The sequence below is a fragment of the Coregonus lavaretus genome (assembly GCF_964263955.1).
Source record: "Coregonus lavaretus genome assembly, contig: HAP1_SCAFFOLD_1830, whole genome shotgun sequence".
NCBI classification, from domain to species: Eukaryota; Metazoa; Chordata; class Actinopteri; order Salmoniformes; family Salmonidae; genus Coregonus; species Coregonus lavaretus.
In genome coordinates this window covers 2,633-74,721 of record NW_028160864.1, presented here as the reverse complement: position 1 = coordinate 74,721, position 72,089 = coordinate 2,633, and the positions used below count along the sequence as shown (strand labels likewise).

At 45.3% G+C, this 72,089-nt stretch overlaps 2 protein-coding genes across 4 annotated transcripts; both read right to left on the bottom strand.

Moving 5' to 3' along the window:
• Window positions 1–36,503: 36,503 nt before the first annotated feature.
• On the bottom strand, window positions 36,504–39,267 carry LOC311121367 (uncharacterized protein; the record flags this gene model as incomplete). The annotated part of the gene is made up of 4 exons (XM_084195867.1): window positions 36,504–37,994; window positions 38,076–38,292; window positions 38,665–38,847; window positions 39,046–39,267. 4 exons carry the CDS (start codon window positions 39,265–39,267, stop codon window positions 36,982–36,984), a joined length of 1,635 nt encoding a protein of 544 aa, XP_084051993.1. The 3' UTR covers window positions 36,504–36,981.
• A 1,153-nt stretch (window positions 39,268–40,420) lies between these two features.
• Window positions 40,421–62,763, bottom strand: LOC311121368 (single-stranded DNA-binding protein 3-like). Of its 3 annotated transcripts, none has more exons than XM_084195870.1 (18): window positions 62,514–62,763; window positions 55,822–55,894; window positions 55,096–55,157; window positions 54,225–54,309; window positions 51,369–51,458; window positions 50,160–50,225; window positions 49,586–49,645; window positions 49,411–49,477; window positions 47,209–47,276; window positions 45,558–45,619; window positions 45,263–45,308; window positions 45,067–45,102; window positions 44,891–44,945; window positions 44,712–44,782; window positions 44,435–44,513; window positions 44,292–44,320; window positions 43,921–44,022; window positions 40,421–43,588 (listed from the first exon to the last, which is right to left on the bottom strand). In XM_084195870.1, exons 1-18 carry the CDS (start codon window positions 62,567–62,569, stop codon window positions 43,433–43,435), a joined length of 1,263 nt encoding a protein of 420 aa, XP_084051996.1. In that variant the 5' UTR covers window positions 62,570–62,763; the 3' UTR covers window positions 40,421–43,432. The 3 variants fall into 3 exon arrangements, with proteins under 3 accessions (XP_084051996.1, XP_084051994.1, XP_084051995.1); XM_084195868.1 differs by lacking the exon at window positions 40,421–43,588 and adding an exon at window positions 43,659–43,778; XM_084195869.1 differs by lacking the exon at window positions 40,421–43,588 and adding an exon at window positions 43,659–43,778 and having other exon boundaries at window positions 44,894–44,945.
• Between the last annotated feature and the right edge of the window lie 9,326 nt (window positions 62,764–72,089).

Sequence of the window (72,089 nt, the reverse complement as noted above, 5' to 3'; positions counted from 1 at the left end):
CGAATACCCATATTAGAGTACTAAATAGTATATAAAAACATTTAGTTTTTTAGTATGTGAAATTTAGAAATTATGCCGCGTTCACATGCTAGTCGGACCTAGGAAACTCTGAAATGTCCGACTTGTTGATTCGTTGAATGCAGCACGTGTATAACTACAACCAGTAAGCAAGTCTGAAAAGTTCCGACTAGCACGAGAACGCTGCAATAGCACTAAGAATGCGTCATCTTATGCGCGATTGCATTGACTCCCGTCATTCGTTCATTTCGGTACAGCGCGTCAATTTATCTGACTATCAGCTGTTGCCAAACAAGTGAGTCAGAAAATAAGAGTGAATTAGACTAGATCAAAGGCGACATTAATATGCAGTTTAAGTAAGTATTACGCTAGAATGGATATTCAGACACAGTCAGTAAGAGGTCTGTCTTGGAAAATACATGTATGTTCTTGAAGTACGCAGTCAAATTAACATTAGCTTTAAAGCCCTCATGAAGAATACTGACAGACTTCTTGTAAAGGTAGAGGCATGTGACTATCATAAAGCAAGACAGACTAAAGTTCAGTGTCAGTGACAACTTTCAGTGTGGGTGTAGGGAAAAAGCTAAAACACAAGTGAATAAAGGATGGGTTTTATTATCCATACAGTATAAATAGGAAATGTCTAATAAACAAATTATTCCAACTAATTTTTTGGATTGGAGATGACTGCTTTAGACTGTTGATGCACACATTGAGGTCAGCAAGCACCAAATAAGTGTCCAGCTTGCTCTAGTGGTTATTACAAGTAACTACACATATCACACCACAACAGCTAACATAGTGTCTCACTCCCTCTCCTCCTCTCCTCCTCTCCCTCTTGTCTCCTCTGTTCTTCCTCTATTCCTCCTCCTCTCCTCCTCGCCCTCTCAGCGGCTCCAGCTGGATAGAGTGACGGCGAGGTGACCTCCTGCCTCTCTCACTGGAGGGCGGGAGAGGGGGAACAAAGAGGATGAGGAGGAGATGGAGAGAAAGAGAGTAGGAATGGAAGAGGAGGTGGAGAGGGGTAGAGGAGGCAGAAAGCCTGGTCTAAGTATTGCTTTACAGGGAAGAGAGGGGGAGGAGGAGAGAGCACGAGAGATGGGGGGAGTGGGAGAAAGAGGGGAGGAGGGGGAGGAGGGGGAGGGCAGCTGTGTCCGACACACCATCCTTACACCTGCAACAGGTAGGCCAGGGGGCGGGACCTGTAGGTGAGACTCATAACATGATAAGGGGGGCAGGTGAAGAAGGGGTGGAGCTGGAGTCAAGGAGACGAGGGTGTTCCTACGAGCCCCCTGCCAGCTAGACGGGGAGCAGGGAGAAAGTCTGTCCACAGAGCATTTCTGGGTCATTGGGTCGCCTCCAATGAGATTAGATCCCCCTCTACAATGTAAAGCAGTTTGAGTACTGGGCGGTTCTCTGTATAAATCCAAGGTGAAACCTCCAGGGGCTAGCCTTCTCTCAGGGGAGAGTCTGCTCTGGGCTGCCTGCGAAAGGTGCTCCTCTGTGGGAAAGAGGAGAGAACAAGAGCCCCCAGAAGAGATCTCCTTATGGTAGTGATGGACAGATCAACTCTCCTTGTCATCTTCCACCTCTTCCTCTTCCTCTTGCTCGGCCTTCTCCCTCCTTTCCTTCTTACAGTCGTGATGGAGAGAACCCTTTTCTCCTTTTCCTCCTTCCTCTCCTCCCTCTTTCTCTTCCTCTACCTTCCTCTCCCTCCTTCCCTCTTGGTAGACCTTGTTTAGTCAAGCCAGACTGTGGATAGCTAGCCATGGTTCAGACCACTGTCGCTGTCTGGGAGGGGGGATACAGGACTGGTCCACTGGACTCAGCTCACATGGGGAGAACCTGCTGCTGCTGCCACTCCCCCTCTTACCTGGGATGAGATCACGTTTGGAGGAAACCTGGCACCATCCCTACGGTGAAGCATGGTGGTGGCAGCATCATGCTGTGGGGAGGATTTTCAGGGACAGGGACTGGGAACACGCCCCATTCACATCGACGGGGCTGTAGTGGAGCGGGTCGAGAGTTTCAAGTTCCTTGGTGTCCACATCACCAACAAACTATCATGGTCCAAACACACCAAGACAGTCGTGAAGAGGGCACCACAACGCCTTTTCCACCTCAGGAGACTGAAAAGATTTGACATTGGTCCCAAGATCCTCAAAAAGTTCTACAGCTGCACCATCGAGAGCATCCTGACCGGTTGCATCACCGCCTGGTATGGCAACTGCTCGGCATCCGACCGTAAGGCGCTACAGAGGGTAGTGCGTACGGCCCAGTACATCACTGGGGCCAAGCTTCCTGCCATCCAGGACCTATATACTAGGCAGTGTCAGAGGGAGGCCCAAAAAATTGTCAAAGACTCCAGTCACCCAAGTCATAGACTGTTCTCTCTGCTACCGCACAGCAAGGTCTACACCTGTTGTATTCGGCACATGACAAATACAATTTGATTTGATTTGATTTGGAGACTAGTCAGGATCAATTGAAAGATGAACAGAGCAATTTACAGAGAAATCCTTGATGAAAACCTGCTCCAGAGCGCTCAGGACCTCAGACTGGGGCTAAGGTTCACCTTCCAACAGGACAACGACCCTAAGCACACAGCCAAGACAACGCAGGAGTGGCTTCGGGACAAGTCTCTGAATGTCCTTGAGTGGCCCAGCCAGAAACCGGACTTGAACCCGATCTAACATCTCTGGAGAGACCTGAAAATAGCTGTGCAGCGACACGCCCTATCCAACCTGACAGAGCTTGAGAGGATCTGCAGAGAAGAATGGGAGAAACTCCTCAAATACAGGTGTGCCAAGCTTGTAGCGTCATACCCAAGAAGACTCGAGGCTGTAATCGCTGCCAAAGGTGCTTCAACAAAGTACTGAGTAAAGGGTCTGAATACTTATGTAAATGTAATATTTCCATTTGTTATTTTTAATACATTTATAAAAAAGTCTAAAAACCTGTTCTCACTTTGTCATTATGGGGTATTGTGTGTAGATTGATGAGGAAAAAAACAATTTAATCAATTTTAGAATAAGACAAAGTGTGGAAAAAGTCAAGGGGTCTGAATACTTTACAAATGCACTCAATTAGATTTTGTTCAAAATAGTTTATAGGGCAGCCAATAATTGTGACACGCATGTTTTTGAATAACATAATGATTTCTTGATGACGATTATTTTTCTATTTGAACAATTTTTACTCAATTAAAGGGTAGATTCATATGATCTTTTGAGTGTAAGATCAAGCTGATAGACCACAATGACATGTTTTCACAGCCTTTTTTGTTCACATTTCCTTCTGGTGCCAATAATTCAGGAAGGCACTGTACACTTCCACTCATCACTTAGAAACTGTGACGGAAGAAGTCTTCATTGTTACCCTTATCTCTCTCCCTTTGATTACCCTCATGTCAGTCATACATTAAATTACAAAATATTAAGCTTCAAAGGCAAAAAAATATGATTAGACAAATAATAATATTTATTTGAATGATACAGTATGTTACTAAATGTAAATTTTAATGAAATGTTTTTGTAATTATTACATTTTACGAAATGTAAAAAACAAAACATTAAAAAAATAAGAAAATAACAAAAGCAAGGTAAAAAGAAAAGGACACAAAAACAGATCCAGATTCCTATTGCCTTTACAAGTCGTCTTTGACCATATCCAGTTAATCACATATAGCGGTTGGTCTTTCAGTACATTTTATGAAAAATGTTTTTTTGTGTGTTTTTTTTAATCATTTCCTTGACAGTCGGCCATTCGAGTGCATTATGTAATTCTATGGAGAACATCTCATAACCACATTGCAGAACCTTTCTTGGTGCCTTATTTTGTGCTATTTGCAGTCTCTTTAGGTCACCAACACCTGCATTGCTCCAGACAACAGTAGTTCATTTGACTATGGATGAGAGCTTGTGAGATTTGTTTTAGAATTTTCTCTACCTATCCCATAGGTATTAACACTGGTAATGGCTCTACCTTTCCCTCTGATAGGCTTTGTTTGCATTATTACACCTAATTTATATGTACACCTATCCAATCCTTTCAACATGTAGGAGTGCTTAGTGTCGATTTAGGATTCAACATTTAAACTCCCCAAATTTGCGAAAAGTAAACATTTTGTGTTTTAATGTTTTGTACGGTATGCCTTGACAAAAAAACAAACAGAGTAAACATTTATTTTTTTATTCTTTGTTTTTCATTGCATCTTTTCTCTCTTTCTTTTACCCAGTCTACTCATCCATCTTCAAGCTTTCATCCCTTCCCTGCTCTTCTATCACCCTCTCAGTTCCACCTCCAGCTGGCTCCCTCTTTTTCCTCTTCTCCAGTCTCTTCCTCTCCTCTTTCCTCCTCTTTTCTCTCTTCTTCTCCTCCTTTTTTTGAATCTTTCGCTCCATCTCCAGGAGCTCAGCTTGCGCTTTCTCTCTCTTTTTCAGCTCCTCAGACCACTTCTTCTCTTTCTTAATCCTGTCTTTCATCATGGCATTGTGTATCTTAATCAGCCCCTCTAACCTCTTTTTCTCTGCCTTTTCCTTCTCTTTTCTTTCCTTCTCTCTCTTTTTCTGTTCCAACTTGTCCCTCTTTTTCTCAGCCTTCATGGCTTTCTTTTGCTCTTTCTCTCTCGCCTTCATCTCCTTTCTCTCTTTCTCGTCACCGTTCATCTTCTTATTCAGTTTCTTATTTTTCTCTTTTTCCTCCGTCTTTAAAAACGTGACTTTCTGCTTGAGGTTCATGGCCAGAAAGCCCACTCTTCCCAGGATGGTCTCTGCTCTCTCTGATGAAACCGTCCCATTGGAGCTCTTGGAATGGGCACGGTCCGCCTCACGCTTCAAACCCTCCCTCGGGCTCACCTCCTCCTTGACGCTCCTCTCTTCACTCTCAATGTCAATGCCTGTCCAATAATCCTAACAGGAAGACATTGACTCTAGATGTAATATTGTTCCAATGTGGCACATTCAATACACATTTGAGGGCTCAACATACATTTATGGCCTCATGGGGCACACAATTATGAGGACAGTAATTGAGGTAAATTGTTTATTTGTATCCCAAATCAATTTTATAATAGCCATAGATGTTCTTCCTGGGTTCACACTAAACGTAATACAAATGTTAACCCTAGTAAGGGGTGATGTTTTATACTATGAGCATAGAGTAGCAGGGTTGGGGTCAATTCCATTTCAGTTCCAGTCAATTCAGGAAGTACTTTAAAATTCAAATTCTCTTCAATGCTTTGAATTGAAATGGAACAGACCCCCAACGCTGTAGAGTAGTAGTGTAAAATAGGACACCTACCTTTGCCTCTTCCAGGGTCCAGGGCCTGGGTTCCTCATCCTCTGACCTGCATATGGATGCTCTCACTCTAACAGGCGTCTTAGTGGCCATGCAGAGCAGAGGGGTTGGCGGCTCATCATTGCAGGTTGCCAGAGTTAAGTTAGCATCTGGGACCAGCTGGTGAGCATGAGGAAAGCGATCCACCTCTTCACTAGTGCCCTTCCCTTTCTGCTCTGGCTGCTTGTGGTCCTTGTCATGGATGCATGCCAGGCTTGGAGGAAGTGCTAGGACAGGGCTTTTATCACTCATCAGTTCCTCTCTCTTGACAGTGGATGCAACTGCACTTGCCTCTGTGTTAACTGAGCACTCTGTGGTGTCCTCAACTGTCTCCTCTGGCTGCTTGTGGTCATTGTTGTTGTGAATGCATTGCAGACCTGGAGGACTTTTATCATCCCAGGTGTAAATGGCAACAGTTGCCTCTGTGTCGACTGAGCACTTTGTAGTGCACTCAACTGTCTTCCATAGCTGTTTGTGGTCATTGTTGTGGGTGCAGGTCAGGATTAGAGGCAGTGTTGCAGGTGCAGGAGGACTTTTATCAGCCAAAAACTCCTCTGTGTGGACAGTGGACACGGAAACGGCTGCTTCCCTGGCAACTGGACACTTGTTGGTGTCCTCTACTGCCTCCCCTGGCAGATTTTGGACAGTGGACACGGAAACAGCCGCTTCCCTGGACACTTGAGTCTTGGTGGTGCTCTCTACTGCCTCCTCTGGCTGCTTGTGGTCATTGTCTAGAATGTGTGGCAACTTTGAAGGCAGCATTGGAGCCGGGCTTTTATCACCCAACAGGTCCTCTCCCTGGACAATGGATGTGCCTGCAGTGATCGCTGTGGCAATGGAGGACTCGGTGGCATCCTCTTTCATCTCCTTGGTCAGTTTGTGGTCAGAGTCGCGGATACATGGCGAGCTTGGAGGCAGTGCTGCAGGGTCAGGAGGGCTTTGATCAGCTGCCATGTCCTCTTTGAGGTGAGTGGACACATCATTGTTTGTTTCACTGGTAACTGGACACTTGGCGGTGCCCTCTACTGCCTCCCCTGGCAGTTTGTAGTCAATGTCAAAGACAAGTGGCAGACTTGGAGGCAGCATTGGAACAGGGCATTTAGCTGCTGATCTGTACACTCCAAAATCAACAGTAACTGTGCCTGCAGTGGTCTCTGTAGCAACTGAGACCTCAGAGGTATCCTCTACTGTCTGCTCTGGTGGCATGAAGTCATCGTCAAAGACTGTTGGCAGGCATGGAGGCAGCACTGAAAGAAGACTTCTAGCTGCCCATCGATTCTCTCCCTTGACAGTGGCTGTGGTAGCAGTGGCCTCTGTGGCAACTGGGCACTCTGTGGCTGAAACAGCAGGCTGGGAGGTTTCGAGGAAATTGAATGAATTGCCAATGAACTGCTGAGCCAGGGGTGTGAGGGAGTAAGGATAGAATCTGTCCTCTTCCTCGACATTAGATATTGCCACTGGAGCAACTGAGACCTCAGTGGTGCCCTCTACTGCCTGATGTGGCTGCATGGAGTCTTCGTCAAAGAAGTGTGGCAGGTATCGATGCAGCATTGAGGAAAGATGTGTATCTGTCCATAGGTCCTCTCGTTTACCTGTAGATACATCTGCAGTGGCCTCTGTGGCAACTGGGCATTCAGCAGACTGGCAGGTTTCAGGGACAAAGTATGAAAATACAATGAACCGCTGTGCATCCTGAGCGCGTATGGCCAATGGAGAGGGGGGATGCAACATGGTTGGTATAGGCCTCTGATTGGTGAAAGCCAGTGGTGGGAGGGAGTCAATACAGGGAGCCATAAACTCAGTGAGAGGACAGTTGCTCACATCTCTCATATTCTGCGTGAGAAAAGAAACAGACATGATGAAAGTGATCACATTCAGTACATACATATATACTGTATGAGTCAGCACTATTTTCTTATACATCACATATACAGTGGGGGAAAAAAGTATTTAGTCAGCAACCAATTGTGCAAGTTCTCCCACTTTAAAAGATGAGAGAGGCCTGTAATTTTCATCATAGGTACACGTCAACTATGACAGATAAATTGAGAAAAAAATATCCAGAAAATCACATTGTAGGATTTTTAATGAATTTATTTGCAAATTATGGTGGAAAATAACTATTTGGTCACCTACAAACAAACAAGATTTCTGGCTCTCACAGACCTGTAACTTATTATTTAAGAGGCTCCTCTGTCCTCCACTCGTTACCTGTATTAATGGCACCTGTTTGAACTTGTTATCAGTATAAAAGACACCTGTCCACAACCTCAAATAGTCATACTCCAAACTCCACTATGGCCAAGACCAAAGAGCTGTCAAAGGACACCAGAAACAAAATTGTAGACCTGCACCAGGCTGGGAAGACTGAATCTGCAATAGGTAAGCAGCTTGGTTTGAAGAAATCAACTGTGGGAGCAATTATTAGGAAATGGAAGACATACAAGACCACTGATAATCTCCCTCGATCTGGGGCTCCACGCAAGATCTCACCCCGTGGGGTCAAAATGATCACAAGAACGGTGAGCAAAAATCCCAGAACCACACGGGGGGACCTAGTGAATGACCTGCAGAGAGCTGGGACCAAAGTAACAAAGCCTACCATCAGTAACACACTACGCCGCCAGGGACTCAAATCCTGCAGTGCCAGACGTGTCCCCCTGCTTAAGCCAGTACATGTCCAGGCCCGTTTGAAGTTTGCTAGAGTGCATTTGGATGATCCAGAAGAGGATTGGGAGAATGTCATATGGTCAGATGAAACCAAAATAGAACTTTTTGGTAAAAACTCAACTCTTCGTGTTTGGAGGACAAATAATGCTGAGTTGCATCCAAAGAACACCATACCTACTGTGAAGCATGGGGGTGGAAACATCATGCTTTGGGGCTGTTTTTAAGCAAAGGGACCAGGACGACTGATCCGTGTAAAGGAAAGAATGAATGGGGCCATGTATCGTGAGATTTTGAGTGAAAACCTCCTTCCATCAGCAAGGGCATTGAAGATGAAACTTGGCTGGGTCTTTCAGCATGACAATTATCCCAAACACACCGCCCGGGCAACGAAGGAGTGGCTTCGTAAGAAGCATTTCAAGGTCCTGGAGTGGCCTAGCCAGTCTCCAGATCTCAACCCCATAGAAAAGCTTTGGAGGGAGTTGAAAGCCCCAAAACATCACTGCTCTAGAGGAGATCTGCATGGAGGAATGGGCCAAAATACCAGCAACAGTGTGTGAAAACCTTGTGAAGAATTACAGAAAACGTTTGACCTGTGTCATTGCCAACAAAGGGTATATAACAAAGTATTGAGAAACTTTTGTTATTGACCAAATACTTATTTTCCACCATAATTTGCATGCAAATAAATTCATTAAAAATCCTACAATGTGATTTTCTGGAATTGTTTTTCTCATTTTGTCTGTCATAGTTGACGTGTACCTATGATGAAAATTACAGGCCTCTCTCATATTTTTAAGTGGGAGAACGTGCACAATTGGTGGCTGACTAAATACTTTTTTCCCCCACTGTATATATATATCTAGTGTCCTCTCAGATGCTCTGTACCAGTCTGTCCCAACCCTGGGTCCCCTAGCCAATGGGCCAGCTAAGTGTAAAAATACATGCCCCACACCCAGCATAACATTTGACATTTTATCCATTTATCAGACGCTTTTATCCAGAACGACTTATAGTTAGTTAGTGCATTCAACTTAAGGTAGCTAGGTGAGACAACCACATAATCCTGATATGAACGTCTATGATAGAACAGTTGTTTATTTTTTATGACAAGACAACCATAAGAACTGAGGACATAAATACACTGAAACAGACAGACACGATACAACACATTTAGACAAGAACAGTTATAAGCATTGCCATGGTGCAGCCTAATACAAAAAGAAATAAGGACAAAACATTGTTAGCTACATGGGGCACACAATTTGGAGGACAGTAATTGAGGTAACTTGTTTATTTGTATCCCAAATCAATTTTATAATAGCCATAGATGTTCTTCCTGGGTTCACACTAAACGTAATACAAATGTTAACCCTAGTAAGGGGTGATGTTTTATACTATGAGCATAGAGTAGCAGGGTTGGGGTCAATTCCATTTAAATTCCAGTCAATTCAGGAAGTACTTTAAAATTCAAATTCTCTTCAATGCTTTGAATTGAAATGGAACAGACCCCCAACCCTGTAGAGTAGTAGTGTAAAATAGGACACCTACCTTTGCCTCTTCCAGGGTCCAGGGCCTGGGTTCCTCATCCTCTGACCTGCATATGGATGCTCTCACTCTAACAGGCGTCTTAGTGGCCATGCAGAGCAGAGGGGTTGGCGGCTCATCATTGCAGGTTGCCAGAGTTAAGTTAGCATCTGGGACCAGCTGGTGAGCATGAGGGCAGCGATCCACCTCTTCACTAGTGCCCTTCCCTTTCTGCTCTGGCTGCTTGTGGTCCTTGTCATGGATGCATGCCAGGCTTGGAGGAAGTGCTAGGACAGGGCTTTTATCACTCATCAGTTCCTCTCTCTTGACAGTGGATGCAACTGCACTTGCCTCTGTGTTAACTGAGCACTCTGTGGTGTCCTCAACTGTCTCCTCTGGCTGCTTGTGGTCATTGTTGTTGTGAATGCATTGCAGACCTGGAGGACTTTTATCATCCCAGATGTAAATGGCAACAGTTGCCTCTGTGTTGACTGAGCACTTTGTAGTGCACTCAACTGTCTTCCATAGCTGTTTGTGGTCATTGTTGTGGGTGCAGGTCAGGATTAGAGGCAGTGTTGCAGGTGCAGGAGGACTTTTATCAGCCAAAAACTCCTCTGTGTGGACAGTGGACACGGAAACGGCTGCTTCCCTGGCAACTGGACACTTGTTGGTGTCCTCTACTGCCTCCCCTGGCAGATTTTGGACAGTGGACACGGAAACAGCCGCTTCCCTGGACACTTGAGTCTTGGTGGTGCTCTCTACTGCCTCCTCTGGCTGCTTGTGGTCATTGTCTAGAATGTGTGGCAACTTTGAAGGCAGCATTGGAGCCGGGCTTTTATCACCCAACAGGTCCTCTCCCTGGACAATGGATGTGCCTGCAGTGATCGCTGTGGCAACGGAGGACTCGGTGGCATCCTCTTTCGTCTCCTTGGTCAGTTTGCGGTCAGAGTCTTGGATACATGGCGAGCTTGGAGGCAGTGCTGCAGGGTCAGGAGGGCTTTGATCAGCTGCCATGTCCTCTTTGAGGTGAGTGGACACATCATTGTTTGTTTCACTGGTAACTGGACACTTGGTGGTGCCCTCTACTGCCTCCCCTGACAGTTTGTAGTCAATGTCAAAGACAAGTGGCAGACTTGGAGGCAGCATTGGAACAGGGCATTTAGCTGCTGATCTGTACACTCCAAAATCAACAGTAACTGTGCCTGCAGTGGTCTCTGTAGCAACTGAGACCTCATAGGTATCCTCTACTGTCTGCTCTGGTGGCATGAAGTCATCGTCAAAGACTGTTGGCAGGCATGGAGGCAGCACTGAAAGAAGACTTCTAGCTGCCCATCGATTCTCTCCCTTGACAGTGGCTGTGGTAGCAGTGGCCTCTGTGGCAACTGGGCACTCTGTGGCTGAAACAGCAGGCTGGGAGGTTTCGAGGAAATTGAATGATTTGCCAATGAACCGCTGAGCCAGGGGTGGGAGGGAGTAAGGATAGAATCTGTCCTCTTCCTCGACATTAGATATTGCCACTGGAGCAACTGAGACCTCAGTGGTGCCCTCTACTGCCTGATGTGGCTGCATGGAGTCTTTATCAAAGAAGTGTGGCAGGTATCGATGCAGCATTGAGGAAAGATGTGTATCTGTCCATAGGTCCTCTCGTTTACCTGTAGATACATCTGCAGTGGCCTCTGTGGCAACTGGGCATTCAGCAGACTGGCAGGTTTCAGGGACAAAGTATGAAAATACAATGAACCGCTGTGCATCCTGAGCGCGTATGGCCAATGGAGAGGGGGGATGCAACATGGTTGGTATAGGCCTCTGATTGGTGAAAGCCAGTGGTGGGAGGGAGTCAATACAGGGAGCCATAAACTCAGTGAGAGGACAGTTGCTCACATCTCTCACATTCTGCGTGAGAAAAGAAACAGACATGATGAAAGTGATCACATTCAGTACATACATACATACTGTATGAGTCAGCACTATTTTCTTATACATCACATATACAGTGGGGGAAAAAAGTATTTAGTCAGCCACCAATTGTGCAAGTTCTCCCACTTAAAAAGATGAGAGAGGCCTGTAATTTTCATCATAGGTACACGTCAACTATGACAGATAAATTGAGAAAAAAATATCCAGAAAATCACATTGTAGGATTTTTAATGAATTTATTTGCAAATTATGGTGGAAAATAACTATTTGGTCACCTACAAACAAACAAGATTTCTGGCTCTCACAGACCTGTAACGTATTATTTAAGAGGCTCCTCTGTCCTCCACTCGTTACCTGTATTTATGGCACCTGTTTGAACTTGTTATCAGTATAAAAGACACCTGTCCACAACCTCAAATAGTCATACTCCAAACTCCACTATGGCCAAGACCAAGAGCTGTCAAAGGACACCAGAAACAAAATTGTAGACCTGCACCAGGCTGGGAAGACTGAATTTTTATTTTTATTTTATTTCACCTTTATTTAACCAGGTAAGCCAGTTGAGAACAGGTGTCAGAGTGGTGTGTGTAGATGTGTGGAAGGAATCAAGCGCAGGAACCAGGATGACTTCAACCGTCTTTAGTAATGTTCAAAAACACGTGAACAATGAGTCGCCAACCCAACCGGGTGGCGCAAACAATTACGCACAAAAACACAGTGCGTCTAAACAAGAAAAGCGCACGCAGTGCGAGCTCTCGGGTAACAACAACGAGAGATACAATAAACTTCTCAGAGGCAGGCTGACAAGAAACAATCACGCATAACACCTGACCCAAACACACGAAACTAAATAGGGAAACAATTAAGACACAAATAAGGGACAGGTGTTATGAACAGACAAAACCAAATGAACATGAAACATAGAACGGTGGCAGCTAGTACTCCGGAGACGACGACCGCCGAAGCCTGCCCGAACAAGGAAGAGGAGCAGCCTCGGCCGAAACCGTGACAACAGGTTCTCATTTACAACTGCGACCTGGCCAAGACAAAGCAAAGTAGTGCAACAAAAACAACACAGAGTTACATATGGGGTAAAAAAAAACATAAAGTCAGAAATACAACAGAAAATATATATACAGTGTGTGCAAATGTAGCAAGTTATGGAGGTAAGGCAATAAATAGGCTATAGTGCAGAATAATTACAATAGTATTAACACTGGAATGCTAGATGTGCAAGAGATTATGTGCAAATAGAGATACTGGGGTGCAAAAGAGCAAATTAAATAACAATATAGGGATGAGGTAGTTGGGTGGGCTAATTTCAGATGGGCTGTGTACAGGTGCAGTGATCGGTAAGGTGCTCTGACAACTGATGCTTAAAGTTATTGAGGGAGATAAGAGTCTCCAGCTTCAGAGATTTTTGCAATTCGTTCCAGTCATTGGCAGCAGAGAACTGGAAGGAATGGCGGCCAAAGGAGGTGTTGGCTTTGGGAATGACCAGTGAGATATACCTGCTGGAGCGCAGACTACGGGTGGGTGCTGCTATGGTGACCAATGAGCTAAGATAAGGCGGGGATTTGCCTAGCAGTGATCTATAGATGGCCTGGAGCCAGTGGGTTTGACGACGAACATGTAGTGAGGACCAGCCAACAAGAGCGTACAGGTCACAGTGGTGGGTAGTGTATGGGGCTTTGGAGACAAAACGGATGGCACTGTGATAGACTACATCCAATTTGCTGAGTAGAGTGTTGGAGGCTATTTTATAAATGACATCGCCGAAGTCAAGGATCGGTAGGATAGTCAGTTTTACGAGGGCATGTTTGGCAGCATGAGTGAAGGAGGCTTTGTTGCGAAATAGGAAGCCGATTCTAGATTTAACTTTGGATTGGAGATTCTTTATGTGAGTCTGGAAGTTGAGTTTACAGTCTAACCAGACACCTAGATATTTGTAGTTGTCCACATACTCTAGGTCAGACCCGTCGAGAGTGGTGATTCTAGTCGGGTGGGCGGGTGCTAGCAGCGTTCGATTGAAAAGCATGCATTTAGTTTTACTAGTGTTTAAGAGCAGTTGAAGGCTACTGAAGGATTGTTGCATGGCATTGAAGCTCGTTTGGAGGTTTGTTAACACAGTGTCCAATGAAGGGCCAGATGTATACAAAATGGTGTCGTCTGCGTAGAGGTGGATCTGAGAGTCACCAGCAGCAAGAGCGACATCATTGATATACACGGAGAAAAGTGTCGGCCCAAGAATTGAACCCTGTGGCACCCCCATAGAGACTGCCATAGGTCCAGACAACAGGCCCTCCGATTTGACACACTGAACTCTATCTGAGAAGTAGTTGGTGAACCAGGCGAGGCAGTCATTTGAGAAACCAAGGCTATTTAGTCTGCCAATAAGAATGCGGTGGTTGACAGAGTCGAAAGCCTTGGCCAGGTCGATGAAGACGGCTGCACAGTACTGTCTATTATCAATCGCGGTTATAATATCGTTTAGGACCTTGAGCGTGGCTGAAGTGCACCCGTGACCAGCTCGGAAACCGGATTGCATAGCGGAGAAGGTACGGTGGTATTCGAAATGGTCGATGATCTGTTTATTAACTTGGCTTTCGAATACTTTCGAAAGGCAGGGCAGGATGGATATAGGTCTGTAGCAGTTTGGATCTAGAGTGTCACCCCCTTTGAAGAGGGGGATGACCGCGGCAGCTTTCCAATCTCTGGGGATCTCAGACGTTATGAAAGAGAGGTTGAACAGACTAGTAATAGGGGTTGCGACAATTTCGGCGGCTAGTTTTAGGAAGAAAGGGTCCAGATTGTCTAGCCCAGCTGATTTGTAGGGGTCCAGATTTTGCAGCGCTTTCAAAACATCAGCTGTCTGAATTTGTGTGAAGGAGAAGCGGGGGGGGCATGGGCAAGTTGCAGCAGAGGGTGCAGAGTTGGTGGCCGGGTTAGTGGTAGCCAGATGGAAAGCATGGCCCGCTGTAGCAAAATGCTTGTTGAAATTCTCGATTATTGTAGATTTATCGGTGGTGATAGTGTTTCCTAGCCTCAGTGCAGTGGGCAGCTGGGAGGAAGTGCTCTTATTCTCCATGGACTTTACAGTGTCCCAAAACTTTTTGGGGTTAGTGCTACAGGATGCAAATTTCTGTTTGAAAAAGTTAGCCTTTGCTTTCCTGACTGCTTGTGTATATTGGTTCCTAACTTCCCTGAAAAGTTGCATATCGCGGGGGCTATTTGATGCTAATGCTGTACGCCACAGGGTGTTTTTGTGCTGGTCAAGGGCAGTCAAGTCTGAGGAGAACCAGGGGCTATATCGGTTCTTAGTTCTGTATTTTTTGAATGGGGCATGTTTATTTAAGATTGAGAGGAAATTACTTTTAAGGAACAACCAGGCATCCTCTACTGACGGAATGAGATCTATATCCATCCAGGATACCTGGGCCAGGTCAATTAGGAAGGCCTCCTCGCTAAAGTGTTTTAGGGAGCGTTTGACAGTGATGAGGGGTGGTTGTTTGACCGCGGACCCGTTACGGACGCAGGCAATAAGGCAGTGATCGCTGAGATCCTGGTTGAAGACAGCTGAGGTGTATTTAGAGGGTATGTTAGTCAGGATGATATCTATGAGGGTACCCATGTTTAAGGATTTAGGGTTGTACCTGGTAGGTTCGTTGATAATTTGCGTGAGGTTGAGGGCATCTAGCTTGGATTGTAGGATGGCTGGGGTATTAAGCATATCCCAATTTAGGTCACCAAGCAGTACAAACTCAGAGGATAAATGGGGGGCAATCAATTCACATATGGTGTCCAGGGCACAGCTGGGGGCTGAGGGGGGTCTGTAGCAAGCGGCAACAGTGAGAGACTTATTTCTGGAAAGGTGGATTTTTAGAAGTAGAAGCTCAAACTGTTTGGGTACAGACCTGGATAGTATGATAGAGCTCTGCAGGCTATCTCTACAGTAGATTGCAACTCCACCCCCTTTGGCAGTTCTATCTAGACGGAAAATGTTATAGTTGGTGATGGAAATTTCAGAATTTTTGGTGGCCTTCCTGAGCTAGGATTCAGACACTGCTAGAACATCAGGGTTGGCAGAGTGTGCTAACGCAGTGAATAACTCAAACTTAGGAAGTAGACTTCTGATATTTATGTGCAAGAAACCAAGACTTTTGCGATTACAGAAGTCAACAAATGATAGCTCCTGGGGAGTAGGAGTGATACTGGGGGCTACAGGGCCTGGGTTAGCCTCTACATCACCAGAGGAACAGAGGAGGACTAGAATAAGGATACGGCTAAAGGCTTTAAGAACTGGTCTTCTAGTGCGTTGGGTACATAGAATAAAGGGGGCAGATTTCCGGGTGTTATAGAAAAGATTCAGGGCATTATGTACAGACAAGGATATGGAAGGATATGAGTAAAGTGGAGGTAAACCTAAGCGTTGGGTAACACTGAAAGAGATAGTATCTCTAGAGGCATCAATTGAGTCGGTCTCTGAGTGTATGGGTGGAGGGACAAAGGAGCTAACTAAGGCAGGTTTAGCTAGGCTGGGGGGTCTACAGTGATATAGTGCAATTAGAAATAACCGAAACAACAATAAACTAACCATGTTTGGGCTGAGGCTAAACATAAACAGGATGTAGTACCGTAAAAAGGAACAGTCCAGCAGATATCAGCTGTATAGCTGGGTTATCATAAGGTCCGGTGGTGAAGTGCTAGTGAGTAAGAGGCCACGGCTAGCGTGTGCTACGTCCGTTTTGTTGTAGCCAGCTGGTAGCGAAGAATCCGGAGTTAAAGGTCCAGTGATTCCGGCGGAAAAACTGATATGTTCTGGGTCGATAACGCGCAGTGCTGACTGGCCGAATATCCGGTGATCAAAGTCCAGTGATTAAAATTAATCCCGCGGAAAAAAATCAAATGTTCTGGGTGAAACACTGCTAGCTGTGGCTAATAGCAAGTAGCTAGTCCAGTAGCTAGTTCAGTTTAGTGAGTAAGCGTGTGCTAACGGGCCAGGGCTAGCAGATGGATGGAATCTTCGTGGTTACGTCGTAACCACATCAGACGATTTCGTCGGCAGACCAGTCGTGTAGGATCGGCGGGGCTCCGTGTCAATACTATGTGGTCCCGTCCGGTTGATAGAGAGGTAGATAGCCGGGAGATGGGCCTAGCTCAGGTTGATTAGCCAGACCACAGCGTCCGTTTTGTTGTAGCCAGCTGGAAGCGATGAATCCGGAGTTAAAGTTCCAGTGAATCAGTGATTCCTCGGAAAAACTGATATGTTCTGGGTCGATAACGCGCTGTGCAGACTGGCCGAATATCCGGTGATCAATGTCCAGTGATTAAAATTAATCCCGCGGAAAAAAAATCCAATGTTCTGGGTGAAAACACCGCTAGCTGTGGCTAATAGCAAATAGCAAGTAGCTAGTTAGCTGGCTAGCTAGTTTCAACTGGAGATTCTAGATTCTAGATAAAGGTAAGTCAATAATAGAATCCGTTCCACATTGAGTGAGGCGGGTTGCAGGAAAGTATATCTTGTAGAAGGATGAAAAGTCTGATAGGGAAATATGTACGAAAAATGTACGAAAATAGGGTATTTACAGGCTATTTACAGACAGACGATAAAAACACAACTGCACTACTTCGCCATCTTGAATCTGCAATAGGTAAGCAGCTTGGTTTGAAGAAATCAACTGTGGGAGCAATTATTAGGAAATGGAAGACATACAAGACCACTGATAATCTCCCTCGATCTGGGGCTCCACGCAAGATCTCACCCCGTGGGGTCAAAATGATCACAAGAACGGTGAGCAAAAATCCCAGAACCACACGGGGGGACCTAGTGAATGACCTGCAGAGAGCTGGGACCAAAGTAACAAAGCCTACCATCAGTAACACACTACGCCGCCAGGGACTCAAATCCTGCAGTGCCAGACGTGTCCCCCTGCTTAAGCCAGTACATGTCCAGGCCCGTCTGAAGTTTGCTAGAGTGCATTTGGATGATCCAGAAGAGGATTGGGAGAATGTCATATGGTCAGATGAAACCAAAATAGAACTTTTTGGTAAAAACTCAACTCTTAGTGTTTGGAGGACAGATAATGCTGAGTTGCATCCAAAGAACACCATACCTACTGTGAAGCATGGGGGTGGAAACATCATGCTTTGGGGCTGTTTTTAAGCAAAGGGACCAGGACGACTGATCCGTGTAAAGGAAAGAATGAATGGGGCCATGTATCGTGAGATTTTGAGTGAAAACCTCCTTCTGTCACGAATTCCGCCGAGACTGCTCCTCCTCCTTGTTCGGGCAGGCTTCGGCGTTCGTCGTCCCCGGAGTACTAGCTGCTACCGTTTGATGTTCTCTATGTTTGTTTGGTTTTGTCTGTTTGGTGCACCTGTGTCTTATCACTTATTGATTATGTCACCTATAAGTTTCCTTTGGTTTTGTTTGTAGTTGTGTGTTGTTGTCCGCCTGTCCGTTGGGGTTTTGGATTTTGCTCTGGTGTATTTAAGTGTATTGACGCACTGTTTGCGCATCGCTTATATTTCGTGTTTTACGGACTGTTTGCGTATCGCTCACCTCCGTTGTTTGAGGCCCGTTCTTTTGTATTGTCATTTTTCTGACTAGTAAAGTCTGTTGGACTAAGCTTCTGTGTCCTGCGCCTGACTCCAACACCACATCCACTTCAAACACTGACAGAACAACACACCATCAATGGAGTCAGCAGGAGCAGCGGCGGCGACCGAGTCGCTGGAGGATCGGGTCAGCTGCCAGGACGCCAGGATCCAGCAACTCGGCTCCGCCATGCAGGAGGTCATGAACACCCTGCGCCGATGGGAAAGGGGAGGCGTGCCCACACCTCCTCCTACATTACCACCACCATCGGCCAGTCCCACCAGACCGGTTCCGGAATCCAGTGGGATTCGGCTCTCGCTCCCGAGGGCTTATGATGGCACAGCAGCCGGGTGTCAGGGGTTCCTCCTTCAGGTGGAACTCTACCTGCCCACCATACACCCGGCGCCCTCGGGATACGAGAGCGTGTCCGCCCTCATCTCCTGTCTCTCCGGCAAGGTGTTGGAGTGGGCCAACGCCAAATGGAGGGGAATAGACGCCGCCACCATCAGCTACGCGGAGTTCTCCCGCCGCTTCAGGGCTGTTTTCGATCACCCTCCTGAGGGTAAAGCGGCGGGGGAGCGTCTGTTCCACCTCCGACAGGGGAAGAGGAGCGCACAGGATTTCGCCCTGGATTTCCGGACTCTAGCGGCGGATGCGGGGTGGAATGAGAGGGCCCTCATCGAGCACTATAGGTGTAGCCTGCGAGAGGACGTTCGTCGAGAGCTGGCCTGCAGGGACACCAATCTGTCCTTTGACCAGCTAGTGGACATGTCCTTCCGCCTGGATACCCTGCTGGCCACCCGCGGACGTCCCGAGATGGGGCCGTCCATTCCATTCCCCAGCACCTCCGAGCCGAGCCCAATGGAGCTTGGGGGTGCTGGCGCTAGAGGGAGAAGGAGAGAGAATCTGAGGGGGGCTGTCCCCTGCACCAGCTGTGGCCGTGGAGGACACACTGCGGCTAGGTGCTGGGGAGGGTCTCCAGGGAATCGGGACAACAGGTCGCACACTGGAGAGTCATTTCAGGTGAGTAGGCGCCCCACTCACCCAGAGCTCTCTGTTGTTCACTTTTGTATACCTGTAGTATTTCCTCATGTTGCATCTCATTCCCAGCATAAGGCGCTAGTCGATTCAGGCGCAGCTGGGAATTTTATTGATCGGAGATTTTGTTCTAGGTTAGGGATTCCCCTCCTGCCCGTTGATGCACCCTTTCCTGTCCATGCCCTAGATAGCCGCCCGTTGGGGTCTGGGTTGATTAGGGAAGTCACAGCGCCACTAAGATGAAGACGCAGGGGGGTCATGAGGAGATTATTCAGTTGTACCTAATTGACTCTCCTGCGTATCCCGTGGTGCTGGGGCTTACTTGGTTAGTCACCCATGACCCCACCATTTCGTGGCAACAGAGGGCTCTCAAGGAATGGTCTGGCCAGTGTGTTGGGCGATGTCTAGGTGTTTCCGTGGGGGCGACCACGGTGGAGAGTCCGAACCAAGTGCCCGCAATGCACATTCCCCCTGAGTATGAGGATTTGGCACTCGTGTTCAGCAAGACGAGGGCGACACGATTGCCACCGCATAGGCAGGGAGATTGTGCGATAAACCTCCAGACAGGTGCGGCACTTCCGCAGAGCCATGTGTATCCTCTGTCTCAAGAGGAGACGGCGGCTATGGAGACATACATAGCTGAGTCCCTGAAACAGGGATACATACGGCCCTCCACTTCCCCTGCGTCCTCGAGTTTCTTTTTTGTGAAGAAGAAAGATGGAGGTTTGCGCCCGTGTATTGATTATCGTAGTCTCAATCAGATCACTGTGAAATACAGTTACCCTCTTCCTCTGATTGCGAGTATGACTGAATCATTACGCGGGGCGCGGTTCTTCACAAAACTGGATCTCAGGAGCGCTTATAACTTGGTGCGCATTAGGGAGGGGGATGAATGGAAGACAGCATTTAGTACCACCTCAGGTCATTATGAGTATCTTGTCATGCCATACGGGTTAATGAATGCTCCTTCAGTCTTCCAATCATTTGTGGATGAGATCTTCCGGGACCTGCATGGGCAGGGAGTGGTAGTGTACATTGACGACATCTTAGTGTACTCTGCTACACGTGCCGAGCATGTAGCCCTGGTACGCCGAGTGTTGGGTAGACTGTTGGAGCATGACTTGTATGTCAAGGCAGAGAAATTTCTGTTTTCCCAGGAGTCTCCTTCTTGGGTCATCGGTTGTCCGCGTCAGGGGTGAAGATGGAGATTGACCGTGTGTCAGCTGTGCGTAACTGGCAAACCCCAACCACTGTGAAAGAGGTGCAGCAGTTTTGGGGTTTTGCCAATTACTACCGGAGGTTTATCGGGGGTTTTGGACAGGTAGCAGCTCCCATTACTTCCCTGCTGAAGGGGGGCACCGGTGCGTTTGCAGTGGTCAGCCGAGGCGGACATGCTACAGCTGGCCATGCTGAGGCATTTTGCTACAGCTGGCCATGCTTTCCATCTGGCTACCACTACCCCGGCCACCAACTCTGCACCCTCTGCTGCAACTTGCCCATGCCCCCCCCCGTTTCTCCTTCACACAAATTCAGACAGCTGATGTTTTGAAAGCGCTGCAAAATCTGGACCCCTACAAATCAGCTGGGCTAGACAATCTGGACCCTTTCTTTCTAAAACTAGCCGCCGAAATTGTCGCAACCCTAGTCTGTTCAACCTCTCTTTCATAACGTCTGAGATCCCCAGAGATTGGAAAGCTGCCGCGGTCATCCCCCTCTTCAAAGGGGGTGACACTCTAGATCCAAACTGCTACAGACCTATATCCATCCTGCCCTGCCTTTCGAAAGTATTTGAAAGCCAAGTTAACAAACAGATCACCGACCATTTCGAATACCACCGTACCTTCTACGCTATGCAATCCGGTTTCCGAGCTGGTCATGGGTGCACTTCAGCCACGCTCAAGGTCCTAAACGATATTATAACCGCGATTGATAATAGATAGTACTGTGCAGCCGTCTTCATCGACCTGGCCAAGGCTTTCGACTCTGTCAACCACCGCATTCTTATTGGCAGACTAAATAGCCTTGGTTTCTCAAATGACTGCCTCGCCTGGTTCACCAACTACTTCTCAGATAGAGTTCAGTGTGTCAAATCGGAGGGCCTGTTGTCTGGACCTATGGCAGTCTCTATGGGTGTGCCACAGGGTTCAATTCTTGGGGCGACACTTTTCTCCGTGTATATCAATGATGTCGCTCTTGCTGCTGGTGACTCTCAGATCCACCTCTACGCAGACGACACCATTTTGTATACATCTGGCCCTTCATTGGACACTGTTTTAACAAACCTCCAAACGAGCTTCAATGCCATACAACAATCCTTCAGTAGCCTCCAACTGCTCTTAAACACTAGTAAAACTAAATGCATGCTTTTCAATCGAACGCTGCTGGCACCCGCCCACCCGACTAGAATCACCACTCTCGACGGGTCTGACCTAGAGTATGTGGACAACTACAAATACCTAGGTGTCTGGTTAGACTGTAAACTCAACTTCCAGACTCACATAAAGAATCTCCAATACAAAGTTAAATCTAGAATCGGCTTCCTATTTCGCAACAAAGCCTCCTTCACTCATGCTGCCAAACATGCCCTCGTAAAACTGACTATCCTACCGATCCTTGACTTCGGCGATGTCATTTACAAAATAGCCTCCAACACTCTACTCAGCAAATTGGAGGTAGTCTATCACAGTGCCATCCGTTTTGTCTCCAAAGCCCCATACACTACCCACCACTGTGACCTGTACGCTCTTGTTGGCTGGTCCTCACTACATGTTCGTCGTCAAACCCACTGGCTCCAGGCCATCTATAAATCACTGCTATGCAAATCCCCGCCTTATCTTAGCTCATTGGTCACCATAGCAGCACCCACCCGTAGTCTGCGCTCCAGCAGGTATATCTCACTGGTCATTCCCAAAGCCAACACCTCCTTTGGCCGCCATTCCTTCCAGTTCTCTGCTGCCAATGACTGGAACGAATTGCAAAAATCTCTGAAGCTGGAGACTCTTATCTCCCTCAATAACTTTAAGCATCAGTTGTCAGAGCACCTTACCGATCACTGCACCTGTACACAGCCCATCTGAAATTAGCCCACCCAACTACCTCATCCCTATATTGTTATTTATTTTGCTCTTTTGCACCCCAGTATCTCTATTTGCACATAATCTCTTGCACATCTAGCATTCCAGTGTTAATACTATTGTAATTATTTTGCACTATAGCCTATTTATTGCCTTACCTCCATAACTTGCTACATTTGCACACACTGTATATATATTTTCTGTTGTATTTTTGACTTTATGTTTTTTACCCCATATGTAACTCTGTGTTGTTTTTATTGCACTGCTTTGCTTTATCTTGGCCAGGTCGCAGTTGTAAATGAGAACCTGTTCTCAACTGGCTTACCTGGTTAAATAAAGGTGAAATAAAAAATTTAAAAAATGAAAAGGCGGACAGGGCGTTTTGTAAACTGAAGGACCTGTTCACCTCGGCTCCGGTGCTGGCGCACCCGGACCCCGCTTTAGCGTTCCAGGTAGAGGTGGACGCGTCAGAGGCCGGTATTGGGGCAGTACTGTCGCAACGCTCAGGCACGCCACCTAAGCTCCGTCCCTGCGCTTTTTATTCTAAGAAGCTCAGCCCGGCGGAGCGTAATTATGACGTAGGGGACAGGGAGCTGTTAACCGTGGTTCAAGCCCTAAAGGTGTGGAGGCATTGGCTTGAGGGGGCTCAACACCCTTTTCTCATTCTGACCGACCATCGTAACCTGGAGTACATCCGGGCAGCTAGGAGATTAAACCCTCGTCAGGCTAGGTGGAACATGTTCCTGACCCGGTTCGTTTTTAAGATCACGTACATCCCAGGGTCCCAGAACGGTAAGGCAGACGCCCTGTCCCGGCGGTATGACACAGAGGAGAGGTCCATTGAGCCCACTCCCATACTGCCGGAGTCTTGTCTGGTGGCACCGGTGGTATGGGAGGTCGATGCGGAAATTGAGCGGGCGTTACGCACCGACCCTACTCCCCCAGAGTGTCCAGTGGGTCGGACGTACGTGCCGCTCGAGGTCCGTGATCGGCTCATTTATTGGGCTCATACATCACCCTCCTCTGGACATCCAGGTATTGGCCGGACAGTGCACTGCCTTAGTGTTAAATACTGGTGGCCAACATTGGCTAAGGACGTGAGGGTTTATGTCTCCTCCTGCGCGGTGTGCGCTCAGTGTAAGGCGCCTAGACACCTGCCCAGGGGGAAGTTACAACCCCTGCCCGTTCCACAACGGCCGTGGTCTCACCTCTCGGTGGACTTTGTCACGGACCTTCCCCCCTCCCAGGGGAATACCACTATTCTGGTCGTTGTGGATCGGTTCTCTAAGGCCTGTCGTCTCATTCCTATGCCGGGTCTCCCTACTGCCCTACAGACCGCTGAGGCTTTGTTCACCCACGTCTTCCGGCACTACGGGGTTCCCGAGGATATAGTGTCTGATCGGGGTCCCCAGTTCACCTCTAGAGTCTGGAGGGCGTTAATGGAACGCTTGGGGGTCTCGGTTAGCCTTACCTCGGGTTACCACCCGGAGAGTAATGGGCAGGTGGAGAGAGTAAACCAGGATGTGGGTAGGTTTCTGAGATCCTATTGCCAGGGACGGCCGGAGGAGTGGTCGGGGTATATCCCCTGGGCAGAGATGGCTCAGAACTCTCTCCGCCACTCCTCTACTAACCTGACCCCTTTTCAGTGTGTGTTAGGTTATCAGCCGGTTCTGGCACATGGCATCAGAGCCAGATCGAGGCTCCTGCGGTGGATGAGTGGTTTCGGCACTCGGAGGAGACGTGGAACGCTGACCACGTCCATCTGCAGCGGGCCATCCGCAGGCAGAAGGCGAGCGCTGACCTCCACCGCAGTGAGGGTCCAGTCTACGCCCCTGGAGATCGAGTCTGGCTCTCGACTCGAAACCTGCCCCTTCGCCTGCCCTGCCGGAAGCTTGGCCGGCAGTTTGTGGGGCCATTTAAAGTCCTGAGGAGATTGAATGAGGTGTGTTACAGGTTGCAACTGCCCAATGACTATCACATTAACCCCTCATTCCATGTGTCTCTCCTCAGGCCGGTGGTAGCTGGTCCACTCCAGGAGAGTGAGATAAGGGAGACCCCTCCGCCCCCACTGGACATCGAGGGGGCTCCGGCATACTCAGTCCGGTCCATCGTGGATTCGAGACGTCGGATGGGGGGTCTACAATATCTCGTGGAGTGGGAGGGGTACGGTCCGGAGGAACGGTGCTGGGTGCCTCGGAGGGACATTTTAGATCCATCCCTCCTGACTGAGTTCCATCGTAGTCATCCTACGCGCCCTGCTCCACGTCCTCCTGGCTGTCCCCGAGGCCGGGGTCGGCGCACGGCTGGAGCCGCGCGTCAAGGTGGGGGGGGTACTGTCACGAATTCCGCCGAGACTGCTCCTCCTCCTTGTTCGGGCAGGCTTCGGCGTTCGTCATCCCCGGAGTACTAGCTGCTACCGTTTGATGTTCTCTATGTTTGTTTGGTTTTGTCTGTTTGGTGCACCTGTGTCTTATCACTTATTGATTATGTCACCTATAAGTTTCCTTTGGTTTTGTTTGTAGTTGTGTGTTGTTGTCCGCCTGTCCGTTGGGGTTTTGGATTTTGCTCTGGTGTATTTAAGTGTATTGACGCACTGTTTGCGCATCGCTTATATTTCGTGTTTTACGGACTGTTTGCGTATCGCTCGCCTCCGTTGTTTGAGGCCCGTTCTTTTGTATTGTCATTTTTCTGACTAGTAAAGTCTGTTGGATTAAGCTTCTGTGTCCTGCGCCTGACTCCAACACCACATCCGCTTCAAACACTGACACCTTCCATCAGCAAGGGCATTGAAGATGAAACTTGACTGGGTATTTCAGCATGACAATGATCCCAAACACACCGCCCGGGCAACGAAGGAGTGGCTTCGTAAGAAGCATTTCAAGGTCCTGGAGTGGCCTAGCCAGTCTCCAGATCTCAACCCCATAGACAATCTTTGGAGGGAGTTGAAAGCCCCAAAACATCACTGCTCTAGAGGAGATCTGCATGGAGGAATGGGCCAAAATACCAGCAACAGTGTGTGAAAACCTTGTGAAGACTTACAGAAAACGTTTGACCTGTGTCATTGCCAACAAAGGGTATATAACAAAGTATTGAGAAACTTTTGTTATTGACCAAATACTTATTTTCCACCATAATTTGCAAATCAATTCATTAAAAATCCTACAATGTGATTTTTTGGAGAAAAAAAATCTCATTTTGTCTGTCATAGTTGACGTGTACCTATGATGAAAATTACAGGCCTCTCTCATCTTTTTAAGTGGGAGAACTTGCACAATTGGTGGCTGACTAAATACTTTTTTCCCCCACTGTATATATATCTAGTGTCCTCTCAGATGCTCTGCACCAGTCTGTCCCAACCCTGGGTCCCCTAGCCAATGGGCCAGCTATGTGTAAAAATACATGCCCCACACCCAGCATAACATTTGACATTTTATCCATTTATCAGACGCTTTTATCCAGAACGACTTATAGTTAGTTAGTGCATTCAATTTAAGGTAGCTAGGTGAGACAACCACATAATCCTGATATGAACGTCTATGATAGAACGGTTGTTTATCTTTTATGACAAGACAACCATAAGAACTGAGGACATAAATACACTGAAACAGACAGACAAGATACAACACATTTAGACAAGAACAGTTATAAGCATTGCCATGGTGTAGCCTAATACAAAAAGAAATAAGGACAAAACATTGTTAGCTTACATTCCATGGCATATGGAACATTTTTCCCTTACAATAACTTATATATGCTTTAATTAATATTGTTCAATAGAACTCTAGTCGACTTTGTCAAAGTTGGTCTTGTTACCTCCTTAATCAGTCTTGGCATTTTCCTCGTCTTGAACCAAATCCTCTTCATCTTCTTCTCCTGATCCTTCTGGATCTGCAAAACCAGAGCCAACCTGGCTCCCAGCTCCATCACGTAGTCTGTCTGGATCGCCCTTTCCTCCAACCGACACTCACCCCTCCTCTATGTCAGCGTTGAACCCTCCATGTCTTCCTCTTAGCTAACAATAACTCTGGAAAATACATAACGTTGTAGTAAGTGGGTGTTGCTAACCAAATAATAATGCATCTCTTTACAATGTGCACACGTTTTCTTCCCAGCTACTTACAATTAAGCAAGTGAGAATCCTGCTCCAGATATGTTTACGCAATAGGCTTATCTGATTAACTAGTAAAAAGTTGGCTACTGGAAAAGCGACCAAGTTCAAATGAATCGATTTAGGCTGTTCTTATCATTATGTGAACAATATCCTTTATGACATCATTATTGTGATGCAAGGCGTTGCCATTGGAGATGAAAAAGCACAACACAGACTTTAAAAAGCAAACTTCAGGCTCTTTCTGTACCTTACTATTGAGCCTTATTCAACCCCTCATGTAGCTCTACTCCATATTGGGCCTGGTTCTCACAAACCACACTAATCAGTTCCATCATATCATTGAAAACACTGTGTTTCGGGTAGAAAATGACTCTATATCCATGCAGGACCTAACTTGTACAGTTTCATCTATTTTAAAAACCAAGGAGGTAAAAATGACAGTCTTCTCTTTGAGTGCCCCTGAGTGCACCTCAATTTAAAGAGGTCTATCAATTCAACCATTTGAAATGGATGTCCATTCAATTAAGAACATATTATTCTTATTAGAAATGAATCAGCTACACATTACGTAGGCGTACTTGTTTTTTTACACAACCTACACATTTGGTACATATTTATTGAGATAATTGATTACAACATCTGTTGGTGATTAACACAGAGATTAGCCATTAGGCTGGCTCACTACAATTGTAACATGACATCTCAGGTGTCAGGATGAAGCATTTTCTCACAAAAAGAGGACTCAAGCAAACTATCTCTCTTCAACAGTTTCACTAGTCATGTTAGGTCTACTTAAAATGTCACATTCATACACAAGTAATTTGAAAATAAGTTATACTACTGAAACACATTCACAATAAGTTATATTACAACCTACCTCTGAAGTAAGCAGTGTGTTCTCTCACTAATGAAATAGGACATTAATAATCTGTCAGTGGTTAGTTGAATCAGTCTCTTTGCACTGTTCAGTTTGTCTGTGCAACAGGTAACCTTCCAGAATCGGAATCTTGTGATGTCACAATGGAGTCCCCATTGCCATGGTTACCCACAGCAGCTTTCATGTGTAATCAAATGCTGGCACAATTTTATTTTAGATTTTTTGTACCTATGCAGCACAGTCATACCTAATATATACAATGAATCCATATAACCTAATTTTTTATTAAAATAAAATGCTGTAACTCATATCAAATGGTTGACCATTCAAACGACATGTGTTTTGCCTAATTAAAAGTCAATATGTTTTAGATATCATAAATAGCAGCCAGGCTTACTTAGGTTGTTTGTTCGATCTCAGCCTACCACTAATGTCAATAGTCATCATCATCATCATCATCATCAATAAAATACATAGGCTACCTTACTACAGTAAAACAAGTCTTCCATAGTCTATGTCATCTCAGTAACAAAGTTCCAAAAAAGAAATGAGGGTTCAAGAAAACATCTCTCTTCAATGGCCTCAGCTATTAGCCATATGATCAACAAGGTCAAATGCAGCACTAAAATCAAGAAGCAGCTCATCCACAAGTTTATCTTGGTCAAGTGACCTGAGCCATTGATCGATTAAATCAACCAGAGCTGTTGCAGTCGAGTGATCCTTACGGTATCTTTACGGTACGCATGCTCATAGAGGGATAAAATTAGCTGGATGTGTAATTATATAGGCCCAAAAAATGTAATTGAAGAGTAGGTGTCATTGATGTTTAGCATTTTAGTTTAATAAATTATTAAATAAGGAAATCAATATCAGCTGACTATAGAACAGTATTTGTAGACCTGCCAACAGCGGCCATTGTTTAAAAATATGTTTGAACATTTTCTTATCCATGTCTTTCCAGTTGATATAACCAAACAGACAACCTTTGTTGCTCAAGAGCGTCACACATTCCTCCATTCATTCTCTATCATATTCCCCTCCATCATATTCCTCTATCATATTCCCTCTATCATATTCCCTCTATTATATTCCCTCTATTATATTCCTCTCCATCATATTCCACTCCATCATAATACTCGCTATCATATTCCCTCTATCATATTCCTCTTTATTTATACAGGGAATCCCAATTGAGACCAGTGTCTCTTTTTCAATGGTGCCCAGTGTTATATCAATGAACAATCCAAACAGCTTAAATAGATAAAATTACATACAGAGCAGAAAATATATAGAGCAAATTATTAGACTTGAACACATATATTTCACAATGAACAGGTCTTGTATTTAACCAGTTGAGCTGACAACCATTTTGCACTGTTTCACTAGGGCTATAGTCATCAATCTAGCAAGAGGGCAATATTTTATTAATGTAGTGGTGTCCCTCCCCCCAGGAAGCTATGACCTTTAGCTTTCACCTGGAATTGTTCATTTATGTCTGAGAAAAAAAACACTTTTCAAACCATATGATCTAGTACACAAGAAAAGTATAATACAACCTTCTTTACTACTTTGCCAAACATTTCATGACATTAGTGATAGTCAAAATCTGTAAAATTTGTGAATGTCTAAATTAACATTTGGGCCATTTAACCAGTGTGCATCCCGCCTATAGACAATGGGAGAAGGGCTATGTAAAGGTCTCGATTTTGTCGTTCTGAACAAATGTTTGACTTCCACACAAAATTACTTCTTGACTTGTTTTAGGTTTAAGGAAGTGTATAGGTCGCATTCTTTATAGTAGAGCTATGAAAGTTATGTATTTAGCTCTGCCTGCTCGAGACAAATTCAGTGATTGCTTTGCCATGTCTGTGCCGTGAAGCAGTCAAGCTGGATAAATGTTTTTCCTGGAACGCCCCTTTGACTTAACGTTGCAGTTAAGTGATATAAATGGATGTAATGATACAGCCGACCACCAGAGGGAGGCAAATACAAGTTTATTCGACAGAGGACGTTTACGTGGTTCTAGGAAGGTCTGGATGGATGTCTTCTGAAATATGAAACGGTGGGAAATCAATCAAATAAGTCATGTAAACATTTACATATTTTTTAAAGAAATTCTAGCGCCCGATTTCGGGGACTGTCAGCCTAAGAGGTTTTAAGTCTTAAAGTGATCTAATGAAACAAATCCTCTCTGTCACATTCCTCTCAATATATTCCCTCTATCATATTCTCCTCAATCCTAATCCCTCTATCATATTCCTCTCTATCATATTCCTCTCCACCCACTCCTCCTCCTTCCTCCTCTCCCTCATCTCAGTGCAGCCCCTCTCCATCCACTAGAGCATGAAGTCTCTGGGCTCAGTGAGGTCCAGCTCAGACTGAAGAGAGGCCGTTTTAACTCTCTTCTCCTTTAGCTGTTCCTCCAGCCTGGCAAGTACTATCTCCTTGTCAACCAAGCAACCTGATCTGGACTTTGAGATGATCTGACGTCTCTTTTGCTTGAGACATTTCTCTTTGCTGCTCATCTCTTGAGTATTTCAGCACACTAATGTCCTTCTTGAAGTAGCATAAATCTGAGGATACATATTTTTTCAGATCCTCATGTGCTTCTCTTATAGGTTTGAATGTGTGTCCTCTGTCATCTCACCATCTCTGCAGATCACAGAGATCAGCTTACTGTCCGTCTCACAGAACAGCTTCAGAGCCTCTCCATGTTCACGACATTCATCTCTCTACTGTTTCCTCTCTCGGCTGTAGCTCTCTGTCTTTTAGCATCTTCCTCCAGTTTCAGCTGGTAGGCCACGTTCCTGATCAGTCTGTTGATCTGGAAGATTCTGTCTCTGACCAGAGCCCTGCCCACTTGACAGAGTTGGTGTCCAGCATTCAGGCTGTCTTGGAGGCATCTCTTGCAGAAGGTGTGCTGATAGCTTAGAGACACAGGCTCAGTGTAGATGTCTGTGCAGATGGAACAGCACAGGTGGTCTGCCAGGTCAGAGGAAGCTGTGGCTATAATGACTGTGCTCGTGCTCAGTGTGTGAGAGACAAAGAGGCAGTGTCCGAATACCCATATTAGAGTACTAAATAGTATATAAAAACATTTAGTATTTTAGTATGTGAAATTTAGAAATTATGCCGCGTTCACATGCTAGTCGGACCTAGGAAACTCTGAAATGTACGACTTGTTGATTAGTTGAATGCGGCACGTGTATAACTACAACCAGTAAGCAAGTCTGAAATGTCCGGGTTTCCAAGTTCCGACTAGCACGAGAACGCTGCAATAGCACTAAGAATGCGTCATCTTATGCGCGATTGCATTGACTCCCGTCATTCGTTCATTTCGGTACAGCGCGTCAATTTATCTGACTATCAGCTGTTGCCAAACAAGTGAGTCAGAAAATAAGAGTTAATTAGACTAGATCAAAGGCGACATTAGTATGCAGTTTAAGTAAGTATTACGCTAGAATGGATATTCAGACACAGTCAGTAACAGGTCTGTCTTGGAAAATACATGTATGTTCTTGAAGTACGCAGTCAAATTAACATTAGCTTTAAAGCCCTCATGAAGAATACTGACAGACTTCTTGTAAAGGTAGAGGCATGTGACTATCATAAAGCAAGACAGACTAAAGTTCAGTGTCAGTGATAACTTTCAGTGTGGGTGTAGGCAAAAAGCTAAAACACAAGTGAATAAAGGATGGGTTTTATTATCCATACAGTATAAATAGGAAATGTCTAATAAACAAATTATTCCAACTAATTATTTGGATTGGAGATGACTGCTTTAGACTGTTGATGCACACATTGAGGTCAGCAAGCACCAAATGAGTGTCGAGCATGCTCTAGTGGTTATTACAAGTAACTACACATATCACACCACAACAGCTAACATAGTGTCCCACTCCCTCTCCTCCTCTCCTCCTCTCCCTCTTGTCTCCTCTGTTCTTCCTCTATTCCTCCTCCTCTCCTCCTCGCCCTCTCAGCGGCTCCAGCTGGATAGAGTGACGGCGAGGTGACCTCCTGCCTCTCTCATTGGAGGGCGGGAGAGGGGGAACAAAGAGGATGAGGAGGAGGTGGAGAGAAAGAGAGTAGGAATGGAAGAGGAGGTGGAGAGGAGTAGAGGAGGCAGAAAGCCTGGTCTAAGTATTACTTTAAAGGGAAGAGAGGGGGAGGAGGAGAGAGCGTGAGAGATGGGGGGAGTGGGAGAAAGAGGGGAGGAGGGGGAGGAGGGGGAGGGCAGCTGTGTCCGACACACCATCCTTACACCTGCAACAGGTAGGCCAGGGGGCGCGACCTGTAGGTGAGACTCATAACATGATAAGGGGGGCAGGTGAAGAAGGGGTGGAGCTGGAGTCAAGGAGGGGAGGGTGTTCCTACGAGCCCCCTGCCAGCGAGACGGGGAGCAGGGAGGAAGTCTGTCCACAGAGCATTTCTGGGTCATTGGGTCGCCTCCAATGAGATTAGATCCCCCTCTACAATGTAAAGCAGTTTGAGTACTGGGCGGTTCTCTGTATGAATCCAAGGTGAAACCTCCAGGGGCTAGCCTTCTCTCAGGGGAGAGTCTGCTCTGGGCTGCCTGCGAAAGGTGCTCCTCTGTGGGAAAGAGGAGAGAACAAGAGCCCCCAGAAGAGATCTCCTTATGGTAGTGATGGACAGATCAACTCTCCTTGTCATCTTCCACCTCTTCCTCTTGCTCGGCCTTCTCCCTCCTTTCCTTCTTACAGTCGTGATGGAGAGAACCCTTTTCTCCCTTTCCTCCTTCCTCTCCTCCCTCTTTCTCTTCCTCTACCTTCCTCTCCCTCCTTCCCTCTTGGTAGACCTTGTTTAGTCAAGCCAGATTGTGGATAGCTAGCCATGGTTCAGACCACTGTCGCTGTCTGGGAGGGGGGATACAGGACTGGTCCACTGGACTCAGCTCACATGGGGAGAACCTGCTGCTGCTGCCACTCCCCCTCTTACCTGGGATGAGATCACGTTTGGAGGAAACCTGGCACCATCCCTACGGTGAAGCATGGTGGTGGCAGCATCATGCTGTGGGGAGGATTTTCAGGGACAGGGACTGGGAACACGCCCCATTCACATCGACGGGGCTGTAGTGGAGCGGGTCGAGAGTTTCAAGTTCCTTGGTGTCCACATCACCAACAAACTATCATGGTCCAAACACACCAAGACAGTCGTGAAGAGGGCACCACAACGCCTTTTCCACCTCAGGAGACTGAAAATATTTGACATTGGTCCCAAGATCCTCAAAAAGTTCTGTAGTAAGCAGTGTGTTCTCTCACTAATGAAATAGGACATTAATAATCTGTCAGTGGTTAGTTGAATCCGTCTCTTTGCACTGTTCAGTTTGTCTGTGCAACAGGTAACCTTCCAGAATCGGAATCTTGTGATGTCACAATGGAGTCCCCATTGCCATGGTTACCCACAGCAGCTTTCATGTGTAATCAAATGCTGGCACAATTTTATTTTAGATTTTTTGTACCTATGCAGCACAGTCATACCTAATATATACAATGAATCCATATAACCTAATTTTTTATTAAAATAAAATGCTGTAACTCATATCAAATGGTTGACCATTCAAACGACATGTGTTTTGCCTAATTAAAAGTCAATATGTTTTAGATATCATAAATAGCAGCCAGGCTTACTTAGGTTGTTTGTTCGATCTCAGCCTACCACTATTGTTAATATTCATCATCATCATCATCATCAATAAAATACATAGGCTACCTTACTACAGTAAAACAAGTATTCCATAGTCTATGTCACCTCAGTAACAAAGTTCCGAAAAAGAAATGAGGGTTCAAGAAAACATCTCTCTTCAATGGCCTCAGCTATTAGCCATATGATCAACAAGTTCAAATGCAGCACTAAAATCAAGAAGCAGCTCATCCACAAGTTTATCTTGGTCAAGTGACCTGAGCCATTGATCGATTAAATCAACCAGAGCTGTTGCAGTCGAGTGATCCTTTCGGTATCTTTACGGTACGCATGCTCATAGAGGGATAAAATTAGCTGGATGTGTAATTATATAGGCCCAAAAAATGTAATTGAAGAGTAGGTGTCATTGATGTTTAGCATTTTAGTTTAATACATTATTAAATAAGGAAATCAATATCAGCTGACTATAGAACAGTATTTGTAGACCTGCCAACAGCGGCCATTGTTTAAAAATATGTTTGAACATTTTCTTATCCATGTCTTTCCAGTTGATATAACCAAACAGACAACCTTTGTTGCTCAAGAGCGTCACACATTCCTCCATTCATTCTCTATCATATTCCCCTCCATCATATTCCTCTATCATATTCCCTCTATCATATTCCCTCTATTATATTCCCTCTATTATATTCCTCTCCATCATATTCCACTCCATCATAATACTCGCTATCATATTACCTCTATCATATTCCTCTTTATTTATACAGGGAATCCCAATTGAGACCAGTGTCTCTTTTTCAATGGTGCCCTGTGTTATATCAATTAACAATCCAAACAGCTTAAATAGATAAAATTACATACAGAGCAGAAAATATATAGAGCAAAATTATTAGACTTGAACACATATATTTCACAATGAACAGGTGGTCTTACATTTACATTACATTTTAGTCATTTAGCAGACGCTCTTATCCAAAGCGACTTACAGTTAGTGGGCCCCCGTGGGAAACGAACCCACAACCCTGGCGTTGCAAGCGCCATGCTCTACCAACTGAGCTACAGGAGGGCCTGTCTTGTATTTAACCAGTTGAGCTGACAACCATTTTGCACTGTTTCACTAGGGCTATAGTCATCAATCTAGCAAGAGGGAAATATTTTATTAATGTAGTGGTGTCCCTCCCCCCAGGAAGCTATGACCTTTAGCTTTCACCTGGAATTGTTCATTTATGTCTGAGAAAAAAAACACTTTTCAAACCATATGATCTAGTACACAAGAAAAGTATAGTACAACCTTCTTTACTACTTTGCCAAACATTTCATGACATTAGTGATAGTCAAAATCTGTTAAATTTGTGAATGTCTAAATTAACATTTGGGCCATTTAACCAGTGTGTATCCCTCCTATAGACAAAGGGAGAAGGGCTATGTAAAGGTCTCGATTTTGTCGTTCTGAACAAATGTTTGACTTCCACACAAAATTACTTCTTGACTTATTTTAGGTTTAAGGAAGTGTGTAGGTCGCATTCTTTATCGTAGAGCTATGAAAGTTATGTATTTAGCTCTGCCTGCTCGAGACAAATTCAGTGATTGCTTTGCTATGTCTCTGCCGTGAAGCAGTCAAGCTGGATACATTTGTTTCCTGGAACGCCCCTTTGACGTAACGTTGCAGTGAAGTGATATAAATGGATGTAATGATGCAGCCGACCACCAGAGGGAGGCAAATATACGTTTATTAGACAGAGGACGTTTACGTGGTTCTAGGAAGGTCTGGATGGATGTCTTCTGAAATATAAAACGGTGGGAAATCAATCAAATAAGTCATGTAAACATTTACATATTTTAAAAAGAAATTCTAGCGCCCGATTTCGGGGACTGTCAGCCTAAGAGGTTTTAAGTCTTAAAGTGATCTAATGAAATAAATCCTCTCTGTCACATTCCTCTCAATATATTCCCTCTATCATATTCCCCTCTATCCAAATCCCTCTATCATATTTCTCTCTATCATATTCCTCTCCACCCACCCACCCACCCACTCCTCCTCCTTCCTCCTCTCCCTCATCTCAGTGCAGCCCCTCTCCATCCACTAGAGCAGGAAGTCTCTGGGCTCAGTGAGGTCCAGCTCAGACTGAAGAGAGGCCGTTTTAACTCTCTTCTCCTTTAGCTGTTCTTCCAGCCTGGCAAGTACTATCTCCTTGTCAACCAAGCAACCTGATCTGGACTTTGAGATGATCTGACGTCTCTTTTGCTTGAGACATTTCTCTTTGCTGCTCATCTCTTGAGTATTCCAGCACACTAATGTCCTTCTTGAAGTAGCATAAACCTGAGGCTACCTCTAGTTTCAGATCCTCATGTGCTTCTCTTATAGGTTTGAATGTGTGTCCTCTGTCGTCTCACCCATCTCTGCAGATCACAGAGATCAGCTTACTGTCCGTCTCACAGAACAGCTTCAGAGCCTCTCCATGTTCACGACATTCATCTCTCTACTGTTTCCTCTCTCGGCTGTAGCTCTCTGTCTTTTAGCATCTTCCTCCAGTTTCAGCTGGTAGGCCACATTCCTGATCAGTCTGTTGATCTGGAAGTTTCTGTCTCTGACCAGAGCCCTGCCCTCTTGACAGAGTTGGTGTCCAGCATTCAGGCTGTCTTGGAGGCATCTCTTGCAGAAGGTGTGCTGATAGCTTAGAGACACAGGCTCAGTGTAGATGTCTGTGCAGATGGAACAGCACAGGTGGTCTGCCAGGTCAGAGGAAGCTGTGGCCATAATGACTGTCCTCGTGCTCAGTGTGTGAGAGACAAAGAGGCAGTGTCCAAATACCCATATTAGAGTACTAAATAGTATGTAAAAAACTATTTAGTTTTATAGTATGTGAAATTTAGAAAGTATGCCGCGTTCACATGCTAGTCGGACCTAGGAAACTCTGAAATGTACGGCTTGCTGTTCGTTGAATGCGGCACGTGTATAACTACAACCAGTAAGCAAGTCTGAAATTTCCGGGTTTCCAAGTTCCGACTAGCACGTGAACGTGGAAATAGTACTAAGAATGCGTTATCTAATGCGCGATTGCATTGACTCCCGTCATTCGTTCATTTAAGGTACAGCGCGTCAATATATCTGACTATCAGCTGTTGCCAAACAAGTGAGTCAGAAAAGAAGAGTGAATTCTACTAGATCAAAGGCAAAATTAGTATGCAGTTTAAGTATGTATTACGCTAGAATGGATATTCAGACACAGCCAGTAACAGGTCTGTCTTAAAAGACATGTATGTTCTTAAAGTACACAGTCAAATTAACATTTGCTTTAAAGCCCTCATGAAGAATACTGACAGACTTCTTGTAAAGGTAGAGGAATGTGACTATCATAAAGCAAGACAGACTAAAGTTCAGTGTCAGTGACAACTTTCAGTGTGGGTGTAGGGAATAAGCTAAAACACAAGTGAATAAAGGATGGGTTTTATTATCCATACAGTATAAATAGGAAATGTCTAATAAACAAATTATTCCAACTAATTATTTGGATTGGAGATGACTGCTTTAGACTGTTGATGCACACATTGAGGTCAGCAAGCACCAAATGAGTGTCGAGCATGCTCTAGTGGTTATTACAAGTAACTACACATATCACACCACAACAGCTAACATAGTGTCTCACTCCCTCTCCTCCTCTCCTCCTCTCCCTCTTGTCTCCTTTGTTCTTCCTCTATTCCTCCTCCTCTCCTCCTCGCCCTCTTGCCTCCTCTGTTCTGTTCTGACTCCCGAGTGGCGCAGTAGTCTAAGGCCACTTAATATATGTAAAATGTAAGGGGGAAACATTGTTATTCTGTATTTAATATATGTAAAATGTAAGGGGGAAACATTGTTATTCTCTGTTACAGAGTGGTCCTTGGGTCTTGAGGGTTGAATAAACAGCTGTGCCACTAGAGATCCTGGTTCGAGTCCAGGCTCTGTCGCAGCCGGCCGCGACCGGGAGACCCATGGGCGGCGCACAATTGGTCCAGCGTCGTCCAAGGTAGGGGAGGGTTTGGCCGGCAGGGATGTGGGTTAGTTTCCCACGGGGGGCCAGTATGAAGAAAAAACATGTATGCATTCACTAATTGTAAGTCGCTTTGGATAAGAGTGTCTGCTAAATGACTAAAATGTAAATGTTCTTCCTCGTCTCCTCTATTCCTCCTCCTCTCCTCCTCGCCCTCTCAGCGGCTCCAGCTGGATAGAGTGACGGCGAGGTGACCTCCTGCCTCTCTCACTGGAGGGCGGGAGAGGGGAAACAAAGGAGGATGAGGAGGAGGTGGAGAGAAAGAGAGTAGGAATGGAAGAGGAGGTGGAGAGGGGTAGAGGAGGCAGAAAGCCTGGTCTAAGTATTGCTTTAAAGGGAAGAGAGGGGGAGGAGGAGAGAGCGCGAGAGATGGGGGGAGTGGGAGAAAGAGGGGAGGAGGGGAAGGAGGGGAAGGGCAGCTGCGTCCGACACACCATACCTACACCTGCAACAGGTAGGCCAGGGGGCGGGACCTGTAGGTGAGACTCATAACACGATAAGGGGGGCAGGTGAAGAAGGGGTGGAGCTGGAGTCAAGGAGGGGAGGGTGTTCCTACGAGCCCCCTGCCAGCGAGACGGGGAGCAGGGAGGAAGTCTGTCCACGGAGCACTTCCGGGTAATTGGGTCGCCTCCAATGAGATTAGATCCCCCTCTACAATGTAAAGCAGTTTGAGTATTGGGGGGTTCTCTGTATAAATCCAAGGTGCAACCTCCAGGGGCTGCTAGCCTTCTCTCAGGGGAGAGTCTGCTCTGGGCTGCCTGGGAAAGGTGCTCCTCTGTGGGAAAGAGGAGAGAACAAGAGCCCCCAGAAGAGATCTCCTTATGGTAGTGATGGACAGATCGACTCTCCTTGTCATCTTCCACCTCTTCCTCTTGCTCGGCCTTCCCTCTCCTTTCCTTCTTACAGTCGTGATGGAGAGAACCCTTTTCTCCCTTTCCTCCTTCCTCTCCTCCCTCTTTCTCTTCCTCTACCTTCCTCTCCTTCCTTCCCTCTTGGTAGACCTTGTTTAGTCGAGCCAGATTGTGGATAGCTAGCCATGGTTCAGACCACTGTCGCTGTCTGGGAGGGGGGATACAGGACTGGTCCACTGGACTCAGCTCACATGGGGAGAACCTGCTGCTGCTGCCACTCCCCCTCTTACCTGGGATGAGAAAAGAAAGGATGAGACAGGTTCCTGAGATGTTTAACACCTTTTCTCCCTCCCTCCCTCCCTCCCTCTAACCTGATCCTCTGAAATTGAACACATTCTCTCCCTCAAGTGAGTTGGGTGAGCCCGTCTTGATGATGATGTCAGAGGGTGACATGCAGGTGACAGGTGATGCATCGGGAGACGGTAGAACGTTCAGGTAGCGCCTCGTCACCGGCCCTCCGCTCACACCCATCTCTGTGGTGATGATGATGATGTCACGGCCTTTGGCGCGGCACGCGTCCAGCAGCACCTGGGGTATGCAATGGTCAGTTATAATAATTTCACCACACACACACACACAGTCTTGTATAACTAACCTTTTGGGGACACACAATTCAGTCCCATTCAAAATCCTATTTTCCCTAACCCGTACCCGTACCCTTACCCTAAGCTTAACCCGAAAATCTAACCCTAACCCTAGCTCCTAACCCTAACCCTATTTCTAACCTTAACCCTAAACCCCCTAGAAATAGCATTTGACCTCGTGGGGACTAACAAAATGTCCCCAGTTGGTCCCCCCCCCCCCCAATTTTTTTTACTATTCTTGTGGGGACTTCTGGTCCCCACAAGAACAGTTAAACACGTCCACACACACACACACACACACCTCCTCCCTCCTGACCTGTAGTGTAGGCTGGTGCTGTGCATTGATAGCGTAGACCATAGCAGAAGCTCCAGAGTAGTCCTCCATACTGGGGTCAGCTCCAGCTGAGAGGAGAGTAGAGGCTATCTGAGCTCCAGCCCGCTCCATACAGGAATACATCAGAGCTGTACGGCCTGACCGGTCCTGGGCATTAGGGTCTGCCTGGGTGGGAAAAGATAGGATGGGGTTAGGATGTAGTCATTCACTCACACACACACACAGGATGGGGTTAGGATGTAGTCACATGCACACAACACACACACACAGGGTGGGCTTAAGGGTCCGCCTGTTTAGAATAGAATAGAATCCCACAAGGGAAAATTAAACCTACAGAGCTCTCCTTTAAAAGCAGACACAGACCTGGTTGTCTAGTAGGTATCTGAGCAGTTTCAGGGTTCCAGGTCCAGTGGGTTCCCCTCTCAGGGCTTTAGACACAGCCAGGAGAGGAGTCTCTCCTCCTGGGTTTCTCTCGTTGACCTGAGCACCCCCCTCCAGGAGCAGCCTGACGAGGCGAAGCTTCCCCAGCTTCGCTGCTCCAATCAGGGGACTGCTGTCTGGCAGGAGGCCCTGGGGGACCGACATGGTCTGGAGGAGAGGAAAAGGTAGAGAGATAGAGATAGTAAGAAACAGAGAGAGAGAGAGAGGCAGTCAAACAGACAGGTGAAAGTTTAATAGTGATTTAGCATCCAAACGTACCTGGGTTGTTGGAGGTCCTGGATTGATTGTTAGGGTTTCACTCCAGACCAAGTGGAGTTCCACACATCACATATTGGCAACAGACAACTTCGGCAGACTGGACACTGATACACATCCTCTTCTCTGTCCCTCTTCCTCTCCATCTCACTCCGTTCTACCTCTCTCCTGTACCAGGAGCGTGGGTCCTGTCTCAGGTGAAGGGCAGGCGTGGGTAGCGGTGAGCGTTCAAAGTTGTCAATGGTTTTCAGCTCTAAATGTCACCTGATGCTGAGTCTCCACACTACAAAGGCACTGGGAAGGACTGATAGAAGTCAGCTTTGAACGGCCATCATCTGGCAGACCACCGCCTGAGTTCAAACAGCCCAGAGGGGTGGGTGTGTAGAAACGGCACTCTAAATCAAATTGTATTGGTCACATACACATATTTAGTAGATGTTATTGCGGGTGTAGCGAAATGCTTGTCACGAATAAAGAAAATACTGAAAAGTTGCTTAGGAGCTAGAAGCAGAGCTGCCATCTTTGTCAGAACACAGACTTGTGATAAAAATACTTGTGGATATATAGAAATATTTTGAAGCTCTCTGGTAATGATTTTGATAACCCAGCAGTATTTTACTGGCTGTTCTGCCTTTGGGTAGGCCTGTAAACACACACAATTCCTTTACTCCCTCCCACACTGCTGCCGACGATGGCAAACTCTAATTGAGGTGATGGAACTAGAATCCTCTAATAAAACGTGTTGAAAGAACCAAATGTCTTGGCAGAAGTAGTGAAGTCATTTTATTAGTTTTTTGATGTATCTACAACAAAGAGAGGGACACAGGCAAAAACTGACGACTCGATGAAAAACCCAAAACAAATGACATTTATTATTGATGCAAGATTTCCCACCTTTTTTCAATAAGCAACTTTTTATCAGTCTCTAAAGAAACTTTATTACAACATAAAGAAAACGTACGAATAGGAAACGTTTTATTACTACACAAGACATTTAGGAGCTGAAACTAGCCTATCAGGAAATACAAAGCAAACCCAGGAAGCAGTTCTTCACAATGTTTAATCCAGATTGGCATGATACCGTGTTGCCCTGAACCTGAAAATGGCAATTTTCCAACCAAATGTCATGGGATCATTTATATACAGCATATGATGTGGTGTCACTCCAAGAGATAGGTCAAATTTCTCTTTCAGTTGGATCTAAAATCAAAAAGGCACCCAATCTAAAGGGGTTAACAGAATTGAACACAACACAGGATCATTGTAATGGACTAAATGTACTGGAAAAACTGGCCCCGGGACACAGACTGCCTCATATTCAATACTGCTTTGTCATCAGAGAAAAACATGGGCTGCATCTCAATAGTCTAAAGTGGCTTCCTCTCCTCACGTCATCCCCTTCATCTGCACTGATCCGGCTTCTTTCACGTCAGTGCAGATGAAGGAGGAGACGAGGACGCTACTTTAGACTATTGAGATGGATAGACCCAAGGAACAGAAATCTTTCCTTTCCCTCTGTCCCCTCCTTTCAACCCTCCCAGAATGATCCATTATTATACATCACCATAGAAACACAGAAATGACCAAAAATGTGACAACGTTGATTTTACATACAGGACAGGCGTTTGCACCAGTGCAGAGTTTGACACCTCTTATGATCAGAGGGGAAGAACTAGGGCCAGGAGGTTTCCCTGGACAGGTCACATGGTCAGGGAACACAACTTGAAAACGGTAGAGCCATAGAGAATGATAGAGGCCCCTAATGGCCAAAATGCCATTTTAGCATGGGCAGCCCCGTTGAAGGCTTCCACCATACTTCCGCCATTTTAAAGTAGTCAACTGGATTGGGATTCCTATGGGTTGTAGCCTGAATGGCGCTGCCCATGCTGTCACAGACACTATAATGGCACAGATATAAAGATGAGTCCTCTATCTATCTCTATGGGCAGAGCGGAAAGGTCACATGAAGGTCATGAGCAGGGCCATGAGTTTTTCCTGAGCACATGAAATGACAAGGGCCACAGGAGGTTGGTGGCACCTTAATTGGGGACGGCGGGCTCGTGCTAATAGCTGGAGCAGAATCTGTGAAATGTTATCAGATACATCAAACATGGCTCCACGCTCCATTCCAGACATTATTATGAGCCATCCTCCCCTCAGCAGTCTCCACTGACAAGGGCACATAAACTCCTAGCCCTAGTTATGGTAAGTAAATATATCTCAAATTGTGAAACAGAAACAGTTTCACGGTTTGTTTTCCAATTTGGATCATTTTCTGACAATAACAGAAACACTTTGCACTGGTGCAAACTAGGGTTCGTTCTAAATGGCACCCTATTCCCTATGTAGTGCACTACTTTTGGCTTCAGTAGTGCACTACATAGGGTAATTGGGTGCATTTCAGATTTGCCCTTAGTGAATATGGTAGAGAGGATGGGTCAGAGTTGAATCTATACAACAGTATCTCAAAATACACCAGAGGCCATTCCCCCCCTTTAACACCATCTCTTCATATCATTAAGAACCTGCGTTATTACATATTTTCTCAATTCAAATACATAAAAATCCTTAATAGAAAACATTTTATTTTCATCTATCGTTACTAGGGACAGGAGATTTCCCTAACAGCTTGACCTGACCAGGAAATACTCTGGACCCTAACGTTAGTTGTAGTTTATAACTAAGTAATGATCCAATAAAGAGGGTTCCTCCTGGCCCTAGTTGTGTCTGAGTTAAACAGTGAGGCCCTGTAAAAACACACATCGTCTCTTTAAAACCCAGTTGGTCTGAATCAACTCATTTCTCATCATTCATTGGTTGTGACGGAAATATCAAAACATGTCATGATATCAAAATTCACTTTACAGTATTTACAAACACAAACCAAAGACAGATGGAGACGTCACAAAATGAGAGAGAGGTGGTTGGGGAGGTGGATGGTGTAGGTGGGCCGATTGGTTGTGTGTGTGTGTGTGTGTGTGTGTGTAAGGACAAACATTGCCCTCTGGGGGATCTTGACAGTCAGTCACTATGGCAATTGCCACGCCGCCTCCTGATTGGCTCAGCTCTGTTATAAGAGTCCTTTAAGCATCCAATCAGAATCATCATTTCACAGAGGGTCAGAAGAACTGCCCTCTGGGTAAAAACCACAATTAAAACAAAAACCAGACACTTCCAAGATGTCTTCCTCTAGAAGATGGTTGCTGATTGGTGCAGAGTGATTCCGGAGTGTGCAGATGGAACAGGTTGACAACAAGTCTGTCTCAATGGAAAATTAAACAAATAAATACAACTGTGCATCCTCTGCATGTTCAGGGTCACTTAGTCTACTACAGAGAAAACGCCTTCTCAGGGTAATGGAGAGGGACATTACTATGGGAATTACAATTTAAAGTACCATGATGGACCAAGGTGATGTTCTCTGACTGGGCAAAGAGGGGGCAGTAGATAATGTATATCCTGTGGGTTTTCCTTAAGGAGACTAGTGAAGGTTCACCATCCTCTGAAGTTACTAAGGAAGAGGTCATCTGTGTGTGTGTATGTGTGTATATATGCCCTTTCAACAACAAAAAACCCCAGAAATTAAATCCTACATTTTAAAATAACCATAAATCATAACAATATTATTAATCATAATAACAATGAAAGAATATAAAAGAATAGCAATAATACATTACATACAGAGTAATGGAAAACATTCATCGATCAACATCACAACACCTCTGTTTTTTAAATGTATACAGAGTGAACTAGGGGGGAGGGGGATGGACGACACGTCCATGTCTACGTCTCAAATGACACCCTATTCCCTCTAAAGTAGTGCACTACATAGGGAAAAGGGGATCATTCGAGATTCGTTCCCTGTTCCACCCCTGTATCCATTAGAAACACAATCAAATCCATTAGAAACAATCAAAACAAATAAAAGTGAATTCAAATCCAATGTAATGTTTGTAGAGCTTCCAGACAGCTATTGACAGAACCCTACCATGCTGTGTCCTGAAGGGCGTCCATGTTATCCAGTCTCTCCTCCTTTCTCTCTCTCATCCCGCTCTCATTGTCCAGACCCTGACAAGAAGTCAGAGAGGCAGGGGGCGGGGTCAGAGAGTAGGGACTTCCTGTGTCTCTGTTTCCTGTCTATGCCACACACAGCGTCGGGAAGCTCCAACTTCACTAGAGGCCCAGCATGCCCCAGGACTGTCCTAGAAGCCTGGTTAGCGGTGAGAGTTCCGAGGGGGTGGAGGTAGGGTTGAGGTGGGAAAGGCAGAATGAGTCCGATCCAAGGTGAGGGGTGTGGGGTTGGAAAAATCCAGGTGGAAAGGTACAAAAAGAAAATAACCAAAAGAAAATACAAAAATAAAGAAATTAAATTACACACTCATCGTCATGTTGGGTGAATACTGTGAAGAGAGAAAGGGAAGGGGGGGAGTGGTAGAGATGAGTGAATATGTAAACGCTACAACATTACATACCAGGTCTCCCACCCTGGTTCTTGAGGGGTCAAGGTTCAAGGCTCAGGGGTCATCGGCCAGCAGTACTCACACTTTCACTTTGGAATGGGTTGAGGAAGTTCCCACCCATTTCTCCATCGTCCCGCGGCGTCCCGGGAGGGTTGCTCATACCCCCCATGTTGTTAGGAGAGTTCTAGAGAGAGGGATAGATAGAGAGAGAGAGGGATAGATAGAGAGAGAGAGAGAGAGAGAGAGAGAGAGAGAGAGAGAGAGAGAGAGAGAGAGAGAGAGAGAGAGAGAGAGAGAGAGAGTAAGATAACCCTACAAATACGTAAAACAAACATGCATGAGTACCACAAGTTATTTGTCCAGCAGCACCAAGACATGTCCCTTTGACCGTAAACCCTCCGCCTGTTTGAGAGATTGAAGTAAAAAGTTGTAGAAAAGGGGAATTATATTCACCTTTGGCAACCCGTCCATGTCCCCAGAGCCTGAGAGACAATGAGAGAGAGATGAGATTCAAACAGTTAATCCATGCACTGAACATTATGTCACCCTTAAGACTGCATTATTACAGGTGTTCATAACCCTGTCATAGCACCCACCTAGTGATCCGTTCATGTGGTGTGGTTCCATGGCTCCCATGGCTCCCATCGGTCCATCGGGCCCTGGGCCCATAGGGAACTGGGAGAGAAAACACACACACAGTCAGAATGACACACACACACACACACAAAGATGTCTCAGTGATACTGGATCTTCAGACTGGTTTTATGGCCTTATCTAATCAGCAGGGGGATAAAGTCATACTGTGTTATAACGTATTGTGGTGTCACGTTGTGTGATGTCATGTGGTGTAACAGGACATGTAATGTGACTCACGTTGGGTCTGTTTCCTCCTGGTCCTATAGGGTTCATCATAGTGTAGATGTTTTCACTGGAGTTGTTTGAGTCTGCGGGAGACGAAGACAGTAGTACAACATTAGTCCACAGAGAAAGGCAACACACATACAGTGCCTAAATATAGTACTGGTGCTGGGGGGCATATTTAAGAGACGCACCACCTGGGCTGGGCATGATGGGAGTTCCAGGCGGCCCCCCTCCTCCTGGAGGACCCTGGGAAACAGATAGTTCAATAAGGTCAATAAGAACAGTGCACACAATTTCCCATTTCTACATCTAAGGAACAGTTTTAGGAGTGAGGTGTTATTGAACACACTGACGGTTGGCTACTCACCACATAGTGGCCTGGAGATGAGGAGGAGTATTGTATCTGTGATGAGAGAAGGGAAACTACAGGTTAGGGGTCATCGTTCTTTCCTCCAGCAACAAGAGGTCAGTACAGTACCTTTTCAAGCCACCTGTTTAATAATAACAATCATCGTAATGCATCATCTAATCTAACAAATAGAGGAGGAAACAAAGTGACTTACTGAGTTAGCATTGGGACCAGGCCACGGCCCTCTACCACCAGGACCCCTGAGAGAGAGAGAGAGACAGAGAGAGAGAGACAGAGAGAGAGAGACAGAGAGACAGAGAGAGAGAGAGAGACAGAGAGAGAGAGACACAGAGAGAGACACAGAGAGAGACACTATAAGTACAGGGAAATACTGCCATAAACCAAGAAAACAACAGTTCAACATTCATGATGTCGGGGCCTTAGATATTCAATCATGAAGCTGGTGCTATGGGATAGACCGTATTACTCCCTATGGAGGGAACACTTACATGTTCATCCCAGGCATAGGACCACCCATGGAGTTAGGAGGAGGTCTCATACCCCCGTAGTTCTACATAGAGAGAAGAGATACAGTGTCATAACCATAGAATGCATGTATGCATGTATGTACAGTGGGGAAAACAAGTATTTAGTCAGCCACCAATTGTGCAAGTTCTCCCACTTAAAAAGATGAGAGAGGCCTGTAATTTTCATCATAGGTACACGTCAACTATGACAGACAAATTGAGTTTTTTTTTCTCCAGAAAATCACATTGTAGGATTTTTTATGAATTTATTTGCAAATTATGGTGGAAAATAAGTATTTGGTCACCTACAAACAAGCAAGATTTCTGGCTCTCACAGACCTGTAACTTCTTCTTTAAGAGGCTCCTCTGTCCTCCACTCGTTACCTGTATTAATGGCACCTGTTTGAACTTGTTATCAGTATAAAAGACACCTGTCCACAACCTCAAACAGTCACACTCCAAACTCCTCTATGGCCAAGACCAAAGAGCTGTCAAAGGACACCAGAAACAAAATTGTAGACCTGCACCAGGCTGGGAAGACTGAATCTGCAATAGGTAAGCAGCTTGGTTTGAAGAAATCAACTGTGGGAGCAATTATTAGGAAATGGAAGACATACAAGACCACTGATAATCTCCCTCGATCTGGGGCTCTGCAAATCGATCTGCAAATCCTGCAGTGCAAGACGTGTCCCCCTGCTTAAGCCAGTACATGTCCAGGCCCGTCTGAAGTTTGCTAGAGTGCATTTGGATGATCCAGAAGAGGATTGGGAGAATGTCATATGGTCAGATGAAACCAAAATATAACTTTTTGGTAAAAACTCAACTCGTCGTGTTTGGAGGACAAAGAATGCTGAGTTGCATCCAAAGAACACCATACCTACTGTGAAGCATGGGGGTGGAAACATCATGCTTTGGGGCTGTTTTTCTGCAAAGGGACCAGGACGACTGATCCGTGTAAAGGAAAGAATGAATGGGGCCATGTATCGTGAGATTTTGAGTGAAAATCTCCTTCCATCAGCAAGGGCATTGAAGATGAAACGTGGCTGGGTCTTTCAGCATGACAATGATCCCAAACACACCGCCCGGGCAACGAAGGAGTGTCTTCGTAAGAAGCATTTCAAGGTCCTGGAGTGGCCTAGCCAGTCTCCAGATCTCAACCCCATAGAAAATCTTTGGAGTTAGTTGAAAGTCCGTGTTGCCCAGCGACAGCCCCAAAACATCACTGCTCTAGAGGAGATCTGCATGGAGGAATGGGCCAAAATACCAGCAACAGTGTGTGAAAACCTTGTGAAGACTTACAGAAAACGTTTGACCTGTGTCATTGCCAACAAAGGGTATATAACAAAGTATTGAGAAACTTTTGTTATTGACCAAATACTTATTTTCCATAATAATTTGCAAATAAATTCATTAAAAATCCTACAATGTGATTTTCTGGATTTTTTTTCTCATTTTGTCTGTCATAGTTGACGTGTACCTATGATGAAAATTACAGGCCTCTCTCATCTTTTTAAGTGGGAGAACTTGCACAATTGGTGGCTGACTAAATACTTTTTTCCCCCACTGTATGTATGTATGTATGTATGTATGTATGTATGTATGTATGTATGTATGTATGTATGTGTGTGCTTACCTGTGGACCCATGGGCCCCATTCCTCGCGGAGCGTTCATTCTCATTGGCCCGCCCATATTAGGATGTCCTATAGTAGAAAAGATAACAAGAACACAGTCTTAACACCAACACACACTGGTAGTTAACATGAAGATACTATGGGACGGTCTAATATGGATCATTCCATCACTTAGCAAATGCTTTTATCCGATGAGGCGGTCATCTCCACACCTAATCCACATATGGCCAGTCTATGGCAGGCAACAGACTAAACTCTCCTCTAATCTCATTAAACTGGGACCCCTGTTGGGTTAAACAGTCATCTCTAATCTGAACCTGTAATCTCAAGACAAAACACACACGATCATATCTTCTACCCAGATGACCCCTACATCTGTAGGGTCCTGGGGGATGCTGGCGTCATCAATGGTTATCCAATGAGAAGTGCGGAATGCCACTTGAAACACTACATTTACATAAACAAATTAAATCAAATTCTATTTGTCACATGCGCCGAATACAACAGGTGTAGACCTTACCGTGAAATGCTTACTTACGAGCCCTTAACCAACAATGCAGTTCAAGAAATAGAGTTATTTACTAAATAAACTAAAGTAAAAAATATAATAAAAAGTAACCCAATAAAATAACAATAACGAGGCTATATACAGGTGGTACACCGGTACCGAGTCAATGTACGGGGGTAGAGGTTAGTAGAGGTAATTTGTACATGTAGGTAGGGGTAAAGTGACTATGCATAGATAATGAACAGTGAGTCAATGTAAATAGTCCGGGTGGCCATTTGATTAATTGTTCAGCAGTTTTATGGCTTGGGGGTAGAAGCTGTTAAGGAGCCTTTTGGACCTAGACTTGGCGCTCCCGTACCACTTGCCGTGCGGTAGCAGAGAGAACAGTCTATGACTTGGGTGACTGGAGTATTTGAAAACATTTTGGGCCTTCCTCTGACACCACCTAGTACAGGGCTGCCCAACCCTCTTCCTGGAGATCTACCGTCCTGTGGGTTTTCAGTCCAACCCTAATTTAAACACAACTGATTCTACTTATTAGCTGCTCAACAAGACCCTAACTAGCTGAATCAGATACGCTAAATTAGGGTTGGACTGAAAACCTACAGGAGGGTAGATCTCCAGGAAGAGGGTTGGGCAGCCCTGGCCTAGTATATAGGTCCTGGATGGCAGCAAGCTTGGCCCCAGTGATGTATTAGGCCGTACGCACTACCCTCTGTAGCGCCTTACAGTCGAATGCCGAGCAGTTGCCATACCAGGCGGTGATGCAACCGGTCAGGATGCTCTCGATGGTGCAGCTATATACATTTTTGAGGATCTGGGGACCCATGCCAAATCTTTTCTCCTGAGGGGGAAAAGGCGTTGTCGTGCCCTCTTCACGACTGTCTTGGTTTGTTTGGACCATGATAATTTGTTGGTGATGTGGACACCAAGGAATTTGAAACTCTCGACCTGCTCCACTACAGCCCCGTCGATGTTAATGGGGGCCTGTTCGGCCCTCCTTTTCCTGTAGTCCACGATCAGCTCCTTTGTCTTGCTCACATTGAGGGAGAGGTTGTTGTCCTGGCACCACACTGCCAGGTCTCGGACCTCCTCCCTATAGGCTGTCTCATCGTTGTCGGTGATCAGGCCTACCACTGTTGTGTCGTCAGCAACCTTAATGATGGTGTTGGAGTCCTGCTTGGCCACGCAGTCGTGGGTGAACAGGGAGTACAGGAGGGGACTAAGCACGCACCCCTGAGGGGCCCCGGTGTTGAGGATCAGTGTGGCAGATGTGTTGTTGCCTACCCTTAACACCTGGGGGCGGCCCGTCAGGAAGTCCAGGATCCAGTTGCAGAGGGAGGTGTTTAGTCCCAGGGTCCTTAGCTTAGTGATGAGCTTTGTGGGCACTATGGCTTTGAACGCTGAGCTGTAGTCAATTATTTTATTATTTTTATGTTAGTCATTTAGCAGACGCTCTTATCCAGAGCGACTTACAGGAGCAATTAGGGTTAAGTGCCTTGCTCAAGGGCACAGACAGATTTTTCACCTAGTCGGCTCGGGGATTAGAACCAGCGACCTTTCGGTTACTGGCACTAAGCTACCTACCGCCCTATTTAACAGAATTCTCACATAGGTGTTCCTTTTGTCCAGGTGGGAGCATAAAAAATGTGTGTACACACACAAACGCGCATGCACACACACACACACACCTACCTTGTGGTCTGGTGGGGTCCATGCTGTTTGGCAGGAGAGGCTGAGAACCAGGGATTACCCCTGGAGGCTGAGGGAAACAGACAGATGAGAGAAAGTGTGATAGTGAGTATGGACCACCAGCACATATTACCTGAAAGTATGTGTTCAGCTGTATAGGTGAGTGTGTGCTCCATACCTGATTTGGCATTCGGAGTGAGGGGCGGGGTCCACCTGGAAACCGTGGCGACATGAAAGGCTGAGAGAGACAGAGAGAGAGTTTTTGTCATTCCCACTGAAAAGGAGTTGAGCAGACAGATGATGGACAGTGTGTGAATGGAGGATGAGGATGAAGGGGGTGAGAACACAACACAGCAATGAGCAGACACCAAAACAACGAGCAGACACCAAAACAATGAGAAGGCTCATTCATGAGATGTATTTTACAGAGGAAGCTTGTCTTCAAGGATTTAGCCTTTGCTCTCCTCCCTTAGCCTTAGTGTTACATGTGGATCATTGTGTGTGTCTTGTCTGTCCTGCGCACATATGCATCTGTGCACTCAGTGTGTAGGTCAACAGCAGCTCATCTTTTGTTTTATTGATGAGGTGTTGGTGGAGTGTGTTTGTGTGTGTGTGGAGACTAGAGCTCCAACCCCCGAGAGCAGCTCCAGAGGAGAGTCAATTATTTATGTGTGTGTGTGTATATATATATATATATATATATATATGTGTGTATGTATGTGTGTGTGTGTGTGTGTGTGTGTGTGTGTTACCTGTCCGTGTGGTCCCATGCCGTGGGGGGGCTGTGCGTGAGGAGACTGCTGGGAGCCTGGCGGACCCTGAGAGAAGAGAAGAGTGACATCAGAGAGAGGGAGGAGCTAACACAATTAAACCTGCAGGAGCAAGCCAATCAGGGATGTGGAAGAGAAGCTAGCCAGTAGCCAATCAGAACACAGAGAGGGAGAGGAGCCAGCCAACCAGAACACAAAAAGGAAGAGGAGCTAGCCAATCAATCATTCTGACTATCCAGTCTGGGGGTTGATATGGAACAGGCAGTTTTCCTAATCCATCATAAGAAGGTGTCTTCACCACTAGAGCGCAATGTTGACACAGCTAAAACGCACAGCTCAGAACAACACTGGATCCGAGGAGCCTACAGCATGGTTGGTCACTGTCCATCCCACACTGGTCAACATCAGGACATGAAGCTAGACTCGAGGAACTGTTTGAACTGTAGAGAATATGCATGTATGACTTCAGGTTTATTTTGTGTGTGTGTCTTTCTATAAAAATGTAAAATAAACTCATTAGCGAACAAACACCACACACACACACGATAACAGCAACACAGGCATATTTGCAGCAAACAGCTCTTGCTAATGATAAGGCCACTTGTACAAAAAGGACAACACAAGCACACACCCCCTCCTCCTCCTCCCCCACTTGTGTTATAAATAGCACTTCCGTGCGTCTCCCTCTCCCTCTCTTTTCTCGCTCCCTCACTATTCTCTTGCCATCTCCCACTCTCACCTACTTCCTCTCTCCCATTCTAGCTCTCTCTCTCTCTCTCTTGCTCTCGCATTTGCACTCTCTCTCTCTCCAGTTCTCTCTTTCGCAAACAATGAAGTGGTAGCCACAGAAACAAACACATTGAGGCCCGTCTCTCTCTACCTCTCTCTCTCCCTCCCTCCCTCCACCTCTCTCCGTTCCACCTTATCATCCCTGCTGCCAAATGCCAGGGCTGTCCATCACACTGTCTGGCCGTGTGTGTGTGTGTGTGTATAGAGAAGGGGAGAGGAGTGAGGGATTATTGGAGGTCTAGAATAGAGAGGGAGGTGAAAAAAAGGAGTGTGAGAAGGAGATATAGGAAGAGAGGGAGTAAAGTAATGGATGGTGAAGATACTTGGAGGAGTGGCGGGAGGGACGTCAAAAAGAGGCTGTTTTACCGTGCGTAAAGAGATGGATGAATAGAGGTGTATTACCTGGAAGAATCCAGGCGGCATGGGTCCTCCTGGCATGCCATCGTTAGGAGGCATGTTCCCCATCACAGGACTGGGGGCTGCTGCCGCACTCTGCAACACACACACACACACACACGTTAAAAGATGAAGCACACAATCACACACACTAATAGATGCACACACACAGAAATGTACACACACACAGAAATGTACACACACACCATCCACCCTAAACCCTGCCCTTCCCACTTTCTGTTAAACTGATACACACACACCATCCCCCTTGTCTTTATGCTAATTCTGCCCATGAACAGGCCACTGAGTCCCTGGGGACAACATAGGGTCTTCCTCCATACTCCTCTTTCTCCGGCTGATTCCCCTTAACCCTCTCTCTATTCCCAAACATCTGTACTCCTCCTCTTTCTCACCTCTCTCCCATCGCTCTCTCCCCTCCCTCCCACAGCCCTAACCTCTCCTCTCTCGCATCCTTCTCTCCCCTCCCTCCCACGGCCCTAACCTCTCCTCTCTCCCATCCCTCCCTAACCTCTCCTCTCTCCCCTCCCTCCCACGGCCCTAACCTCTCCTCCCTCCCACGGCCCTAACCTCTCCTCTCTCCCATCCCTCCCTCCCACGGCCCTAACCTCTCCTCTCTCCCCTCCCTCCCTCCCACGGCCCTAACCTCTCCTCTCTCCCCTCCCTCCCTCCCACGGCCCTAACCTCTCCTCTCTCCCCTCCCTCCCTCCCACGGCCCTAACCTCTCCTCTCTCCCCTCCCTCCCACGGCCCTAACCTCTCCTCTCTCCCCTCCCTCCCACGGCCCTAACCTCTCCTCTCTCCCCTCCCTCCCTCCCACGGCCCTAACCTCTCCTCTCTCCCCTCCCTCCCACAGCCCTAACCTCTCCTCTCTCCCCTCCCTCCCACGGCCCTAACCTCTCCTCTCTCCCCTCCCACGGCCCTAACCTCTCCTCTCTCCCACGGCCCTAACCCCTCCTCTCTCCCCTCCCTCCCTCCCACGGCCCTAACCTCTCCTCTCTCCCCTCCCTCCCACGGCCCTAACCTCTCCTCTCTCCCCTCCCTCCCACGGCCCTAACCTCTCCTCTCTCCCCTCCCTCCCTCCCACGGCCCTAACCTCTCCTCTCTCCCCTCCCTCCCACAGCCCTAACCTCTCCTCTCTCCCCTCCCTCCCACGGCCCTAACCTCTCCTCTCTCCCCTCCCACGGCCCTAACCTCTCCTCTCTCCCACGGCCCTAACCCCTCCTCTCTCCCCTCCCTGCCTCTCACAGCCCTAACCGCTCCTCTCTCCCCTGCCTCACTTCTCCCCCCCCCCCCCCCCCCCCCCTCTCACTTCCTTTTGCTCACTCCTTCTCCCTCCCTCTCCCACTCCCCCTCTTCATCTCTCTTGCAGTAGCTAGTGGAAGCTGTTGCTATGGAGACGGGTCCTTTGCTCCCTGTCCCTCTGGCATCCCCCTCTCAGAGCGAGAGAAGAGAGAGAGAGAGAGGAGTGAGGGAGGTAGGAGGAGAGAGAGACAGAGAGAGACCCGTTTCAGTAACAACCTCTAACCAGGCCTTAGCCACGTGTGGATATGAAATAATTGGATAGATAAAGGCAATATGGTGAGAACGCCACCTATCATACCAGACGGGAAAGTTCGTATAGAAATACCATTAACCAGGCTACTGGCATCATGCTTGACATATTGACAAAACACAGACAAATCCTAAATCCTACACATCACCGACAAATAACTGTATATCAATACATCTACATGGTTGACTCTCACTCACCCACACAAACAGCAATACATGTCAACACACACGCCATCCCACACACACACTGACAGGAAGCACCACAGGGAGGTTAATGTCTGGCTCAGCCTATAGGAATCCACCACCATGAATAATTAATCAACAAACCAAAACTGATGATTTGATTGGGCGATGTGGCTAACCGATACTGAATGGAATTGATCTATCCAGCCCCCCCCCACACACACACCACTAAATGGACAGATCAATGGTGCTCAACACATTATTGACCTTTTCCTTGTACCTTTTCAAATGGTAAGACACAAACAAACACTGGAAGACGGAGAGAGGGACAGAGAAATAAAAAGAGTGGAGGGGAGAGAAAATGGGAAAGAAAGGGGGAGAGAAGAGAGTGGTAATCCCCCCCCCCCCCCTCCCCCCAAAAGAGAGATGAGAGTGTGCAGAATGAGAGAGAGAGAGAGAGAGAGAGAGAGAGAGAGAGAGAGAGAGAGAGAGAGAGAGAGAGAGAGAGAGAGAGAGAGAGAGAGAGAGAGAGAGTGTAAGGCAAAGAGAGAGTTACAGAATAACTATAGAATTAGCTTTCTATGACTTATATCCATGTCTGAGCCCACAGACACAGACAGACAGACAGACAGACATGCACGCTCCCCCTGCCAGAACACTAGACATGGATATACACACACCTTGTGTGTTCGAGTGCCCATCTGGTCCTCGAGACTGGCAAACTTGGCGCTTCACTCACAAACAGTTGCCAGCCAAGGCAGACAAGACAGAACATACACACAAAGCATGCACACACACACACACACACACACACACACACACACACACACACGGTTAACCAGCTCTCTCTGGCACTGAGGATGTGAAAGCCCCCATCGCTCTGGGCCGGACGCCAGGGCTGCAACACACACACATACACACCCACAAATCCCTGGCTTAGCCCCGGCCCAGTGCTGGGATTAGTGGATTAGGACCTCTATTCCATTATCTCCACACACTGACGATAGCAACACACACACACACACACACACACACACACACACACACACTACCCTAGGCCAAAGGGAAGAGATGGGATGAAGACACACACTTGGGGCCTGTCACTCACGTAATCATGGAAGGCCTTGGCCTCGCTGGAGTGTTCGCAGTTCTCCCTTCTGTCCGGCGCAGCGCAATACAAATCCCAGAATACACTGCAACAGGAAATAGAGGAAGAGGGTTAATATTAGGGAGCACCTGATGAGCCAATAGATGCGGTAAAGAGGTCAATCGAACTCCACCAAAGCAATAGAATTGCCATGGAAACGCATTGAGGAAAGTGCCGTGGGGGAAAGATCCCGAATCTCCTCATTGCCCCCCAGCAAAATTATCCCACATTTAGGCTATTGTTTATTTCACACTATGTTGAGGTAGAAATCGCAGTATAATGCTTGTATGGATGTCAACCCCAACACATGTTCATGTCATCGGTACCAATCAATCGCATTACAGTTAAAAAACGACTGACTACCACCACCGGTTTCTGTATGCTAGCTATGCTAACCAGCTTCTACGAACGGGAGTTAGCATTTAGCAGTCACTTCTAAACCTGAAAAGGGACAACTTCTACATGTTATGCAGCGAAAACAGCCAAATATATCCAAATCGGACTAAGTAACCACATTGTGGGCCTGTTACAATACATAAATCATGACGGATTTGATGAATGTCCACTTTGTTAGATCAGATTTGTTGAATGTGTGCCAATCTGGTCAATGGAACGTCTGCGTTCCATTGACTCCTTTACCGCATCTATGGACAGTATATCAGTCATTCACGATCCTACCCTCACTTGCCATCTATCACACTCTGACATGCGCTCTCACACACTTATGTATCTGAATGGAAATGATATGGAGTGGTGATATTCTAATGGAACACACACACCTGAACACAAGAACATACGCACACACACACACACACATGGCCTAGATACTCACCACCACCATGAGTGCAGGAATCCAGGAGGCTCCCCTAATGTAATATTCTTTTCCCATCGTATCTGAAAGATAGACAGAGAGAGAGAGAGAGAGAGAGAGAGAGAGAGAGAGAGAGAAGAGAGAGAGACAAAGCAACATGATGTGTAGTTCTAAACTCAGTAGGAGAGGAGACGGTCAGTGTGTGTGTGGAGGGCCGAGTGTCTGCGGGTTTTCACTCCTCCCTTGTACTTGATTGATTAATTAAGGTCACTGATTAGTCAAGAACTCCCCTCACCTAGCTGTCTAGGTCTTAATTGAAAGGAAAAACCAAAAAATGCGCAGACACTCGGCCCTCCATGGAATGAGTTTGACACCACTGGCCTAGAGGTTAAGAACACATAATCAGTCCGTCTCAGCCAGTCAACGCTGTTCCGCTTTCTCGACCGCGCTCTCTCTCCCCCTCTTCTTTCCCTACCTCTCAGTCAATGCCCTCTGAGACACAGTAAACACATCGTTCTACCTCTGTCAACTCCGTCCTTCCCCCTCGGTCTCCCTTCCTCTGCCACTGCCTCCATCTAGGCTCCCGCTCCCTGTCCAAATCTCCCTACCTCAGTCTCCCTCCGTCAGTCTCCACCTTTCTCCCACTGTCTCACTCTAGTCCCTTACTTCCTGGGAAGGAGCTAAGTTGGAGACCACTAGGCTAGAGGTAGGACGACGTCGTCGGACAGAAAGGTGTGTGCGTCTTACCTCTGACAAGAAGGTCTGTGCAGACTTCTGTGCTCCTACATGCAGCAGGTACTCATATACGTACAGCGCTAACCTGCAACAGAGGAGAACAGGACTTTGCATTAGCAAATCTATAGAAAAAGCCATAGGCGTTAGCATTAGCAAAGATCTGGTTGAGGATTACACAAACCTACTAGAACAACAAGGCTGACTGTGTGTGCAGGGCCGGCTCCAGGCATAAGCAGTCGCTTAGGGCCCTAGGCTGCTAGGTTGTTTTTGGGAACTCAGTCGGGGTCTCAACTTACTATTGCGAGTTAGAATAGTAGAATACACAAGGTGCAAGTTCGAAATTTGGTTGTGCATCAGCAATTTTTCTCTTGTTATGTCAGTCACTGACAGTCACTCAATTACCCATGTCAGCTAACAATTTTTAGATTGGTAAATTAATCTAGCCAGCTATCTAAATTTGTAGTAATCATGGCCGAATACCGACCAGGTATGCAGGGCACGTGCCTATGGTCCCCGATTGATTTTGTTAGTCTTTCTCACTCAGATATCATTAAAACCCTTCCAGCCGGAGCATTCTAATTTCGTAATAATAGTTACGATGGTTTAAAGCCTTAATAACACTGCCGTCCAATCACCAAAATGTATTTCTGTAAACTGCCATTTACACATGACAACATGAGATACAAATAGATATAATTGGTTTAGGGCTTTATGGGTGGGATTTTTTTTTTTACTTCAACGAAAGGTCACGGAGCAAATCCTCCATTTGCCTCAGTGCCCTGGTAGATGACTGGAAGGAGAGTGGATCGAGTGCTATTTTGACAGCTTCAAAATGGAAACCACCAGGTGGATCAGTTGAGGTAAGAAAGTTGTTAAATTGGTTATGACAATGTTTTATCAATAATGTCACTTTAAATACTATATTGTTTTCTTTCAAAGTCTGTAATTGCAGTGGTGAATGTTGGTTGTAATGCTGCTTGAAGAGGCAGCAGCTAGCGTTAGCTATTGCTATAGCTAGCTAGCCTCTCCTTCCGTTTCTGAATAAATGTTTGGCTATTTCTTTCTAGCTGGCAAAATAAGTGAGCAAGATTTTCTTTGTGTACTGTCGATAACATAGCTAAGTTGGTCGCTGGTATGGGCTAGTAAAATAGGCAGGTAGACTAGCGGTTAAGAGCGTTGGGCCAGTAAGCGAAAGGTCGCTGGTTCGAATCCCGGAGCTGACTAAGTGAAAAATATCTGTTGATCTGCCCTTGAGCAAGGCACTTAACCCTTACTGCTCCTGTAAGTCGGTCTGGATAAGAGTGTCTGCTAAATGACTGAAATGTCAACTAAACCAGATTGACCACTGTGCCCACACTGGTTTCACTTCACTTGCAGTGAAACAGAATGTGAGCTTGCCAGATCAGGCTGGTTTAGGGCGGTTATAGAAACACAGTATGCTTGATGCCAACTGATGCCTGTCCCCCTGCCCCCACAGGTTTAAGACACTCCCCAGCTGCCCAGCATTACGCCCCTCCCCAGACCGCATCCACTCTTGCCTCTACCCTTCTTTCCCCCTCCGCACCTCCTTCTGGTCCTCCCCCACTGGCCTTGCCTCCTTGTCCTACCAGCCACCGGCTGCACTCCAGGTCCACCGCAGCTACTCTGAGATAACCGACTCGTGCATGTTCCTCACCCTTGTATATGTTTTCCTTTCCTTATCCCATACATCCTGCATGCCAGCCTGCCTACATGTTACTGTAAGTCGCTTTGGATAAAAGCGTCTGCTAAATGGCATATTATTATTATTATGTTTGAGTCATGACTCTCATGGCCTTGGAGATGTAAAGGACTTGTAAAGACTGTAAAATAATGTTGGGCTTTTAAATTGTTCCCGGTCTGACTCCTCACGTGATAGGCTATTGTTCTAGTGTAATGGATGTATAGAAGAAATTACCGTTGTAAAAGCCAATTATTGTTATTATATGCCTTTCTTATTATATTATGTAATTCCAGATCGATTTTGATGACAATATCCCTGCGATGAATGTTGTATATAATGTTATGGCTATGATGGCGATAACTTGCACTTTCTTTTTTTACAAGTTTGAATGAGACAATGTATTCCCTAACATTATTCTTTCAATAAAGTTATTGTGTTATTAATATTATGTTACTTGTTTATGTCTTTCCTTATCATATGTAAGACTAAATGCTATTTGTAATTTGTTTTGGTGCAGATGTGTTTAATATACTATCCAGATAATAAAGTGTCTGATCAAGGAACATTCCATATACAATTATTATCATTTTTTAAATACCATTGGTCACTAAAACAACTAACTAGTTCACAGTCAAATGTATTTGTATTCTGATTTCAGATTTTCAACCCTTACAAAACAAAACACTCAATATGCTCTAAGTTTTTCTCTATCCTCATTAGAAAGTGTTGTAAATGGCAGTTATTTTTTGGGGAAAGCATTGATTTTCATATATAAAAGATACATTTTCACAGGTGTTCTTTCTTGACTGATTATTGTCATTTGAAAGGGCAGTTTCTCAGCTTTCAAAATAGGTATCATGTTTTTACACCAGCAAATTATACTCATTAATGCACGACAAGGTCATGATCCAGTAAGAAATGGAACATTCCGCTCAGGCTGAAAGGGGTTAACATGGCATAAGTCATGACAAAATATGTAGAACTGCAGGAAATTTGCTTCTAAGCTACAATATGTAACTTTTTGGGCAACCCGACAAAATTCACATAGAAATGTGAGTTATAGATCTGTCATTCTCATTGAAATCAAGTCTAAGAAGCGGTAGATCTGTTGTATGTATGCTATGTCTATGCCTCCCATTTTTAAGTTTGGTTTTTGCGCCTTTTACTTTTACTTTTGGTTTTGTACACCAGCTTCAAACAGCTGAAAATGAAATATTTTTGGTTATGGAAACAATATTTCACAGCAGTTTAGATGGCACAATGATTCTCTACACTATACTTGCTTGTTTTGTCACAAACGGAAATTAGGCTAACTATTAGAATTTTAAGAGCAATTTCTGCATAGTGCATCTTTAAAAAGGCAATAATTTCACCCCATGGCAAATGGGTAGAATTGCTGGAAAGTAACTAAAACCGTATTTTATTTTTTTTTCATGGCAAAATTAGTAGAACGGTATGAAATTTGTTATAAAATTGCATAAATGTTCGCCCCATGGCAAAATATGTAGAACTGCAGGAAATGTACTATATAACAACAAAGTGTTATCCTGCATCAAGAGAGATTCCACTCATTTGAATTCAATTACTTTTTGACAGCATCCCCTTTGATTTAAACAAAAAACTTTCCATACATATTTGACCATGACCGAAATGGTCAGAAAGTGAAAAGATAAAGGTGCTCAAATTTGACCCATTTTACACACCATGAGACAGCCATGTCTTCATCACTGGAAAATATCATTTAAAAAGCTTACAAAACAGGGTTGTCAAACTATTTTAAAATTTGAAAACAATTATTTTTACAAAAATGGTAAACTCCACTTTTTTATTTTTATATTTCGCATATGTTGTAGCTTAGCCCTTTCATCATCTGAGGTGTTTGTGTTGTGCCTGCCAACAGTTGAGACGCAACAGCTCGTGAATACAATACAAGTAGTTGATTCTGACCATATTATTCGAAAATTCTCTAATACACAGAAAATAAGTATTGAAATAAGTATTAATAAAATACACATGTATTTCAACCCAGGTCTGGTGTGTGTGTACAGTCGTAAGGGCTGTCTCACAGGACAGGGTCATAAATAGCTGAGGGGTGTTCCCATCCTGTGATCACACCGATAACAACTGGTAAGACAGGACACACACTGCCAGAGAAGAGTCCTAACCCTCTTAAGAGCAGGAGGTAATTGTGAGGTTGCAGCTCTTCAGACAGGCGAGCTTGTGATTTATGAGCCAGGATGTCAGAGGTAGTGGTTCTATCACGCACAACTCTCTGAGGCTTCCTGGTTGTGTAGTGGAGTTTACTGTCAGTCTTGGGTCAGTTAGGCCTCTCTCTCACACACACACCTGACAAAATGTAGCAATGTGAGACTGCTGGTTTAGAGTGTGGGTCTCTCGACACACACAAGTACCACACACACACACACCTTAGTCAGTGATGTAGTGGTAAAAAAACAGGTGGGTAAACTGATCGGCGGTCACGGTGAATAAAGAAACGCTGCCTATACTTTCAATGCATTTTTCCCCAAAAGGTAGGGAAATGTAGCCATGACACCGGGGTTAACACCCCTACTCTTATGATACGTGCCATGGGATCTTTTAGTGACCACAGAGAGTCAGAACACCCTTTTAACATCCCATCCGAAAGATGGCACCCTACACAGGGCAATGTCCCCAATCACTGCCCTGGGGCATTGTGATCTTTTTTTAGACCAGAGGAAAGAGGGCCTCTGCTTAGCTTCAGAGGCAAGCCAGAAGTGGGATGCAGGGTGGGTAAACTGCGTTTACCCTCCACTACACCACTGACTTTAGTTAGTGTAGGTCTACTCTCACACACACGACACACTCACCATGTCTTCTCCTGACCGTTTACAGGATGCTATGGTTAACTGGATCAAACTGCTGATCGCCCCCACGAGGGCACTGATGAAATGTTTATGTGTGATGGGAGGCCTGTCTGTGTGTGTGTGTGGGGGGCTATGTGCACCTGGTCTGCTGCATTATTTAAAATCACGCATTGAGAGGAGAAGAGTTTCTTGAGCTGCAACACTGGGGAAATGTTGTGATGGGAAGGTAGTGTCTCTGTGCACACGCACACTTCTTCAGTCAGCAAAGGGACAGCTCACTCCTCCCTCATTCTCTTTCACACAAACTTCCCCCCTGATGTACGCCACCAGTACACCTGACATCCTGCCTGCGGCTGCAGACAAAACCCCTCTTTAAACATGGATAAGCCAGCCCACCGACACACACACACTCTCTCTCTCTCCTTCTCACAGACAGAGAAACACACACATTGCGCCAGATCAGGGGCGACCGCACACACACACCGCTCCAACTCACAGCGAGAGCAACCGCTTCAGTCTGACACTCAATAATTCAACACAGAAGAGGGAGATGAGGACTTGGAAGAGAGGAAGGGAGAACTGAGCATTGGAGAGGGGGGGAAGAAAGGAGAGGAGACAGAGGGGAGGTAAGGAGGCAGAATAATAGAGAGACGGAAAGGGGAGGAGAGGAAGATCAACAAAAGTTTGTCTTCTGAGCTAAGCGATGGTCTGCCCTGAGCTCGTGCTGAGGTTGATTCATAAAATCAGTTAGGCTAGATTGCAGAGATAATCAGTTAGGCTAGATTGTAGAGATGAACATACTCATATCAAGCACAACACAGACATAGACAAAAGGAACAGACAAATGCTTTGACAATTTATTTGCACATCTAAGGGACAAGGCTTGGAACAGCTTTTATTGAAACATGGACTGAAGTGTGTGGTAAAAAGCATGGGCAAATAATGAGGTATCCGGCTTTGTTGACATTTGGCAAGACACGGGAAAAAGAGCCATCTACAGCTTGTAAGTAAAGTTCAAATAAATCAGTATGAATAGCCTAGTAGTTGTGTTGTTCACAGTGCATAATTATGGGTATCTGGTTCTGCAGGTTATAACATACAAATTTGAAGTCTCAACACATGTTGCGAGACAAACATGATTAGGAACGAAACATAAATGCAAAAACACAGTAGCACAGGGTGGATAATATAGTTACTGTCGTACTAGCTGCCAGTTCCTACATCAGCGGACCAGCATCCTTCACAGACAAAACGGCATCCGTAGCTAGCAGACAAAGGGATAGGTAAGCTACAGCTATCTGAGCTAGCACACTACCTAGTTTATAACTCAACTATTTGGCCAAATGCTCAGCATAGGGCCAATTTTAAATTACAGCAAACCTCGTTTTATAAAGTACACGTAATTTACTCTTTGATAAGGCCTAAACAAACGGTTTGGACACAAAGTTGTCATACTTGCCGCTAGCTAGCTCCTAGCCTACCTATCAGTAGCTCGCGTATGAAAGAACACACATTGATACAAGCGAGTGAGTTCGAAGAGTTACTTTTTGGAACGTTGGACACTCCTTTGTTACACTGAAACAAAACCTGTTACATTGGTTTCAACTTTGTAAAAGCTATCAGTCGGCTACGTTATTTCACCATAAGCTAAATCACAGGATTCCTGAAACAACACACAAGCATCTTTACGAATGCATTGTTCCCAATACCCAGAGAGGTAGGGAGAGGGATTCTCTATTTTGCACTAAATTCTAAAATGCAACATATTGCACATAGTTTTAAAACTAACGACTTTGCCAATGTTGCTTAATATCTCCAACATCATACATGAAGTTAATAATCTACTGTACCGGATGAGAATGAAACTGGTAGGAATGGATAGCTTGGTAGTTAGCTAACGTTAGCTAGGCTAGCCATCAACTCCCAATAACTGCTTGCTTGTTAGGGAGGGCTACAAGACTTCACCGATGCAAGAAAACAACCTGAAAAACAAAGAACCAAAACAACTACGAAGAGAGAGCATATCGTATCCTCATCTGCACACTTTATATGACAACAAGCTAGGTGGTGTATGTGAGCGTTGGAGATAACAGTAGATATCCTAGCTTTAGTGTCTCTAGCTAGTGTTTTTGTGACAGTGCACTATTCCCACTTACTTTTCTCTTGCTTGGTTATCTGAGGGCACAACAGCACCTTTCCCCTTGGCGTACATCCTTGAAGCTGGTTTCGATACTTTTTATTCAGTCCTGTTCCGACACCTGTCAAAGAAAGCGACCACTTACGATCTCCATAGCTACACAGCAGTAGTGTTCTCTCTCTCACTGTGCCCCGGTGTCTTTTTTTTCTAGCAGGTTACATCCATCCTCAACATTGCCGATCCGAACAGGGGCTGCTGCCGTCGGGGGGAGCTTGAAACCGTCTGTTGGTGATCTTTTTTTTTCTTCAGTCGCTGTTCCAGGATTGTACTCACGCTCCCCCTGTTGTAGAATGGTGGGGGCTTCTTAAAGAAATAGAGACCACGTTTTGGTTTATTTGCCTAACTAAATTATGATAGACTGGACAGTGTTCTTCATTCCTGGGCTTGGAGACCCACATGGGTGTGTGCAGGGTTTTGATCTAGCACAGCACTAACATACCTCTTTTAACAGTGTCCCACTGTGCCCACATGTAACTGTGTGCTCTGTAAGGTGTGTTTCGGCCAGGAATGGTATATAAAAGCTCTGTGTGTCCTGTTTAGAAATAGTTATGTGGCTGTGTTTACACAGGCAGACAAATTCTGATCATCTTTCCACTAATTGGTATTTTGGCCAATCACAGCAGATCTTTTCACATCAGATATTTTTCAGATCTGTTTTTGTGAAAGGACCAATTTAGTGAAAAAAAAAGATCAGAATTGGGCTGCCTGTGTGTCGTGAGGGAATTATTCATAAAATGTGTACATGTATACCAGGTATGAAGTTGAGGGACGTGTGTGTGTGTCCTGTCCCTTTAAGAATGCGTGTGAGTGGCGGTGCAGTGCAGTGGCGGGGTGTGTGTGTGCAGGAGCGAAGTGTTCTGTTTAAATGTTGCTCATCTGTGGGAAGGACACACTGACTGCATGCATGTGTGTGTGCGCATGCATGTCATTCTTGGGGTTAACCACCTCCACTGTTTTCTACAGGACACACATAAGCAAACACATTGTCCAAAAAAGGGGGAAAGCGAAGAGAGAGTGCAAAGAGCTAGGACACACAAACACAATCTAGCTAGGCAGAGCTGTCCGTGTGCTTGTGTTGCTCCATGGGGAAGAGAGAGAGGGAGAGTGTGTTTGTATCTACTCAGCTCTAGACCACAAACTCTATCACTGTCTCATCATAGCATCAGTATCGATTGGTCTGAGCCCAAATACATCTCAGAACACACACACTGTTGAGGGAGTGTGTGTGTGTATTTCTGATAGGGTAAGATGGTTCGTATGGTTTGTTAGGGTAATTATAAATCAACTCCACTCCTGGAATTCAGAGGTATTCACCCTAATGTACACACACGCACACACACATCTCACACACACTCCAAACAGGTTGTGTTCAATCGAGCCAGACCTGTATTTTCAATCACTCCAGAAGAGGACCTCTCAGAATATTACATTCACATGTTTCATCGCTAATTGAATGAGCCTGTTTGACTCACCAATTAGGCTGTTTGTTGGATTTCTGGATGAGTATTCACTGGATTCTTATAGAAGGCATCATCTCAAAGACTTGGGCCCCGTTTCAACGCTGTAGTAAGAAAGGAAGAAGTTATTGGAACAGGGCTCTGACATTAGCATGTCAATACCACAACCTAGCTAGTAGTGTGTGGTGGTTTGAGTAGTAGCACATTTAATCAATGTGGTTAACTATTTTGCTTCTCACACTACACTTCCTGATACCTGATAGTTCTACTATCTCTCAGGATAGCAGTTACCTCTAAGTACAGATCTAGGATCAGGTTACCCAACCTCACATTCTAATCATAACCATTAACAGGACCAAACAAGTGTCTGACTCGGGACCAGCTAGGCTGCGTTCACACAGGCAGCCCAATTCGGATAATTTTTCCACTAATTGGTCTTTTGACCAATCAGATGAGCTCTTTTGGAAATAATTGTGCAGAAGATCAGAATTGGCCTGCCTGTGTAAACACAGCCTTAGAGTTAGGGGAACGTCTACCTGCTCTTGTATCTCTCTAATCTCTGTTCTCTCTGAATACTTTCTATTTCTATAGACATGTAATCTCTCTAAAGATCATACTGCCTGGTTTCTTTACGCCCCTATTTTCACTCTGTCTGAGGGGAAAATCCCAGACAAACACTGCCTCTGTTTGACGCTGCCTCTCCTTGCTTTTTCACCCTCATTTTCTCTCCTCCTCTTCTTTCCTCTCCTCTTGTCTCCCATTCATTAATTCTTCCACCCATCTTCTCCATCCTCCCCACTCCTTGTGCAAGCTGCAAACAGGTATATCAGTTGTAGGGGTTTTGCAACAATGTGTAGCTGGACTTTATTTACACCCTACCTGCTCATGCTAATCACTTGCTAATGATTACCTGCTAATTACCATGTAAGTACATGGGTTTTAACACCACAACATATAGGGGGACCATATTTCCAGAAACTATAATGGCAGGCTTCAGTTGTTTTAATCTGAACAAAAATATAAACGCAACATGCAACAATTTCAAAGATTTTGCTGAGTTACAGTTCATACAAGGAAATCAGTCAATTGAAATAAATTCATTAGGCCCTAATCTATGGATTTCACATGACTGGGCAGGGGTGCAGCCATGGGTGGGCCTTGGAGGGCATAGGCCCACCCACTTGGGTACCAGGCCCACCCAATGGGAAGCCAGGCCCAGCCAATCAGAATGGGTTTTTCCCCACAAAAAGGGCTTTATTACAGACAGAAATACTCCTCAGCACCCCGTCCCCCTCCTCTCAGACGATCCCGCAGGTGAAGAAGCCGGATGTGGAGGTCCTGGGCTAGCGTGGTTACACGTGGTCTGCGGTTGAGAGGCCGGTTGGACGTACTGCCAAATTCTCTAAAACAACGTTGGAGGTGGCTTATGGTAGAGAAATGAACATTGAATTCTCTGACAACAGCTCTGGTGGACATTCCTGCAGTCATCATTACAATTACACACTCCCTCAAAACTTGAGACATTCTGGCATTGTGTTGTGTGACAAAACTGCACATTTTAGAGTGGCCTGTTATTGTCCCCAGCACAAGGTGCACGTGTAATGATCATGCTGTTTAATCAGCTTCTTGATATGCCACACCTGTCAGGTGGATGGATTATCTTGGCAAAGGAGAAATGCTCACTAACAGGGATGTAAACAAATTTGTGCACAAAATTGGAGAGAAATAAGCTTTTTGTGCGTATGGAAAATTTCTGGGATCTTTTATTTCAGCTCATGAGACATGGGACCAACACTTTACATATTGCGTTTATATTTCTGTTCAGTGTAGATATGAATGGTATCAGCGTGGTTGTTAGCAGCCAGTGGAAAACAAAGGGGATTCAGAGGGAGAGAAAGAGAGAGATGTGGGAATTTGAGTTAGTTGACTAGTATTCTGAGAGATTAAAGGAGAGAAAGAAAGAGAGAGAGATTGTGTGTGTCTGTATAAAGAGGTCAGACTGGGCTTATGAAACTGTCTATGACCTAACCTGCCCTATTTCAGACAGAACACAACCCTGTACAGTCATCATACCCACAGGCTTTGGGATCTGAATGTCAAATATCACCACTTCAACCTAAGTAACGTTTTGATACTGTGTGTGAATAATGGCAAACATTTAAACAGTTGGAGCAGAGTCAAGTACATCTGACCTAAGAGCCCTGAAATAAAAACACATGTTCCATGGATGTTAAATAGGATCCAGATTGCATGTCCTCTTAAAGAAGGGTTTTAAGAGCTGCCCGCACTCACACATACGTACACATGCACACGTGCACACACACACGGAACACAGTTTTTTCATTAAAGGAACACAGACTGTGGTGTGTTCTGCTACAACACGCAGACAGTACACTGACGTTCTCAGCTTTTAACATTTTTATTTATTTAAATGTTCTGCTGAATTCAATCAAACTCTTGCTGCAATGGTTATGTGGTAATGTCTTGATATTGCTTTATTCCCCAAATCAAAACAATTAATGGTTTTAGGTAAAATGACCAAATAACTACTTTCACAGGTATGTTTGTTGACTGCATAAATAATGCTCTCTATTCTATCCCCCCTCCGAATCTCTCTAAATGTTCTCTCTCTTTACCGCTTTCCCTCTCTCTGTCTCTTCCCTCCCCTCCCCCGCTCTCTCATTCTCCTTCTCCCTCCCCCTCTCTCCCCTTCTCCCTCCCCTCTCTCCCCTTCTCCCTCCCCCTCTCTCTCCTTCTCCCTCACCCCTCTTTCTGCCTCCCCCTCCCCCTCTCTCTCCTTCTTCCTCAACCACTCTCTCCAGTAGAGAAGATTCTGCTTGGCATTATGCTTGTCTTACCTCTGCTGTTGGTGTCACGTGCAGTGTTATGTACGCACACACACACACACACACACACCAAAAACAGGGGCTGTGCGTGTGTATATGGAGTGTGTTGTCTGGGGGTTTTGATACATGCGTTGTTGACAGTCTCGCCCCTCGGCCAGAACTACAGGGCCCCTCTACCCCTCTGTGAGCCTCTAAACCTCTCTTTCTCTCTTTCTTTTCTCTCTGTGTCTTTCTTTCTCCTTCTTTACCGCTGTCCCTCTCTCTCTGGGTACTCCATACCTCCTGCTCTCTCTCTCTCTCTCTCCCTGTCCCTTCTCCCCTCTCCCTCCATTCACCACCTCCTATCTCTAACACACACGGTGGCAGGGCTGTACTCTACCTCCCCAAGGAGTAGTGTTTAACTCACTGACGAGGGGTTTAAGGCCGAGGATGTGTATGTGTGTGTGTGTGTGTGTGGAGGGGGGGGTGGGAAGAGTAAATTGTTTAGTGTTTCTGTGCTGACTCCACATATGATCCCCATTAGCTAACGGGGGTACACGCACACACACTCAGGGTAAAGGATGATGTTAATCCAGTGTTAGCCATAATGGGTCCATTCTAGCTGTTCAGCAGTATCTACTGCAGACGTCACAAAGCACTTATACAGTTGAAGTCGGAAGTTTACATACCAAATACATTTAACCTCAGTTTTTCACAATTCCTGACATTTAATCCTAGTAAAAATTCATTGTCTTAGGTCAGTTAGGATCACCACTTTATTTTAAGAATGTGAAATGTCAGAATAATAGTATAGAGAATTATTTATTTCAGCTTTTGTTTCTTTCATCACATTCCCAGTGGGTCAGAAGTTTACATACACTCAATTAGTATTTGGTAGCATTGCCTTTAAATTGTTTAACTTGGGTCAAACATTTCGGGTAGCCTTCCACAAGCTTCCCTTGCTGAGTGGCCTTTCAGGTTATGTCGATATAGGACTCGTTTTACTGTGGATTTAGATACTTTTGTACCCGTTTCCTCCAGCATCTTCACAAGGTCCGTTGCTGTTGTTTTGGGATTGATTTGCACTTTTCGCACCAAAGTACATTCATCTCTAGGAGACAGAACGCGTCTCCTTCCTGAGCGGTATGACGGCTGCGTGGTCCCACTGTGTTTATACTTGCGTACTATTGTTTGTACAGATGAACGTGGTACCTTCAGGCGTTTGGAAATTGCTCCCAAGGATGAACCAGACTTGTGGAGGTCTACACATTTTTTTCTGAGGTCTTGGCTGATTTATTTTGATTTTCCCATGATGTGAAGCAAAGAGGCACTGAGTTTGAAGTTAGGCCTTGAAATACATCCACAGGTACACCACCAATTGACTCAAATTATGTCAATTAGCCTATCAGAAGCTTCTAATGCCATGACATCATTTTCTGGAATTTTCCAAGCTGTTTAAAGGCACAGTCAACTTAGTGTATGTAAACTTCTGACCCACTGGAATTGTGATATAGTGAATTATAAGTGAAATAATCTGTCTGCAAACTATTGTTGGAAAAATTACTTGTGTCATGCACAAAGTAGATGTCCTAACCGACTTGCCAAAACTATAGTTTGTTAACAAGAAATTTGTGGAGTGGTTGAAAAACTAGTTACATACACCTAAGTGTATGTAAACTTTCGACTTCAACTGTACATACCTGCTCTATTCTATTATGTTCTATTATATTATGTTCTATTCAGATGTGGTAAATAAAACATTCATCTTTATATTTTGCTTTAAAAGTTTATCAATTGTAATCCTATGGAGATTACAAAGGTTATAAAGATTATTAGGTGTCAAGAGAGGTGAAAAAAACATATGAACAACAACAATTTGTTTTATAAAAATAAAATGTTAAAGCATATTCTTCTAGTCAGTGTGTCTATACCAAGTCCAGTGAGTCATCTTTCAGATGCAATTGGAACTGAGTTGATAGCCCATAGCATTCCAAAGTTAGAGCTAAAAGTCTTATGGCACAGGTGACCACATCAACCATATCGTTGGCCATTTTAGGTCATGCCAGTATGTCAGATATGCTCAATCGCCAATCTCTCAGCCTCTGAGTATCACAGAAACACACTTTGAATGATTAACAGACAAATGTTCAGAACAAGTGGCTATGGATGAAATGTATCAAAATATCTGTTCAAAACATTCAAAAACGTATATTTTGAAACATCAAATTTGACTATAAATGTGTGCATTTCTTTATTTAAAACTGTTACTGCCGTGGGCTAAATCAAGGTCACACAGAGTGTTCTTTGGTAGTCTTAAACAAATCTAATTTGAAGCAAAAGTATACACTTCACACATATGGTTATGGTCTTTAAAAACAGAAGACACCTGTACCATGTCCGATATAGACATTTATAAAATGTTGAGTTTGCATCCCAATATTACACTTTATATACATCACAGAAGACTGAAATATAGCAAAACCGTTTGACATAGAAACACCGGATCTTCATTTAAAAATGAAATTATGTTTATTAATGATGAAATTATGAAAAAATTAATAACATTCCACCCATGAGGCCACTAGAGGGCACTTTGGTTTCTTGGCAATTTCTTGCATGCAATAGCCTTCATTTCTTAGAACAAGAATAGACTGACGAGTTTCAGAAGAAAGTTATTTGTTTCTGGCTATTATGCCTATGTAGATATTACATAAAAATCAGCTGTTTCCAGCTACAATAGCTATTTACAACATTAACAATGTCTAAACTGTTTTTCTGATCGATGTTATTTTAATGGACAAAAAAATTGCTTTTCTTTTGAAAACAAGGACATTTCTAAGTGACCCCAAACTTTTGAACGGTAGTGTACATATATATATTTTTTTGTTGTTGTTATATTTGTATTTATACCCCTTTTTTCTCCCTGGTATCCAATTGGGGGTTACAGTCTTGTCCCATCAAATCAAATCAAATTGTATTTGTCACATACACGTGTTTAGCAGATGTTATTGCGGGTGTAGCGAAATGCATGTGCTTCTAGCTCTGACAGTGCAGTAATATCTAACAATTTCACAACATCGCTGCAACTCCCATGCGGACTCGGGAGAGGTGAAGGTCGAGAGCCGTGCGTCCTCCGAAACACAACCCAGCCAATCCGCACTGCTTCTTGACACAATGCCCGCTTAACCCGGAATCCAGCCGCACATTCGGAGGAAACACTGTACAACTGGCGACCGTGTCAGCGTGCATTGCGCCTGGCCCGCCACAGGAGTCGCTAGTGCGCGATGGGACAAGAATATCCCTGCTGGCCGAACCCTCCCCTAACCTGGACGACGCTGGGCCAATTGTGCGCCGCACAATGGGTCTCTCGGTCGCGGCCGGCATCGACAGAGCCTGGCCTCGAACCAGGATCTCTAGTGGCACAGCTGCCTTAGACCACTGCGCCACTCGGGAGGCCCTAAAATATATTTAGATATGTTTAACACTTGTTTGGTTACTACATGATTCCATATGTGTTATTTTATAGTTTTGATGTCTTCACTATTACAGTGGCTTGCAAAAGTATTCACCCGCCTTGGCATTTTTCCTATTTTGTTGCCTTACAACCTGGAATTAAAATGGATTTTTTGGGGGGGTTTGTATCATTTGATTTACAAAACATGCCTACCACTTTGAAGATTAAAAATATTTTTTATTGTGAAACAAACAAGCAATAAGACAAAAAAACACAACTTGAGCGTGCATAACTATTCACCCCCCCCAAAGTCAATACTTTGTAGAGCCACCGTTTGCAGCAATTACAGCTGCAAATCTCTTGGGGTATGTCTCTATAAGCTTGGCACATCTAGCCAATGGGGTTTTTGCCCATTCTTCAAGGCAAAACTGCTCCAGCTCCATCAAGTTGGATGGGTTCCGCTGGTGTACAGCAATCTTTAAGACATACCACAGATTCTCAATTGGATTGAGGTCTGGGCTTTGACTAGGCCATTCCAAGACATTTAAATATTTCCCCTTAAACCACTCGAGTGTTGCTTTAGCAGTATGCTTAGGGTCATTGTCCTGCTGGAAGGTGAACCTCCGTCCCAGTCTCAAATCTCTGGAAGACTGAAACAGGTTTCCCTCAAGAATTTCCCTGTATTTAGCGCCATCCATCATTCCTTCAATTCTGACCAGTTTCCCAGTCCCTGCCGATGAAAAATATCAACACAGCATGATGCTGCCACCACCATGCTTCACTGTGGGGATGGTGTTCTCGGGGTGATGAGAGGTGTTGGGTTTGCGCCAGACATAGCGTTTTCCTTGATGGCCAAAAAGCTTAATTTGAGTCTCATCTGACCAGAGTACCTTCTTCCATATGTTTGGGGGTCTCCCACATGCCTTTTGACGAACACCAAACGTGTTTGCTTATTTTTTTCTTTAAGCAATGGCTTTTTTCTGGCCACTCTTCCGTAAAGCCCAGCTCTGTGGAGTGTACGGCTTAAAGTGGTCCTATGGACAGATACTCCAATCTCCGCTGTGGAGCTTTGCAGCTCCTTCAGGGTTATCTTTGGTCTCTTTGTTGCCTCTCTGATTAATGCCCTCCTTGCCTGGTCTGTGAGTTTTGGTGGGTGGCCCTCTCTTGGCAGGTTTGTTGTGGTGCCATATTCTTTCCATTTTTTAAATAATGGATTTAATGGTGCTCCGTGGGATGTTCAAAGTTTCGGATATTTTTTTATAAACCAACCCTGATCTGTACTCCTCCACAACTTTGTCCCTGACCTTTTTGGAGAGATCCTTGGTCTTAATGGTGCCGCTTGCTTGGTGGTGTTGCAGACTCTGGTGCCTTTCAGAACAGGTGTATATATACTGAGATCATGTGACAGATCACGTGACACTTAGATTGCACACAGATGGACTTTATTTAACTAATTATGTGACTTCTGAAGGTAATTGGTTGCACCAGATCTTATTTAGGGGCTTCATAGCAAAGGGGGTGAATAAACATGCATTTTTTGAAACAAGTTCTTTTATTCATTTCACTTCACCAATTTGGACTATTTTGTGTATGTCCATCACATGAAATCCAAATAAAAATCAATTTAAATTACAGGTTGTAATGCAACAAAATAGGAAAAATTCCAAGGGGGATGAATAATTTTGCAAGGCACTGTATTCTACAACGTAGAAAATAGTAAAAAAAAGAAAGAAAAACCCTTGAATGAGTAGGTGTGTCCAAACTTTTGACTGGTACTGTAAGTATTCAGACCCTTTGCT

What these genes read in the sequence shown, in the direction of transcription:
- LOC311121368 (XM_084195870.1), bottom strand. Translation starts at nt 62,569, where the DNA reads ATGTACGCCAAGGGGAAAGGTGCTGTTGTGCCCTCAGATAACCAAGCA. An exon ending in GCATGGGACCACACGGACAG is followed by an intron (nt 49,646 to 50,159) that starts GTAACACACACA and finishes TGTCTCTCTCAG; the next exon opens with CCTTTCATGTCGCCACGGTT. An exon ending in GGACCCCACCAGACCACAAG is followed by an intron (nt 47,277 to 49,410) that starts GTAGGTGTGTGT and finishes TTTCTACTATAG; the next exon opens with GACATCCTAATATGGGCGGG.